The 72089-nt window shown below is 36.5% G+C and overlaps 1 protein-coding gene across 1 annotated transcript; it reads right to left on the bottom strand.

Moving 5' to 3' along the window:
• Window positions 1-15961: 15961 nt before the first annotated feature.
• EIF4E (eukaryotic translation initiation factor 4E) lies at window positions 15962-49222 on the bottom strand. The gene is made up of 7 exons (XM_087826489.1): window positions 49153-49222; window positions 32116-32225; window positions 25432-25527; window positions 21838-21901; window positions 20839-20952; window positions 19509-19648; window positions 15962-17057 (listed from the first exon to the last, which is right to left on the bottom strand). Exons 1-7 carry the CDS (start codon window positions 49168-49170, stop codon window positions 16943-16945), a joined length of 657 nt encoding a protein of 218 aa, XP_087682615.1. The 5' UTR covers window positions 49171-49222; the 3' UTR covers window positions 15962-16942.
• Window positions 49223-72089: the final 22867 nt, after the last annotated feature.

Raw genomic sequence — 72089 nt, 5'->3', positions numbered from 1 at the left:
GGGAAGAAGGTGGTATGAATACATTCCTACTGCTCAACTCTCTCAACTCCAGGCCAAATACTAACTATCTCCCCAAAGTAGGCAGGTAGAGTGTATGAGCTAAACCTAAAGTCTGCTTAGATCTCTTCAGAGAGGGTGAACTCAGGACTTCCCTTTCTAGGCCAGATAAATCCTTGGGGGCCCATGGAAAGAGCAAGAGCCCTGGGATGATGACTCAAAAGTCACTGATACGATCATGCCAGATCTTAGAACTATTCCTTTTCACATCTCTGGCTCTCAGGAGTTCGTGGGAACTGACAGTTTGACTCAATCCTTCCTGCTGCAGAATCTGAGAAGTGAAGAAGGCAGAGTTCTCAGCAGGGGATAAACTGGCTTACGTACCCACAAGCTACGAGACAGAAAATGCCAGTGCCTCTCAGAACTAGTGGAGTTACACTGGAGAAGCAGCAGCCAGACTTCTGAGCAAGGGCTGAACCCAGTGGAGGCAAAGGAAAACAAGGCCCCTCACCCAGCAGCCAAAGTGAGGGAGAACCAGCAGAACGCCCAGACCTGACCTCCTGAAATGGAACTACTCAAGGGCAAAGAAGCCACCTTAAACATCCAGAGTGAACGTGCTTAAGGAAATCGGATTACAAATCACAGCCCATGAATTTAAATTTTTTAAATTAAGTAGATAAAGCCAAGCATAGAACAATCACTATGTTGATGTCCATTAATTAAAAGTCAAGTCAGAGGCCTATCGCAAAACACTTGGCAAGCGTGCAAAAGAATGGAACTCAAGAGAAAGGATGACAACTTACCTGGGCAGATCCAACAGCATCTCATAAAAATATCACAGGAGTGCCAGGAGAAGTTAATGAAATATAGATGAAAGATAATTAAACAAGTAAAACTTAATCCTATAGACTGAAGAGGTTAGGAGCCCCATTGGATTGTTTTGAGAAAATACGCACATCTAGATTAACTTCACAAAACCTTGTGTCAACAGTAAAATCATACAAGCTTCTAGACTGTAAGAAGAAAAAAAAGAGAGAATAGGAATCATCTTCCCACCCCACTTCCCCGAAAGATCAGTACTGAATTCTTAAAAAAATCTCTAACAATACATAATCAGTTTAAGCTTCTTCCTTAATCACATTTGTGTCTCTGTTGAGTATGCTGCTAAGATGATATAGGTAGTGGGTATAGTCTCTGAATATTTCCCTATCTGGGAATATTTTTTTCACTCAGCAAGTGAAGGATATCTTGGCTGGGAAACAGACACTTATATAGTATGTAGTGTGGCAGGTACTGTCCTAAGCACTTTAGAAGTATTAACTCTTTTAATCGTCCTAACAACCCTATGAAGTAGATGCTGATTATAATCCCTATTTTAAAGATGAGAAATGGACATAGAGAGGTTAAAAAACTTGCCCAGTGTGGCAAAACCTTTTCTCTCTGTTAATATCAGCCAATGTGCAATATAATATTAAAAGCCATAAGCAGAAGAGACTTATATAAAAAGCAATTCATGCAGATGTCATAAATCTGTAAGGACTAACAATATATACACACAGATTTGACTTCAAAAAATTCAATTTGTGGATGAGAAAAAAATGTCATAACTCAAATTATTAAATGATATACTTAGAAAAGTCTAATGGAAAACAAATAAAAAGCTCTCAGAAAACAACAGTAAAAGGCAACTTGACAGAAAAAATGGACTAGAACTGTAAATATGCAGAAGAGTAAATATTAATAAGCAGCAGAGTAAGTCCAAATACACATATGAAAAATTAAGAAATATTAAGTAACAATGACATATCACTTTACACCCCTCAGATTGTCAAGAATTAAGAGCCTCAGTTAACATCTTACCAATATCCTTACTATGGACTACCCTTTCTGACCTCATTTCTTTTTAAAAATATAAAATTTTTTTTTTTTGAGAGTGAGTTATCAGTTGCCTCCCAGAATTGAATCCACAACCTTTTGGGGTACAGAATGACACTCCAACCAACTAAGCCACACGGCCAGGGCCTGACCTCATTTCTTTCCATTCATCCCTATCACTCAAGTGACACTGTCCAGCTAGTGATTTTCAAACACAAAATCACTGTCCTCTCTGCCTGAAACATTCTCTCCTTGGACATTACCATGGCTGCTTTTTCACTCAAATGAGGTCTTTGCCCCGAAGTCAAATGCTCAGAAATTTGCCCTGATCACCTAATCTAATTATAGAATTCCCTTCCCATAATGCTCCATCTGCTTACACTACTTTGTTTTCCTTTACAACACTATCAGTTACTTAACAGATTGTTTTATGTATTTGAACAATGTTTATTTTATTAGATATTAGTTTTATTGCATTGTATTTGTTCACTACCTGTCTTCCTCGGTAGACTCTAAACTCTGTGAGGGCAGAAACTTTTTCACTCTAGTGCACGAAATAAGACACATGTCAAAGACACTCAATAGATATTTATTGACTGAATGAACATACAATGAGCAAACACCTACCACTAGTAAAGATATTAATAAAACGGAAGTTTTTACCGTTGGGGAGATATGTGAATTTATAATAGCATGTTTGAATTATGTAAAATCACCCATGTGTATGACATTCTCTTTAACCCAGCAAGGAGTCACTAGCCCCATAAGCTAAAAAAAGCTCCAAAATATAAGGACATGAGCATAAGAAGGATGCCTGTAATGACAATACTAGAAGAGGAAAAAAACTAGAAACAAGAATGAATGTTCATCAGTAAGGACACGGTTGAATAAAATGTGGTACATACACAGCATAGATTGTGCAAGCTTTAAAATGACAAATTAAATCTGTGTCTGTTGACTTAGGAAGATATGTACTATACAGAAAACAAGAAAGGCAAAATTCAGATAAATGTATATAACGTGAGCCTATTTTCTAAAACAATGACTAACCCTCCACTCTACACATCTGTGCATATGTAAGAAGAGTGCAAGGTGAGGTAACAGATTTTTAATACTGTAATGGTTATGTGGGGTGTGGGTATGGTTAAGGAAAAAACAAATTATTTTGAAAATGTCCACATAAAATCCACACAAGACATGCCCCCCTTATGTACAAATATACATGTGACAGACACTGTACATTGTCTAACAGCCATTCCCTATCATTCTTTATTGCTATCAAAGTCTACCTCTCAATATAGAAGCCAAAAATGCCAGAAGCACTCTTTGTCATCTTCCCTTGCAGTTGAGATGTGACCATGTAACCTGACCAATGTAAAAGTTTGCTGGGGTCTCCCAGGGAAGATTTATTTTCTCCTTAGAAAGAGAGACACAAAGAGTGCCAGTTTTTTCTTTGCTCCTGCTTTTGAACATAGTTATCTTGAGGAAGTTATGGCTGGAATTGTGAGAGCCACCTTGTAACTATAATAGGAAGGCTAAGAAAATCAAGAGAAGCCAGTCCAAAGCCCTGACCTCGCTAAGCTGCTATAAATCCTCTGTCAATATCTAGCCTTATTATACGCTATCTATTTAACTAATAAACCTCTGTTGTTGACATTACTTTTAGTCAAATATTTGGGTTCAACTGAGGCCCAACATATTGACTAGCCCTGTTTATGTGGATATTAGGAATGTATAAAAATGTGACTATCAAAATATTAACAGTAGTCCTCATACTTGTATAAATTAAATATTTAATAACCAAGTATCATTTATATAGTCAGATCAAAATAATACAGCCGCTTTCATTATTAAAAAAAAAAAAAAAGACTTCAGGGTCAGGCAGTAAAAAGATGAGAGATAAATTAAAATGCTCTAAATGTGATTATAAAACAGTGAAAGCTGTCAAAATTTCTACTCAATGAGAAAACAGGTATTGTAAAAAAAAAAAAAAAAAAAAAACTATTAAAAATAATCTAGCCTTTAAAAAAAGACAGAATTTTAAGAGTTGAAGCATTTTCTTAAACAGGAGGGGCTAAAAATATTACATGTCATGGAATGCTCAATACTGACAAAGAACAAAGAACACAAGTTTATGGATGTTTGAAAACTCAAGATACCCACTACAAGAATCAAAAATAAAATACACATTCTCTCTCGGCTGGTGTGGCTCAGTTGGTCGAGCTTCGTCCCATGCACAGAGAGACTGCAGGTTCGATTCCCAGTCAGGGCACATGCCCAGCTGTGGGCTTGATCTCCAGTAGGGGGCATGCAGGAGGCAGTCGGTCTATGTTTCTCTCTCCCTCTCCCTTCCTCTCTCTTTAAAATCAATAAAAACATATTTAAAAATAAAATACACATTCTAGAAAGACAAAAGCAAAGAGTTTAAAACAAAACACTGAAAAAGGTAGCAAGCAAACATTTAAACAAAACTAAAAAATGACTGTTACCAAAGATATAAACTATAATAAATTAATCTGTTGTATTCAAGATGAACAATCTCAGAAAGGATTAAAAATTACCAAAATCTGGTTTCCAATAGAAAATAATAGGATAAATTTACCTCCCTTTCTTCCCATAATCATAATGAAATAACAATGGCGAGGAATAAGGGCTTCTGATGTGAAATAGCTGCACTAATCAGCCTCTTTCCTTTTCTCCTCCTGGAAACTAGACAAAAGAAACAATATAGGTAGGAAAATGTTGTGACCCTTCTCACTGAAACATAGAAAAGGCAGAATCCATAGACACCAAAACATGATAAATTCTGCACCTGAGACCATACAGAAGAAATCAATAGAGGTCACCCAGTGGTGGCAGACCTGAGAGAGCACTAGACAAAATATACCTGCACCTTAAAATGCAGGTCCTTCTTTACAATAACCAGTGCAAGAACTGAAGTGAGGGCTGTCACAGGCAAAGGGAGCTTAGCAACAGAAAATGTGAGAAACACAAGAAAAATTCACTTATAATTCACTAAATAACTTTTTTAATGGGTACATCTAAGATACTATCAGTAATAAAATGAAGAAAAAAGACGAAAACACCCAGCAAAACTGACCAACAGATGAAGAATATTCCTTCAGAGAATATGAAAATTACAATAAAACAAGAAAAAAATGTTATTTTGTTCAGGCTATTCTGCTAGCCATTGAAATAGAGCTAACTTAAGTTAAAGGGGAGGGAGGTGTTACTTGCTCACAGAAAGCAAAAATTATCAAATGAAAAGTAGGAAGAATGAAAATATGGGCTTCGGGAACAACTGCAAACGGGAAACCAAAAACACCAGGTTTCACATTCTCCTTGACTTGGAGGTGTGTGTGTGTGGCGCGCATAAGCAAGCGCACCACACACACACACCTTAGGAAAGGACTATAAATGTGGCTGAAGTGGAGGTTTTATATAAATAGAGCAGCAATTTTCAATCCTTGCTGCACATTTGATTACTTGGTGACGACCTGAGGAGCTGTCAAAAATACCAGAATGAACTTTTATAATAAAATGAGTAAAAGACAAAATTTTTAAACACACATGTGCACACACACATGTAGACACATCTAGACCTTAAAATATATTCACCACCACTCAAAATAAGAGAACACTAAAATAGCATTTCTCCTCTTTCCACTGGCAATTAAAAGTATTAACAACATACTCTGTTGATGAGGCCATGGGGAAACTAGTCCTCTTACAGATTGCATGCAACAATGCACATCAGTGCAAAACTACATACTTACCTTTTAACCAAACGATCCCATTTCCAGTTAACCTGAAGATACATGAAAATTTAACTGTGCGAGATTATTCATGGCAGCAGTGTTTGTAATTGCACATATTGCAATGCATATGGTCACAGAAGAGGGGTTGAATAAACCACGGGACAGACAATGGAGTACTCTGTAGCTGTAAGATGTTAAGATCTCTGTGAACTGATGGAACAATTTCCAGGGTACACTGTCAGGTGAAATAAAGTGCCAAAGATATCTGTAGTATGTTATCCTTTGTATAAGAAAGAAAATAAAACATACATGTGTCTATTCCTTTGCACAAAAAGAAATAAAGATGCACAAGTTTGGTTCTTACAGAAAGTGGGTAGAAACAGGGTAAAAAGGACAGAAGGAATTAGGGGAGAGTAGAATGTCATTTTTCTTGGTATAATTTTATAAACCATACTGACTTTTGCAACCATGTTGTTTTACACATGCAAGGAAGAAGAAGCGGAAGAAGTGGGAGGAAAGAGAGAAGGGAAAGGGGGAAGGAGGGAGAAAAGGAAAAGAAAAAGGAGAGCAGGGGAGACAAGAGAGAAATGAAGAGGGAAAAAAGGGGGGAGGGAGAAGAGAAACAAGAAATGATGGAGGCAGGGGGACCTATTGGAAAAAAGGAAACAAATGAATGAAATGGTATCTCAAGTGATAGCAGCTACACCAAAGGAAGGGATGGGTGGAATGGAAAACTTAAGTTTTGAATAGAGTATCCAAACTAAATGCCCTACATCTAAAGATAAAAAGGAACTCTAAACATACCTTGAATTCTTAGGTTTCTAATTTGCAAAGGCATAGGCTGGCAATTATGGACTACTTTCTGTTTATTCTAGGATTGAGCAAGTAAATATGTTGGGGATATCCTGCTTTCACAACATACACACAAAAGAATTACACATACGGAGAACAGAAAGACCTGTGTTAATTGGCTGGAATTAGAGATATTAGTGTCAACTCATGGATTTAAGATATATACGTATAAAGAATTATAGAAAAAAATTAACCTATAAACCTTAAAAATTTATAGAAATAGAGATGTGTGTAGGTATGTATACATGCATCTACTTCCCAGTTGTCTGCGGTGAGAAGTTAAAAGCAATGACACCCTGGTAGCAATACCAACTGTCCAGATCTTGATTACTGAATTCCATTTTCCACTAAAGAAATCAGTGCTCCATGAAGAAATCACAAATTTCAGTGCTGAAGCAGAGAAGGATCAACATGTCAAGATATGCCTGGGACTTAATTTTGTACCCAAAAGTAAATTACATCAAAAAATCACGTGGACCTGTTCCTGATTAAACAAAAAGGACTGAGGACCTGTGTTCCAGATTAAAGAAGACTAATGGGATATGACAACTGAATGTGACACACAAACAGGTTTTCATTTGCTATCAAGGGAACTCCTGGGGCAGCTGATAAAATCTGAGTAAGATCCATAAATTACACTATTGTACTCATGCCAATTTCCTGATTTTGATCGTTGTATTAGTGTTATGTAAGAGAATATCCTTGCTTTTAGAAAGTATACACTAAATATTTTACAAAACACACACTGAAATATTTAGAGCAAAGGAGAATGCCAGCTTATTCTCAAATGGTTCAGAAAAATAATTTAGACAGAATAAAGATGGTAAAATGCTAACATCTGATGAATCTGGGTGAAGGGTATATAGAAATTCTTTGTATTATTCTTACTTTTCTATAACTTTGAAGTTGTGTCAAAGCAAAAGGTGAAAAAGAAAAAGCTTACCCAGAGTTCACACAAAGGTAACTAATTACTGGTCTGGAGTGAAATCTACCTGCTTAAGATTCTAACCTACACTAAAGCCACACACACTTCAGGGAACAGGAAAAAACAATAGTTCCTGGAGGGAAGGGATTCAGGGCAGGTATTATCAGTGATGTCTACTGCAGTGAGAAATATCAGCAATTTCTCTGTATGGTAAAGCATGCAATTAACATTGAAAATTGTCATCTTTTAGCATCAACTATGTGGAACTGCATAAGGCAAAAACTATTAGAAATATAAAGGGAAAGATAGACATATCCACACTGTATTAGAATAAGAGTTTCATTTGGTTAGATTTTTCTGCTTTGTCATTAGTGTTAACTACCCTGGCATTATATAGTAACCATTAATAAATGTATTTTCACATTTACATTATATAAATTTACAGATTATAATCGTCCGGAGGGTGCAACCATGTCTATTTTGTTCTACACTTAGCAATGGCTAACACATAACAGGTGCTCAATAAATATTTGTTAGAGGACTATTTACAAGTCTGTTCTTTAATACTTGTGGGAGATTGAGTAATAAGAAGTATCTTTAATACTGCAGAATTCCAGTGGAATGAAAATATTAATGTACATAATCCCTCTACCTTTTTAATTTGTAACTTAGTAAGTTGACACCACACTTGGATAAGATGAATATGGACTCACTATAAAGATAAGCATTCATATTATTACAGGTGATATGGGTTTACTGTCTTGAATTGTGTGGCCTTAAGTAGGCAACTAGTCTTGCATTGCCCCGCCCTGCAAGACATTGCAGAGCACCGATCTAAAACCAGCATTACTACTTTTAGCAATGTCCTAACTATTTAACTGGTTAAGAGTTAACAGTACCTTGTGGCAAGATAACTCATTCAATTACCTAGGAATATATTTAATATTTATATTAGAAGGTAATTAAAAGTTAAAATAATTACATATAAAAAAGCAATGGAGACTTTAAGAAGACTTTATGGACAACTGGTATAAACTGCTTTATAATTTTAATAGGCTCACATTACCAGGGCTACATTTTATATTATTTTTTCAAAATGAAGATGTGATTAGTCAACTAGATGAAGAAGATGGAGACCGGAATGAAAAAAATAGGCTAGCATAGTAAAATCTCAGAATGTACGTGGTATGATAAAGTTGAGTACACCTTCGTCAAACTTGTTTTGGTATATACATAAACTGAGCCACAATTTAAAGAGTATTTCTTATTGTAGGCTGTAGTAAGAGTATTTTGAAAAATGCTTTTTTATGCTTTAGAACTCATTCAGTAGAACCTACACCCATCCCTGCAGATTTGGTGACATTCCATTCAAGTACTTGTCTTTAACAAGCTCAACTTTCACCAAAAAAAGGCCAATCTTACTCTACACTCTGCTCCTAATGCATATGATTACACACAGAAGTAAAACTCAATCTAAAGATTAATCTGAACTCAAAAGTAAAAACCAACCTAAAGGACTGGTTCTTAATGGGCACAATACCATGGCATTATTAGGGATGAGCAACACACAGAACAGATGTACACTCCTAAGAGCTGGCATCCCAAATGACATTCAAATATCCTGACATTCATGTAAATTTTTAAAAATCTGTTTATAATGTTGAAATTTTAAAATCTAACTGTATTATCTAACATTACCTAAACCAAGTAACTTTTTGGAAAAATTTAGTATACTCTGAATTTTCCAGAAATACATGAAAATTGAGAAAATACTTTTTGTGCAGAACTTCACTAAATATTTTCACCATCTTAGAGTAACTTAATAGCTTTTATTTCAGAGTAACTTAATGGCTTCAACTTAATAGTTGTTACATTCACACTATACTACATGTAGATTCATTATATTTCATTATGTAGTTACACTTGGGCTACAGTAATTTTACTAAAAACTACTTCCTTCTAATTTCCGCTCTTATTATCCTATTATCATCTCTATTATTCACTAGTTAGGGAATTAATTTTTTAAAAAGTGGATAAGCAAGTTATATTATCCATGAATTGCACTTCAGGATAACAGTGTACAACGATACATTTGCTTTTACACATGGGGTGCTGTGCCTGAGAGATTGAAGAACCACTGCTTTAAGGATTTATGCACCCACTACCATCCCCCTAGGTCAGAGGCACTTGTTTTGGGAGCACAAGGACACTCAGCCTAAGGAACCCATGGAGTGGCTTCAGAGCAACAGAATTCCCAAAAAGTACATACAATTTGATATACATAGCCACCTGAGGGGATAACACCTAACTTTATTCCACAGAAAACTTGAAAATTAAGAACCATTACATTACTCCAAGGCTGTATATATTGGGCTGGATTATAAACTTAGATCTCGAAGTGGTTGGGCGCCCCACCCAATAACATTTACAGAATTGTAATTTGCATCACTTCATCAGCATACAATAACTTTAACTTGACTCAGTTTACACATCCAATAGGTGGCAGAACTAGAACTTGAACTCAGCTTGTCTAACTCAAAATCATGTTTGTGCTTTTCTGGAGCAGGTGGCTGTTTTTTTGTGTGTTTCCCCTCCCCCCCCCTTTAATTTTACTGTGGAATATCACTGGATACTGTCTTCCTTTGGCCTTTAGGTTATACCAAAAACTGTGTCCCACAAATGGCAGTTGCCCAAGCATGACTGGCATCATACTTGCTTTCCCCTTTCATTTGGTCACTAGAAAGGGCTTTATGAAATGCATTATGCATACTACCCTTACTTTTGGCTTAATCTTTTCTCACATTTTCTTCCCTGTCTTCATATTTTTGCTTTCTGTAATCAAACTAGGAACAAATAAATACATACCACATGCTAATTAGGTAACCCAGGAAATATATTAGTAAGACAGGCCTACAAAGAAACAAGCTTTGTTGGATGATTCAGAAATCATTTTGCAATCATTTTTATAATCTAAAACACCATCACTTTGATAATAAGTATGTAAGGTCCAGTATTTCCCAGTTTGAGAGAACCCTGGTTATCTTGGCTGCTTTCTAAAGAGCAGTAAAAGATAACTTAGATAAACAATGAGCATTTGAGAACATGGGCAAAAACTAGGGAGGGTTCAGCATAAGAACTCAGTAACAGGGACAATCAGGAAAAATTGCAGTGGTCTAAGTGGAAGGTAAGAGGAAGTAAATAATAATGCAAATCACATTTAGTTCACTGTACCAATAAAGCCATGAGGTGGAAATGGGGTTTCCTGGAAGTGAAAAGGAAATGGAAAAAGGGTAAGATATTTGGTTTTTGTCAATACCACCACTACAAAACATTTAGAGTAAGGGTCAGCAAACTTTTTCTACAAAGGGCCAGGTAGTAAATATCTTGGGCTCTGTAGGCCAGTCTCTGTCACAATTAGCCAACTCTGCTATTGCAGCACAAAAACAGCCATTCACATATGTAAACAAATGGGTGAGAATGTACTTTTTTCCAATACATATAGTTTTTAATCCCCACCCAACAATGTGTTTATTGATTTTAGAGAGGGAGAGGGAGACAGATATATCAATCGATTACCTCCCCTATGCACCCGGACGGGGGATTGAACCTGCAACCTGGGAATTGAACCTGAGACCCTTTGGTGCACAGGATGACACTTCAACCAATTGAGTCATACCAGGCAAGGCATGAGGCCATAAACAAAACGCAGGCCAAATATGGCCCATGAGCTAGTTTGCTGACCCCTGACACAGAGGTCCAATAGGCAGGGAGAAACATGGATCTCCCTGCATAAGAGGAAGGTCATGACTAAGGACAGATATTTGGAAGTCACTGTCACAAATAAAGTGACAGGATAACCTAAAAGTGGTAGAGATGAAAGATACGAATATTTAAAGAAAGAACTCTTATAAATAGCAGCACTTTAAAAAATGCATGAGGAGGTAAATAACTAGTTGTTTCCTGAAAGCAGAAAAAGTATGTGAAATAAGAACTTACGATTCCCTTAAATATCATTCTGGCTCAATTACAAATCCCTTATACTTGGAGAAGTGCAGGACACTGCAATATTTAAAGCCCCAAATGTTTGTGTAATACATTATCACTGTGACATAACGAGACAACGCAAAGCAGGGCCAAGCTGGGACTAACCTTATGCCACACCTACAGAGTACCCTGCACCAAAACAAAACGGTAGGCATCACACAGACCACTCACCCAAAACGGAGCTCAAAGGCTGAAGACAAAAATAAAGCAAGAGAATACCAGCCTTAAAAACAAAGGTAAATTGGTTATAATATAAAGATTTATCTGGAAAATGCTCTCATTTCAAAAATTGTAAAGTTAAATTCATTATAAGGCTTAAAAACAAACTAGGTCCAATATCACTGTATTTGATTCAGGTTTTTTTTAATGTTAAGGGACCTAAAATAGAATTGCTAAAAAGGGGAGACATCTGTAATACTCTTAATAAAGTTAAATTTATTTAAATAAGTAATTACTAGCTTATTCTTATCTTTGGGAAAAGCACAATCTAAGCAAATAAACAATTTTACTCATATTTATAACAATGGTGGCTCATTAAAAAAAAATAAAGCAATTAAAACCCAATCAAAAAAATATCACAAGGACCAAAATTACAAACTTGCAACTTGGCACTGTAGAACACAATTATAAAACTGATGATGATCCACATATATGAATTAAAATGGTCTGGGTATGGAAGGGGTAGAGAATAAGTGACACTTAGTACTGCTGGTTTCTTTATATGTACCAAAAAAGTATGGTGCACGAAGATAAGACTACAACTTACGCTGGGGCAAAAGTGAAAAGGAAGGAAAAAAGGAAGGAAGGCAGGAAGGGAGGGAGAAAGGGAGGGAGGAAGACCGTCATCCAATAAGGCATAAATTTATATAATGAATCACTAATTAATAATGATGTTCTACATGTGCTATGATATGACATGTAAAAATGAGAAAACAATGCTAACAAAATTGTGCCCAAAGTTACACACATGCGCACACACACATGTATCTGGTGTATGCACAAAAAATTTATAGACATTTACAAGAAATCTGAGTGGTACCTTGAAAAAGAAGAGTAGGATTGAAGGAGACAGGAAATTTTCACCTTCTACTCTTCTGTAGTGAAAATAAAATAAGCATATATTATGTTTGGTCAAACATTAAAGAAAAAAACACAATCAGTATTTTGGGAAGATGGCTAGAGAGATGATTGCTACCTATAATGTCACACCAATGCAGACACAATCACATTTAAAATGTTTCATCAAGCTCAAAAAGCATGTTAAATGAAATGGTGATATTTTTAAAAAGTGCAATCACATAACCAAAAAAGAGCCACATAACTTTAGTTGGAAAATCATACGGAGTTCAGTAATATAAAGTAGAAATTAAGTCTCGCAAAAGCTGTAATTCGCATGTGAGGGTTTGGCTGAGTCCCCCTATAATGTGACGATCTGTTTAGATTCAATATTAGAAGAGTCTTCAGAGTCTTCAGAGCAACCAACCTCATTTTATATTTACTCCTAGACTACTAATCTGCAGTAGGGCAAGCCCTAAAACTTCTATTTCTATGACAAAACTATTTGTAGAACCTTATGGAGAGACTTATTTTGAATATATGTCCACTTTTAAAAGTTTAGAGCGGAGGCCAGTCCATTTTGTTTTCTGCTCAGCACCTAGAGCACAGTAAATAGTTACTCAGTACATTTTTGAAGGAAAAGTGGGAACATAAAAGTGCATGGTAAGTGCAAAAACTATGAGGAATTATAAATTCTAAAGTAAAGGGGGCAAAATTAAAATGTGAAAATTGGTTCCTCTAAATTGGAAAAGACAGTCACGTGATTGCATGCCTACAATTTCATTTTTACTTCCAGCAATGGAAGAAAGTCACAAGAATATTAAAGTTTAAAAATACTTATGGTACTAGGAAGGCAGCATAACATCTACTTTGCAATTCACAGTAAGCAGGATACAACAGAATATTATTGAAAGATGCTACAGATTGGCACTGAAGTTTTAACGCCAAATCCATTAGTTGTGAGGGAAATGAGTGGAGAGATAACAAACCCAGTTGCTTTAGGGATTAATGGGCAAATGAGTTGGCTTTGACTACTGAGGAAACCAACCTAAGAGTATTATTTCTCAAACAAATCGCACTGTCAAAACCATACTTTTGTAGAATATATTTTTAAAAAATTATTATAAAAATGATCACATACTTAAATATCACAGCAATATCAAATTGTTGTATAAGTTTCGAGACACTTTCAATTTCTATATTAGTGCAGACACACTGGATGGCACTGACCTATAGTTTGTTTTTTAATGTCAATCTGACTTAAAACCTTGCATTTGTATAGAGGGTCTGACTCAGAAAATTCAGTTGTTTTCTTCCCCTACACAACAATGAAGACAATTCATGACAATTAGGGATAAAAAGTTGCAGACTTGTCATTAACTTAATTTTGAAACAAAGTTAAAATTATCCTTTTTAAATGCAAACTTTAGCATTTAAGAATCTCAATTGCTATCAACCTGAAAAATTTGCTTTATTTTGCCATTTATCTTAGAACAGGATATAGATAAGTAAAACTATATAAAGACATTCACTGAACCTATAAACCCCTGTACCTGTCACCATGTTCTCAAAATTTCCCCAAATGATTAGCTGATTGCTAAGAGTAAGCCAGGGAGATTCTCCATCTATTGTAAATTTCATTACCAAAGGAAGTTGAAATGTGTATACACCTGGCCTATAAACTGAGTACAATTGGGTGCGATTTACTATTGCCTATTAGAATCTACACTGCTGAGAGTATAATGTGATTTATAGGGTCTCTGGAACCAAATTTCCAGACTCAAATCTATACTTTGCAATTTACAAGCAGTAGAGTAAGTTAAATCCTATATGGTCCTGTTTCATCTGTAAAATGGGTATAATAGCAGCTATAGTAAAGGATTATTATATAGGTTAAAGTTCATGTAAAGTGCTTGGGACACTGCCTGGCAGATAGTACTATATAAATATTGTAATTATTTAATTCTTACATAGTATGCCTTAAATCCTTCTGTAGAATTTGGATTAACAATTAAGCTGGTTAAATATATCACATCCCTACAATGAATTCCTTACTATTCATCTGTTAAAGATTATTTCTCTATTATGAAAATATATTCATTTATAATGTCCTATTGGATAGGGAGGGAAAGGTTAGAAAATCATGTAGATTCAAATTTTATATTTAGAAAAGATGTTAATGAAGTTATTAAAAGTTGCACATCACTGTAATACTTTAAGTGGCATTTGCAAAAGTGACTCAGATAGTTTTTCATTCTTCCCCACTGGGGATAAAATAGTTAAAATAAAACTGATTGTGATTCTCAAATAGCAATGATAGGATAATCAAGTACTCTTAAGTCAGGGTTTTTAAAATTTAGAACCATGTACATTAAATGCATTATTCTTCCTCCACCCCTGAAAGCAGATGCTTCTTAAAATGGACTGCATCTTAGAATTAAGGAAACAGAGCATTCATATTTAATAAATACTAACTCCAATCCCACCCACTGACACACCACCATCACTTTTAAGCAAGCTCTTGAAGTGCTCACAACTACACATATCAACAGACAATAAATCACTTTAACCAATCACTCAAGATTAAGCAGCAGATATTAGGTACAATAAATTGAGATTATAAACAAAGAGTATTTCTAGAACACTGAACAAGAGTTGTTTGTGGTATCAAGAGGACTCAGATGGTAGCCTGTGGTACACTGTAAACTGCTTTAAAATTCTTCAATGAAATCAATACTATTAATTTCATGTTTATTTTACATAGGATTTTTATCAAGCTTTTCTATTTTGATTTAAAAATAAATTTTCTTCTCAACTAATGATTTTCATTCTACCTACAGTTCGGCTTACACTTTTATCTACGATAGCCATATTTCATTCTACGGAATCTGAAACATATACGTTCTTCAAATTTGTTTTAAAATGATGCCTACGAAGAACAGATCAAGTTTTCAAGTTTACGTAAAACCATACTACACCAATTTACCAATATAAATGTCTTATTCCATTCTATTTAGACAGCAACACTAACAAAATTCTTAATGCATATGCCCCCACCACCTGTACTTTTTCCCAGTGCTACCATTTTGACACTTACAAAAGAACATCTCAATTCAACAACCAAGTTTTACAACTATTATCCCTACCAATCAAATAGTGATGCACCAAGATCACAATTCTCAAGAGTTATAACATATTAAGAGTATATAATTTACCTAAGACTGAGGGACTGTGCCTTACTTTATAAAAAACAAAGATAGTCATATCGATTTAATTCCATATTATATGCTACCTATTCAATTTGTTAAAAATTGTAATAAGCATAATAATCAAACTAGTGCTCCAAACTTACGCTGTTCACGTGAAAGACACTACAAGACACAATAGAGACTGGCTTGCACTAAGAAGTACAAATTCCTTCTATAGAGATGAAGAAATAAAAGGACAAATCTAGTTGTCTAAAAGACAATTCACTGTACACATTTTATTTACAGTTTTGTACACTGTCTTAATATGAATGGGACTGCTTTTCTACTTGAGCCATTTTTTAACCAAAGAAAATAACCTAAGTAATACAAAGTGTTAAAATACAGCATAAAGATACAAAAACAGACATACTAATTCTAATTAGGAATGTAATTATGATGTTACATTTTTTATAATCCACAATTATGTTTAGGAAATCACACAAACATAGATCACTGATTTGAATGAAATGCATAAATTTGTAGCAAAGCTTTGTAGTTACAAAAAAACCAAAAAATTACCAAAGAATGCCCAAAATTAATGTTTATTCCACCTTTGTGTCATATTCCTGGATCCTTCACCAATATTACATGAGGAAAAAAAAACAAAAGCAAAACAAATGAAAAAGTGAAATCAGAATCACTAATGTCATCAAGTAGGGAAACAAATAAATTAAAATCTAGCAGCCACCAGCAAGAGTACAGCAAAGACAATGCTGTAAAAAGAAACAAAGAAAATTGCTAGAAAACTGTATGCATCATACTCTTTCAAACCAGCAAAATATGCTCCTGCATACAATGGAACATAAACAGAATTCTTTTCCTGTAAGGTATAGAAATGCAAGTTTTTTTTTAATATTGTGGATGGGTAAAATGTGTTTGTAATAGTATTTCTTCTAGCTATTACAGAATGGGCCAGAAACACATTTATGGATCCTGGGGATGATGTGTACTGTCATTCTTTGATTGGGTAAGTGGACACTCTAGGGAGAAAAAAAAAAAGAAAAAAAAAAGGATGAACACAGAAGTACAAGACAAAGGCGAATGAGACTTCTCTTATATCTTTGCAACATTTAGATGGAAATCAAATTTAAATGCAGTCCACTCTGCTTTTGAAGAGGCTTTGGTTCAGCTCCCAAATCTCGATTGCTTGACGCAGTCTCCTATGAGAATACTCAGAAGGTGTCTTCTTAAACAACAAACCTATTTTTAGTGGTGGAGCCGCTCTTAGTAGCTGTGTCTGCATGGGACTGATAACCAATCACTATCTTTGGAGGAAGTCCTAACCTTTCCTTGTATACCCTCCTAGAAGAAAAAGAAGAATAGTGGCCATTAATTTTTATTCATATACACACCAAATTCAGTATTATCATTCTTTATGCTAAAAGAAAAATACCTAGGCTAGAGAGTGAAAAAGGAAATCACATACCCTTTTCCTTTTAGCAAAATTTATTCTTTGTTTTTGGTTAATATGTTTAACCAATATTTAACAGTCTACTGTGTATCAGGTACTGTGATAATTATTAATAAATCAGTAATAAGCAAAGCAGGGACAGTCCTTGGGCACTGTCTTTATAGTATTTGATTATTTACAAACAATCACAAATATACATGATGGAGCTGTAACACATTATAATTAAAATTAAAAAATAAAATCAATTACATGAACAAGTCTATTTAATTCTCTGGTCTAAAATGCTACAATTATCCGACCTAGGCATGGCTCAGTGGTTGAACATCGACCTAGGATCCAGGAGATCACAGTTTGATTCCCAGGGAGGGCACATGCCCAGGCTGCTGGCTCGATCCCCAGTAGAGGGCATGCAGGAGGCAGCTGATCAATGACTCTCTCATCATTGATGTTTCTATCTCTCTCTCCCTCTCTCCAAAATTAATAAAGATATATTAAAAATAAATAAAATGCTACAATTATATTTTACATATAAAGATTAGTAAATAGTGTATATAAGTGCACAATTACATTTACCATACTTATTTACACAACTGCACACACAAAAAGTAAACACTTTGAAGGCAATTTATGATACTTTCTGGACAATTTAGAACATACATGATTTCTGCCTTATATAGGATATATACTAACTCTACAACCTAACTCAAGTAAGAAATGACACTATTTTAAGAACAAAATGTGTTAAGTGCCAAAGAGGGTAAGTGTCGGTCAGAGCTGTGATACTAATAAGGAGCTAATCTCATTTGTGAAATTACAGAAATCTCCCTTTTAAAAGTCATGAGGTCAAAAGTACAATACCAAGAGAATGAAGCACATCTTGAAGCCTGAGCAACAAAAATAAGGCTGTGTGGCTACAACTAATAAGGAATATGAAAGATAAGACTGACAAGGAAACTGGATGTTAATTCTAAGAAAAAAATACTAAAATTTCAAAATTAAGCACCAAAATTAAATAAAAATAAACGGATATACATTTTCATGCAGCTAAATGCTCCAATATGACACTAAGACAGTTTTACTTATACTCCATCATCAAGAAGATTTCAATACTTTCCCTCGATGAAGGCATCTAATAACAATTTTATGATAACTAAAATTATAACATTATCAAATTTACATTATGACACAATGTAGTCCTTTCAATTATACTAAATCATTTAAAAAAAGCCAGAAAGCAAGGGCACTGAGCCACACAACTTGGAAAGACATAAAAGAAAAAGAAAAAAAAAAAATCTGTCCTTGGAAGTCAAATGTTTTATAAAGATTTCAAAACTTTTGACACAAATAAAATTTTCTGAGGAACAAAATTCACGTAATTTCTTTAACTTGTTTTCAAAGAAATATAAACTTCTGCATTAAGTTTTGATGCTGACAGAAAAATGAGAAATATGATGGCAAATCAACAACCATCTCCTCTCTTATAGAAACCTACAGAATGAGACCTGGAACATGCTCTTACCTTTGAATTCAGAAATAATTCATAGGACCCCAGCTGGGCATGGCTCAGCAGTTGAGCATCAACCTATGATCCAGGAGGTCATGATTTGATTCCCGGTCAGGGCACATGCCCGGGTTGCGGGCTTGATCCCCAGTTGGGGGCGTGCAAGAGGCAGCCGATCAATGACTCTCTCTCATCATTGATGTTTCTATCTCTTTCTCCCTTCCTCTCTCTTAAATCAATAAAGATAAATTAAAAAAAAAAAAAAGATTCATAGGAGAATTGATGTTTGAAAAATCACAAAGGGCAAAGCAAACATTTTATGACCTATGACCAATACTTAATTTTAACACAAAATTTAAAATCAAATCTTACTAATTTAAATGTAGTAAGAAGAAAACCCTAGTTAACACTGACTGATGTTTGGAGAGAGAAGAAAAAAAAGGCAATTTTTGCAAAGAATAATATTTACCCAAAAAAAAGTTTAAAGCTTAGACATGTGGGTTTTAAATATGGACAAAACCAAGATAGTGTCACTTAAACTTCAATTAAAACTTTATGTACATTGTACACACAGGCACAAAACACATGTATAATATTCACCAATACTCACTGCATTATGAGGATTACACACTTAGCACTACAATTTTAAAGCAGAAAAGGACTTATTTTCTCATTTGATAAAATAATATGCTACATGACAAAATAGACAAAAGTGTTCATGAAAACAATGCAAGGAAAATAATGATCTTCAAATCCAAGTATTTCTAAAGCTACAAATAAAAGTACTCTGCTTTTGGTTATCTTAATATTTTAAAAGAAATACACAAGGAACAAAACTTACCCTATATGTGTAACAGCTTCTCTGTTTTCACATTCAGTAGTCCATATTGCTATCTTATCACCTTTAGCTCTAACATTAACAACAGCTCCACATACATCATCACTGTAGTCATCAAAAGATTCTCCAATAAGGCACAGCAGCTTAAAAACAAAACCCAATCCTAATTACATCCGATAGATTATAAGCAGCTTATTCAAATGCAAATGTGTATATACATAAAACTAAGAAATAGGTTTAAATCAAGTTGGCTTTCTGAACGTCTACATTATATTTATGTATCTAGTTCTTTGTCCTTTAAAAAATTTCACTTGCTCCTTTGTTTCTTTGGTTACTATCAAGAACATGAAGAGTTATTTTAACTTCCTCAGCAAATTGGGCAAATCATGTCAGGACCCATATAAATGTTGAATTATTTTATTAATATTCATTTGCTCTGCTGCTGCTTAGTAATTAATTACCTCTCCTTCTTGCTATTTTTCATGAATACCTTCTAATCTTTAATTGCAATAAACATACATAACATAAATCTTACCATTTTAACCATTTTTAAGTGTACAGTTCAGTGGCATTAAGTATACTCACAACACGGTGCAACCATTACCACCATCTATTACTAGAATTTTTGTCATCCTGCAAAACTGAAACAACTTTTTAACGTAGAACTTTAAAATGGTATTTATTGATAATCTCTCCCAAAAGCAAAATTAAGTCTCTTCTTAAAAAAAAAAAAAAAAAAAAATCAGTCACTCAAGTATGTATTAATTGCTTCACTTAAGTGCTGACTATAAAACAGACTCTGTGCCAAGTGCTAGGGATACAAAAGAGACTATGATTCCTGCTCCTAATAGTTTGGGGTTTAGAGCCTCTAACTGTAGAAAATGCCTATTATCTCATATTTAATATATATGAGGCCAAAAGTTCCAGATTATATCACAACAAACAAGCTGAATGATCAAGCTACAACCTTATAGTTTGCTTCATTGATCTACAAAGTTTAGTACAAAAACAATACTCTAAGAGGGTTGCAAAGACTTATACAAAATGTGAGGTTCTATAATTTTGAAGTCAATGTAATGATTAGAATGAGCTTGTTGAGGAAGATCAGAGTCACTTGTCAATCACTTTGTATCTAATTTGTAATGTAGTAGGGGGTTTTTGCTGTACTAGTATGTAAAATATTCAAAACTCAGATGACAGAACAAAATTAATTGCTGGCTTAGATTTTCTACAGTGGGCATTCTTACCTCCTCTTTGATTAAGTAACTGATGTCAAATGTAATGTAAATTAGTTTTAGTATTCCAAAACTGTTTTATAATTCTAAAACCTTACTGTCTCTAGCCAAAAGCGATCGAGGTCACTTCGTCTCTGCTGTTTGTTCAATGTAATTAGCCATCGTCCTCCTCGTTTGTTTTTCTCATCTTCCCACATAGGCTTAATACCATCCTGTAATGTTAGAAAAAAACAATATTAAACAATATTGTTACTTTAAGAGATCATCACTAGAAACATCAAGCAATACCCTGTCAACTTTTCACTTCATTCTCACTGTTATTGATGTAGTAGAATAAAAGCATACAGGACTTAAAGCCAGAGGCATGCGACTGCAGAATTCGAGTCCTGACTTAGGCTATCAAACTTTGGGTTTCATTTAACTTGGAGGTTCTAAAACATTCTGAGTAATGTAGCTTCTCAAAGTTAGATGTATTTCTATATCTAGAAAATATATGTAAAATTTATGCACAACTTACATAATTTCAGAGAATTAATGAATGCCCTATCTCCTACTAACCTAATAAAACCCATTTATAAATATCTCAGGACCCACATACGCCATGTAAAGAAATCCAGACACGTGGGGATATAAAGTACACCATGGGAAATGTAGCTGATATTGTAATAATTATGTACAGTGCCAGGTGGGTACTTGAAAGGTTGAGGGGGTTCAGGTGGGGGAATATAACCACTCCTGTACACCTGAAACTAATACAGGATAATACTGAATGTAAACTATGATGGGGGGTGGCGGGGAAGAATTCCTGACAAACTCTGGACTTCAGTCTACTCAAATATATAAAGAGACTGGGTTGGATGATCAAAACGCTCTTTGAAATCAATCACAGTATGTGCCCACAAAGTAAGAAGACTTTCACTTAATTTCAATTATTTATACTAAAACAGGGAAAAATATATTTATGCCTGCAAAGCTATTTAATTTTTCTCCAGCCTTCAGAGCATTTCCCATTCCTAAGTTTTGTGGCAAGGTTTCTTAATGAATACCTAAATGGTCCAGTCTTATAATATATATATGAAATCACCAATGAAGCATACCTTAAAGAGTGAGTAGTCACAGCCAGGCATTAAATTACTAGACAACTGGATGTGGTTGTACAGACTAGGTAAAAGAAAAGGACAATTATAAACACAGAATAGTAATGCAGAGTGTAGGTACTTACATAACTTTTAGAAAATATGAACATGAAAGTTTATGCTGACTTGTTTTTATATACATTCAATTTCTGAAATGGGCCAAAGAGATCTTAAAAATGGTCAGTTCAAGAATCAATGTCTGATGATTTAAGGAAATATTTTTAATAAATTTTATTCTGACAAAAATATATTTTGATGTATTAGTTAACTTAGTGCATACATATGTATATATAAGAAACTGAGAATAGAGGTATGAGGTGGCTTTAAGTAAATGAAAAAATTTGAGGCTGAGCAGTTTTAAACACACAAAAGGACAAATCATGAGAAAGCAAGATGAACTTCTTGACCATCAGCATTATATGACTGAAGCCAACATTATCATCCTTGTAGGTATCCAAGAGAACAGACCAATGGTTCCCAAACACCACAGACTGTTACTGGTCAGTCAGCATAATAACCATTTGGAGAGCTTTAAAACACAAACAAACAAAAACACCAGTTCCAGGCACTGCTCCTTTGGATTTTAACCCCTTAATAATGGTGGGTGGAACCCTGTAATCTGTATTTTTAAACTATTCCCCAAATAACAATGTAACAGAATAACATTTCAATGACTTAGATATACACTAGGTTGATGGCAGAAGGCTAAATCATTTGATCTCCTAAAGTCTTTTACAGCAAAACTGTTATAAAATTGGCAACAAAATAAAAATGGTTTGCCAGTCTCCAATATAAGATGCAGAAATCATGACCTTACTATGTCAATAGACCACAGATGATGTAATTCATCCTTAGATTCTCTTGGTGCTATTTTAACTCAGTCTAGGAATATTTCAAGCACAGTTTTCAGAAAGAGTCTGGCATCCTTCAAATCACATTCCACAGGACAACATGTAAACACAATTCGGGTGAAACAGTGTAAGACCAAGTAAGGTTTCTTGAGTCATTGTACCTAATGATCACTCTTCCCGAACTAAGTTATCACTGATAGCTTCATTAGACAATAAAAGAGGCCTGGATACTAATAGTTTACTATAAAATTAGCCTCCACCATTTTTATAAAATTAATAGTGTGGCAGTGGCCTCTAATGGCATTCAAGGTAGAACAGGTATCCTTTCCCCTCCATGGTGCCCTAAGGTCCCTTAGTAACAAGTTTATAATGAGAACTCATAATGGATATTTAAACAGAATCCTAACACTATAGACAGATTAGATAAATCCGAAAGGACTCAATGGTTATTTACCACTAAATTTGCTAGAAAAAAGAAAGAAATTAAGAAGTGACTTAGGTATTTATAGAAAACTGAGCCCAGTCGGGAGTGGTTCAGCAGTTGAGCATTGACCTAGGATCCAGGTGATTGGGGTTCGATTCCCGGTCGGGGCACATGCCTGAGTTGCAGGCTCGATCATCATTGATGTTTCTATCTCTCTCTCTCCCTCTCCTTTCCTCTCTCTGAAATCAATAAAGATATATTTAAAAAAAAAAAAAAAGAAAGAAAACTGAAAGGTTCCTTCATATCTCTAAATTATGGTATAAAAATCTACTATGGCCCGGCCAGGCATGGCTCAGCAGCTGAGCATTGACCTATGATCCAGGAAATGGCGGTTCAATTCCCGGTCAGGGCACACGCCCAGGCTGTGGACTCAATCCCCAGTAGGGGACGTGCAGGAGGCAGCCAATCAACAACTCTCATCACTGATGTTTCTATCTCTCTCTCCCTTTCCCTTCCTCTCTCTGAAATCCATAAAGATATATTAAAAAAGAAAAGAGCTTTCCTTTAAAACAAACAAACTCTCCTATGCAGCCCTGGCTAGTGTGGCTCAGTAGGTTGGAGAGTCATCCCATGCACTGAAAGGTGATAGATTTGATTCCCAGTCAGGGCACTTACCCAGGTTGCAGGTTTGATCCCCAATTGGGCACGTACAGGAGACAACCGATCATTACACATAACTAAAGTGTGGGGCCATGTTCGAATCTGTTCACAATTATGTATAATGGTGAAAACCAAACAAACTAGATAAATTCAAATCTGATTCAGTGGGAGAAACTGTTCAAGACTCTTGCTCCTCCTCAGTAGACTGGAGCAGTCTTGAATAAATACAATCAGAGAAGAAAAACATGATGTTTTGACAAAGGGTAAAACAAAATAACCTCAGTTAAACTAGACACCTAGATACATGAATTACTGGGGCTTAAATGTAGTTCTATTACTTAAAAAACACACACAATGCTTTCAATAAAAAGTGAGCACTCAGAGTGGCTAGCTCACAATTTATAATTTTCTCTAATTATTCAATGCTTTGTTTTCTTCAGTGACTCAAATGCATACTGAATGCCTATGATGGGCAAAGCACTAAAAATATACAGAAGAATACAGTTTCTGCCCTGGAGGAAGTATACATAATAAACTTGCTCACCATAATCTATTCTTTTGTGCGGGGAGAATTAAAACACAAGAGTTACATTAAAAAACAAGAGTAGTATCAATTATTCAGTATATATGATCCAAAAATACACTAGATTTACAAATTAGAATATTTTAGATAATTGCTAGGTAATTTACAGCTCTTAAAAATGTTTTTAACAATTTTTATTTTTCATGTTCTCAAATATTTTCTCCATATACATTTTTCAAGTATGACATACTAAATTAATTTTGTTCTCACAGAATATTCCAAACCTTCTTGAAAAAAACTTTATATTTTATTTTGAAGTCATGCACAGGTTTATGAACCCAATCTTAACTTTTTGCTACATCTGAAACAAAATCTCAAGAAAAAGTTTTAACTATTTTTGAAGGTGATTACAAAGTATAATGAAATTTATAAATAATCTTCACAGATGTCATTGTTTGACAAACACTGAATGTTGACCACTTCGGTCTTTGAAATCTCAAAATTCTTTTTATTGACTGATTGATTGATTTTTAGAGAGGATGCAGGGGGAAGAGATTGATTTATTGTTCCACATATTTATGCATTCATTGGTTGCTGCTTGTATTTGCCCTGGCTGGGAATTTAATCTGCAGCCTTGGCATATGGGAACAATGTTCTAACCAACTGAACTACCTGGCCAGGGCCTCAAAATTCTTATAGCAAGAAATCCCAGATGTTACACTGAAAATAATCTGCAGAAATGAAGATCTAACAAAGCACTGGAATACCAAAGTATGGGGCAAATGTATCCAGGCAACCAAGAAAGGGGAAAAGTTCCAACATTTTGTCAAAAGTTCTAGGGGTAATAAAGCAAAGGATCTCTCAGGACAAGGAATAGACAACATGCAGGGCTAAAAATGACAAGACTGAAGCTTTCTGAAACTGATGAGGATTAGGCACCAATTCAAATAGTTGTGAGGAGATAGACCAACAAAAAGGTAGTTCTACAGATGCATATTTATTAACTTTTCATTTTAACCTTCATTTTGTAAATGTGGCTTAAAATGAAAAATTACATACTAATGAAACAAACATCCTAAAATGAATGAGTTACTTACGCCCAAAAGTCTTCAACAGTATCAAACTCAGAGATCAGCCGAAGGTTTGCTTGCCAAGTTTTGCTTTTATCATTTTTAAAAAACCAGAGTGCCCATCTAAAAATAAAAAGTCAGTGTCAAAAAATGGCAGTTTTACATCCATGTTCACTGCAGCATTATTCACAATAACAGAAAAGGGGAAGCAATACAAGTGTCCACTGATATATTAATAACAAACAAAATGTGGTAAAAACATACAATGCAATATTAATCAGCCTTAAAAAGTAAAGATATTCTGACACTTGCTACAACATGGATAAACCATGAGGAAACTAGGCTAAGTGAAATAAAGACAGTCAAAAAACACAAATACTGTATGATTCTTATTTATATGAGATACCTAGAGTAGTCAAACTCACAGAGACAGAAAGAATGGTGGTTGCCAGGGGCCAAAGGGAAGGAAAACGGGGGACTGTTGCTTAATGGGGTAGAGTTTTAGTTTTGAAAAAATGAAGAGTTCCGTAGACTAGTTGTACAACATGGATGCACTTAAACTACTGAACTGTACATTTAAAAGATGGTTAAGTTTTATGTTATGTATATTTAACCAAAACTAAAAATAAATAGATAATTTTAAATGGTAGTTATTACAGTAGCAATGATGAGTAGCTTTCTCTTTCTCCCTTTTTTCCATTTAAAAGGTATGTATTTTGTGCCTAATACACAGCAGATTTTCTGATGACACAGAGACCCACTGAGGCTCATCCCTCAGGGTAATTCACAGAAATTTAGTAGAGTATTACAGTATGCTAAGTGCTATGATAATCAAGAATAGTTACTTAAGAAAAACAGAGCAGAAGCACTTAACCTGAAAGGAAATCAGGAAACAGGAAAGCAGAGTTTTCAGAGAAACAAAACAGCAAAAGCTAAGAGGAAGAAATGGGAGTGCTAGCAAGAGGGAAAATTATTAAATGTGACTGTTTACTAAAACACACAAATGGGAAAATAAAGGGATTTACTGAGTAATGCTACCACAGATACGTTCTGCAATAATGTGTAACAGCTTCTATATACGTATCTATTTATACTTCAGTTAAAAAAGGTTTTACTCTAATACTTTGAAGATAAAACTCATGTTACATAAACGTTACACTTAAATGTTATCATCCCAAGAAAATTCACCTTTGGAATTATATTCACTGAATTACTATACCAAATGTAACTCAAAGAGAAATCTCATTTTCTCATTGATAAATATGTTGTGTGAAGAAGACAGGGCTTCCAAATGGACGGACGTATTTCATTAACTCTATGACTAATGCCTGATAATCTCAGACATAAGAGAGATACATTTTATCATCAACTTGATAATTTGTATTTGCCAACCCACTATCAAAAACACAAAAAGCAAAGGCAGAAAATCACAAGTTTGAGTACTGTACTCTGGATTTCTAAAAATAATTTAATCTTTCCTCAAATATTAGAAGTAGAACTGCCTGGCCGGGTGTGGCTCAGTGGTTAAGCATCGACATAGGATCCAGGAGATTGAGGTTTGATTCCTGGTAAGGGAACATGCCTGGGTTTTGGGCTCCATCCCCAGCTGGAGGCGTGCAGGAGGCAGCCGATCAATGACTCATCATTGATGTTTCTCTCTCTCTCCCTCTCCCTTCCTCTCTCTGAAATCAATAAAGATATATTTTAAAAAATAAATAAATACATAAAAGTAGAACTACCATATGATCCAGCAATTCCACTTCTGGGGATTTTAAAAAATTAAATACTAACTCAGAACGATATCTGTACCATGTTCATTGCAGCATTATTTACAATAGCCACGACATGAAAACAATCTAATATCCATCAATAGATAAATGGATAAAGAAAATATGATATGTATACACACACACACAAATATTATTCAGCCATAAAATGAATAAGGAAATGTTGCCACTTATAACAACATAGATAGACCTAAGGGTATTATACTAAGTGAATTAAGTCAGGCAGAGAAAGACAAATACCATACAATCTCACTTATATATGGAGTCTTAAAAAAACCTCATAGATGCAGAGAACAGATTAATGTGTTTTTTTTTGGGGGGGGGAGGATGGGTGAAGGGGTTTAAAAGGTAGAAAATTGCAGTTATAAAATAAATCATGGAGATGTAATATACAGCATGGTGACGATAGTTAATAATATTGTATTACATATTTAAGTTGCTAGGAGAGTAGATCCTGTAAGTTTCTATCACAAGAAAAAAAACTTGTGACTATATATGGTGACAGATGCTAGCTAGACTTATTGTTGTGATCATTTCACAATATATACAAAATACCAAATATATACAAAACTGTGTATTTTGTACCAATATATACAAAATATCATCATAGTGTGTTACCTGAAACTGATATACTAATGTTATGTCAATTACACCTCAATTTAAAAAACAATAATAAAATTACTTCCGTCTTTTTTTTTTACACTCCATTCATCCATTAAACATATAAAGATTTATCCTAACAAAATAACTGGTCACTAGGCAAAAATGTTTATACAAAAATGTTCCTAATTTTGGAAAATTTGGAAAAATCTTCAGTACCTATAAACAAGGAATCTTGAAATCAGCAGTTCTAAAAGTGTGCTTTGCAGGCTCCTGGGGGACTCCAAGGCTCTTTAACGAGCACTGATGAGTAAAAGGCATTTTCATAACAATGTGAAGACATTATTTTATTTTTCATTGTGTTGACATTTGCATTAATAGTGCAAAAGCAATGGTAGTAAATCAGCTGGTGTCTTAGCAAGAATAATACAGTGGCACCAAATTGTATTAGTAGACACTGTATCTTATTATCACCAACTCACAGCAACAACACTGTTAGTTTCAGTTAAGAATGCCACCAATGAAGCAGTAAAAATTACTGGCTTAGTTAAATTTCAATCTGTGTACGTTTTTCTCATATTCTGTACAAAAAACACATCTACTGCATACAGAAATACAATTCTTAGGCAACTGAATTGTGACGTGAACTAGCCACTTTGTTCATGAAACACCATTTTAACTTGAAAGAATGGCTGACAAACCATGGTTATTTCTTGAAAAATGAACAGAGTGAGCCTGTTGGTTAAAATTTGAGCTTTCAGAAGAAAATCAAAATTTTGGAAAGCTTGTGTGTGTCACTGTGAGCTTTACAACTTACTAAAATGTAAAGGCATTTCTGATGAATTTAGTAGTGATATTAATTATTTAGTGATATTAATTAATAATAATAATTATTGTTTTGATGTTGTATAATAAAAAGTGTCAATATCTGGGAGGTTGTGTAACTCATTAAAATCAGTATTTTCCAAATGACAAGTGTGCTGCAAAATCATGTATGGGTAAAAAAATCCATTCCAAATACAAGATAGACCAATGGATTTTAATGTAATAAAATATGAAAAGTTCTTGGATATGGCTTCAGATTCCACATTACAACTAGTCTATAAGAAATCTAGTATCAAAGGAGAATATTCATAATCATTTTAAAAGGTTATTAAAATTCTTCTCCCTTTTGCAACCACATACCTGTATGAGGTCATATTTTTTAATACTTTCTTTGAAACAATTCCTCTCCACAGCCTGAATACACAGAAGCAGGTATGAAAATCTAGCTAACTTCTAAGTCAGGCACTTGAAAAGATTTACAAGAATGCAAAAATGCCATTCTTTCCACTATATTTTATTTTGGATAATATTTTTTTCACAAAAAAATTAACATATAATGAAAAATGAATATATAATTTTACATTTTCTCAGGTATATTTTCTAATAATAAGAAATAAAACTAAACATACTATTCACAGTCAGTTTAAAAACAAATGATCAATACAATATGAAATTGTTTTGAAACTTCAATGAAAGAAATGCAACTTTAAAACAGTAAGACAATGTTTTTTCACATCAAAAATAGGACAATCTGACAATAATTATAAATTGATGGTTGGCAAGGATGTAAAAAACAGAAACTCTCAAACTATTAAAAGTCTAAGTTGGTAAAAGAGAGTAATTTCGCAATATCTATAAAGGTTGTTAAATGGTAGTCTTTAACCTCGAAAATCTGAAATTTTACCCTAAAAATATATTCACACAAGTGCACAAAAGTACATAAAGATGCATACACTATAGCACTATTTGTAAATAGAAAAAAATATATACGTGCCCATTAATGTAAACCTGATAAAATACATGATTTTATAGCCATTTCCTATAAGGCAGTAGTTAAAAATAATAATGCAAAATCTGCAAATACAAACAAAAAATGTATAGCCACCAGTATAAGTAGTATACATGTGCACACTGGAAAGTTTTAGAAGAATATAAACCAAATTTAACACTGACTACTTCAGGGAGTGAGAAAAGTAAAGTGAGGAAAAGATATCTGAAAAAAGCAGAAAACTGATTTATAGACTTGTACACTGTTGATCTGATCATAATTATTAGCGGTTATTTTCTAGAAAGCAAAATAAATTTGGCAGTATTTATAAAAAGTAATGAGAAAACTACCAAAATCTGAACCATGAAGCCTAACTGAATATTTTTCTAAATGATATTTATAATTTTACACAAGAAGTAAAATTTATAGAGAAACTGAAATCCTCAAAGACTTCCATTTTAGGATTTAATTGGTCTGTTTACCAATGAGGCCACTTTTCAGAAATCTCTTCTTAGATTGCATTCAAGCTGTGAGGGATAAATATATGCCTTGATAACTTCCTGCCACAGTAATAGCAACACTGAGAACATACAGCTAGAAGGCACAGAGAACTAGCTAGCTTTTTAAAGATAACACTGAAAGATGAAAAAATGTTTTAAAGGTTTTGGTGCTACTGTGAGGCTGAACTATATGACATTATTCCACTTAATACCTTTGATACAATGTTTTCCTGAGGAAGGATTTTACCCTTTACAGACTATTGACCTCTGATAGCTCACTCACTAGCTGACAATCCCCAATGTCTAAAGAATGGATATGTTCCTCACTGAAAGATATGTTAAACCACAGTACTCCTATAAAAAAACAAAATAAAACATGTTTAGACTATTATTTCAGTAGGTCAACCATAATGAAGAAATCATAAAAAATATTCAGGCCCGGCCAGGTGTGGCTCAGTGGTTGAGCGTCAACCTAGGATCCAGGTGATCGGGGTTCAATTCCCGGTCAGGGCACATGCCTGGGTTGCGGGCTCGATCCCCAGTTGGGGACATGCAGAAGGCAGCCGATCAATGACTCTCTCATCGTTGATGTTTCTATCTCTCTATCCCTCTTCTTTCCTCTCTCTAAAATCAATAAAGATATATTTTTAAAAAAATTTTTAGATAAATGAAACGAAATTAAACTTACTTATGAGAACTTTAAAGTAAATAGAGTAAAAGGTGGGGGGAAATCAAAGAAACTGAAATATTTAAATATCTTCAAAAGTCAATTCCAATTTACTTTCCTACAGATTCTTACATTTATATGTTGCCATTTTCTTTCTACCATCAACTCTCAATGAATTCATGTTAATTTTCATTACATAAACCAGAAAGACAATTAAATAAAAACACAAACATAATGGGAAGAGGTGGGGCAGTAATGGGAAAACCATACAATGAACTACCACTCAGCTACTATGCTGTAACTATGAAAACTTTAACTCATCTTTTTTTAAATGTATTTATTGATTTCAGAGAGAGGAAGGGAGACGTAGAGAGAGAGAGAAACATTGATGAGAGTCGTTGACTGGCTGCTTCCTGCATGCCCCCTGCTGGGGATCAAGCCCAAAACTCGGGGCATATGCCCGGACCGGGAATAGAACCACAATCTGCTGAATCATAGGTCAATGCTCAACTGCTGAGCCATGCCAGCCAGGTGAAAACTTTAATTCATCTTAATTTTTCCTAACCTGTCTTAAACACAAACCAACCACCTCCGGAATCCAAATCCCCTAGCCCTCTTTTGTCCTTCAGAGACAATTTCAAATTGCCTATTCTTGCTCTACACATTTTTGTATATTCTATTCACTCTTCAAACTACTCCTACTTTTTTCCATCATCTACACTCTACTACACTTTCTCCTACATTAGCGAGAACTCTTTTTTTAAAAATGTTTTTTATTGATTTTTAGAGCAAGGAAGGGAGAATGGTAGGGAGAAACCTCAATGAGAGAGAAACATCATCGATCAGCTGCCCCCTGCTTCCCCCCTACTAGGGAAAGTGCCCGCAACCTGGGCATGTGCCCTGATCGGGAATCGAATCATCAACCTTTTGGTGCACAGGACTACGCCCAACTGAGCCACACCAGCCGGGGCAGCAAGTACTCTTCTTATCATTCAAATCCAGAGGTCATTTTGAGACTTTTTTATTGTTCAATTCAATGGATATTTGACCTTTATATATGTATAATTTATACAGTTTCTATCTCTATGCCCTTCATGTCATGGGTGGTTTTAATTACCACCACCCATTACTGATGAATTTCAAACCAATCTCTCAACCAGTTCTTCTTTCTGGGCTCAAGACTCATACTAAAAATGCTTATTAGACATGGGTCATCGAAGTGAAAATGGAATTCTCAACCTGACATACCTAAAACTAGTCTCATCTAACCTTTCTCTCCAAACCTACCCTATTCACCATTTACCTTGTTGTCTAAATCAGAAAACTATGTGTCAGAAAGCTTACCTGTTCTGTAAAGGATGTTTAATATAGTGTTCTGGGTTAGCAACCTCCTGGTTAGATTCTGTTTTCTCTTCTTCTACTGTAGGCGGGGGATTAGGAGTAGGGGTGGTTTCCTAATGGAAAATAATAAAATATTATTTAAAATTTCTTAATACGTCTGACAGCAAAACTCTAAATAAACTTGAACCAACAGTGCCAATATTCTCTCTTAAAGAAATTACAAACATTCATAAAATAGACCACAAACCAACCTCTAAGTAAAGCTCCAGACTCTCCATTCTAGCATATCTTCATTAAGAGAAAAGGGTTTCTCAAATTAAAAAACACAACAATAATACATATAGTTATCTTCCACTTACACATTTTATTTATTTTTAATTTTTTTAATCCTCACCAAAGGATATTTTTTTCATTGCTTTTCAGAGGGAGGGAGGGAGGGAGGGAGGGAGGGGGAGAGAGAGACATTGATTGGTTGCCTACTGCAGGTGACCTAACTGAGGCTGAGGATAGAGCCTGCAACCGAGGTACGTGCCCTTGGCCAGAATCAAACCCAGGACCCTTAAGTCCGCAGCCAACACTCTAACCACTGAGACAAACCAGCTAGGGCACTTTACATATTTTAATAACAGAAAACATGTTAGAGACCATGCAACAAAGCTGGGAAAATCAGCTACCTTCTTAACATAACATTAAAGTACTGTATAGAAAGTGCGGAGGGGGAAAAATCCAACTAAAGTGTGGAAAGTATACCTATACTACGATAACAAAAAAGTTTCATAAAGTGATCAAGCAATACTACACATGAAGGTTCTTGCCTTCATGTCATACTGTTATGACATATGGTAACTGAAAAGTTCTGCAATTTCTCATTTCCAATTGGCCCTATGCAAACAGCTGGACATTGGCTTGTACTTAAGTCTTTTTCTAGATTACACATAATTAATACTGTCATCTAATGTCAGAAAAGGAGCCTGGGGATAACGAGTGTTCACACTGCTCCACATAGCACTTCATCCTATTATAAACTGGTGTCAACAAAACAGAGCCAAAGAAAGTCACCAGAAGCTGATACAAAAAAAGGAGGGAGGGGGGCAAACTATACCAAGAGTTTGGGTATCAGATTTAAACTGAAAAGGCAAAATGATAGAATTCACAGTGAAAAGATTATGTAAAATCAGTGATATATCATCTAAAAGTTGTCAGAACACCCACTCGGGTGTGGCTCAGCAGTTGAGCATCAGCCTAGGACCCAGGAGATTGCAGTTCGATTCCGGTCAGGGCACATGCCCAGGTTGCGGGCTTGATCGCCAGTCGGGGGTGTGCAGGAGGCAGCCGATCAATGACGACCCTCATCATTGGTGTTTCAACTCTCTCTCTCCCTCTCTCTGAAACCAATAAAGATATATTAAGGAAAAAAAAAAAAAAGATCTGAGAGCAGATAGGTGATAAGTACTTATTTTACAAAATACATTTTTCAAATCAAAATGACATGTCCAGGAACTACTTTCTACTAGCCTAAAGTCACTCATAACAGGGGCTATACCTAGACTTTGTTCACAATTGTAATGCCAACGATCACAGTGCTATACCCAGGAACTTACTGGCTTGATTACTTAACCAAGTCAAAAATTTTTTTTAAATCCTCACCTGAGAATATGTTTACTGATTCCAGAGAGAGAGGGAGAGAAACATCTGTGAGCGATAAACATTAATAGGTTGCCTCCCATACATGTACATGCACCTAGCGGGGATTGAACCAGCAACCTGGGTATGTGCATTGACCAGGAATCAAACCCGAAACCCTTCAGAGCATGGGAACATTGCTCAGCCAACTAAGACACAGGGCCCACCTGTTTCTTACCATCTATTCTTTCCCCCCCTGTGTTTGTTTTAATATTTTCTTTTGGCCTGTCTTTGACTTCACCAGTCCTACATTCTGCTGAGTTCAATGTTGTTACTCATTCGATAAACACCTAATTTCAGACTTTGTAGTTGGCAGTTCCATGTGTCTGATTTTTTTTTTTTAAATATATCTTTATTGATTTCAGAGAGAGGAAAGGAGACAGAGAGACAGAAACATCAATGATGAGAGAGTCATTGATCAAGCCCACAACTGGGCATGTGCCCTGACCGGGAATCGAACCCTGATCGCCTGGATCCCAGGTCGACGCTCAACCGCTGAGCCACGCCCGGCCGGGCTGATTTTTTTTTTTTTTAAAGAGATTTATTTTAATCCTCACCTAAAGATATGTTTATTGATTTTAGAGAAAGAGGAAGGGGAGGAGAGAGAGAGAAAGAGGAACACCCATGTGAGAAACATCTATTGGTTGCATCCGGTATCCACCCAGATGGGGGATTGAACCTGCAGACTAGGTATGTGCCCCGAGAGGGCACTGAACCTGCAACCTTTTTGGTGTATGGGACAATGCTCCAACCAACTGAGCGACCCAGCCAGGCTCCATTTGATTTTTTTTTTTTTTAAATAGATTTTAAGTCCCTTTTCAAATACTTTTTTTTTTTCAACTCCTTTCCCCCATCTTCCAGTTTATCATAGTAATCATAGTTATTAAGTCTTTGCCAACTCCATTTTCTGGATTATACCTGAGTGTCTTTCTATGGACAATTTAATGTCTTGAACATTACTTTAAAAAAATTGTTTTGCATGTCTAGTTGGAGTGCATGCAGGAGGCAGCTGATCAATGTTTCTCTCTCAAATTGATGTTTCTCTCCCTCTCTCCCCCCCTTAAATCAATAAAAACATCTTTTTTTAAAAAAAGAGCGAGCTGGAAGATGGTTAATATATTCAAGGACAAGAGGCAAAAGAATGAGACAGAAACAGTACAGAAAGAACCAAAATTTACCAAATCTCATCAGAAACTCAAGTCACAGATTCAAAAAGCTCAGGGCACTCCAAGTAGTATAAATACAAACCAATCTACACCTGGGCACACCAGATTCAAACCACTGAAAACTAAAGATAAAGAGGTAACATTAAAGCAGTCAGTAGGTGGGGGACAGAACACATACACATTACTTCCACATAACTTCTCAACAGAAACTATGAAAAACTAAGACAACAAATGTTATGTTAGAGTTCTAAGAAAAAACTATCAACCTAGAATTTAGTGGCTAGGAAAAAATATCCTTCAAAAACAAAGAAATACAGACTTACACAGACAGACAGACAGACCCCTGACACACACCACCCACCAGGAGGTCCAAAGAAAGAGGAACACCAAAGGGTTATGATTAGGGTCAGGCTAAGGGAAAAACTCCAGATGGGAGCATGAGAGTACAAGAGAATGAAAACACTGGAAAGGGTAAATATATAAAAGACTACTAACAGTGTAAAGGAGCAATAATGATGTTTGTGGAGGTTAAAATAATAATGACGGTCCTGCCAAAGTGTTGGATATATATAAATTTTCACCTGGCCGGGCATGGCTCAGCGGTTGAGAGTCGACCTAGGATCCAGGCAATCGGGGTTCCATTCCCGGTCAGGGCACATGCCTGGGTTGCAGGCTTGATCCCCAGTCGGGGGGGGGGGGGGGTGCGGGAGGCAGCCTATCAACGACTTGCTCATCATTGATGTTTCTCTCTCTCTCTCCCCCTCTCCTTTCCTCTCTCTGAAATCAATATATGTTAAAAAAAAAAATTGTTTTCAATGTTGGGTGTGTGAGTAAAAGCTACTCTTCCTCCCAAAGTACTTTAACTTCTCTTACTAAATTAAAAGACAAACGATAAGAAAAAATTTACTCCTAAGTTCAAAATCCTCATTAGAAGCCATAATTTCACAACATTTACTTAAGCCTTTTATCTCAGCAGCACATAAGAAACAATTAGCTACAGCATGAGTAATTCCAAGTTTCACGGGGCCCAAAATGTCCTTCTTTTCTGTTATTTGACTATTAGGAGAACGACGGAAGACTAAGATAGTACGAAAAGTCTCTGGATACATAGGAGCTAATAAACTCAGGAAAAGAATATATTCAGTTCCTAGAATTTAAAATGTGTTCTTTTTTAGTAAGAATATATAATTTTGAATTTTTCCTATTACTAAAATAAAAATAGCTACTCATCTTTAGATAAATGTGTGGATGTATGCATCAATAAGTATACCAATTTAAAACCTTTCAGTCTTCACTTTTAATGTATAAACATCTACATTTTAAGATGAATACTCTAAAAATGTTTATTAACTATAGACAACTACCTTTTCAGGACTTGAAACCTTTTATAATATAAACATAGTATTGATGTTTCTCTTTAAGTCTTTTATGTTCCTATCGACAGTTTAACAGTCTCATGTTCAAACTCTTAACCTTACATGAATTTCTCGATAGCTCTTACTAAAGCAAAAATGTTTTAATAGCCAACTGTTTCCAAGATAGGATACAAAATACCGAACTACTCTATGAAAATACTCATTCATATGGCACACACCAAATCTAATAAGATTTAGAAATCATGGCAGAAATTGCTTATGAAAAACACTAATATTAAAAACCATATAAAAGGCTATATTTTTTCAGTACAAATTTTCTCTTTTAGGTCATATTTTGCAAGGACCAGATCTAGTTATTTCAACAATCCATTCTTAATCAGCAGAAATTTAAACCAAAAAGCTTATTATCAACCATTCACCCTGTAAGTTTCTTGATTTCACAATTACACTGTAAATTGTTGCAAAGGGAAAAATTATTTGAGATTGTTGAGGCATGCCTTATTATAAAAATCATTTTCTGTTCATTTTTTAACTTATTATTTTGTCATTACAGAACGTCTTTAATTTAAATAATCAGGATGTTTTTCTTTCTTATTTTCAACTTATATAAAACAAAACAAAAAAACATTCAAATAGGTTGTGATTTAAAACTTTCAGGCTAATTCTATGGGGGTGTTCCATTCTGTGGGGCAAGTTCAATTCCTACACTTTTTGAATCTATGGCAAAATATACAATGAGAAATGATGTCCAGAATGATACCCATACTGTATTAAATTTTTTATCAAAACATGATCTATAATTACAGGTCAAATCAGAACAAAGAAATATTTTATTTTTAAAAAGATCATTAATAATACTTTCAGGTCACTCCTCAGTTAAGCATAAACCTCAACTATAACCAATCTCCAAATTTTTCATTATTTGTCTTAATTTGATAACTACATTAAGTATAAGTTGAATTTGACAAATTATTTTGAAATTGTATCTCCTCTTAAAATTCTCTGTAAGTCTATTAGCTACTGAGGTACTGAAACTGGACCACTGTTAAAAAGGTACAGGGGAACACTATAGGATAACTTATATCACCAACTTCACAAAACTCTCCCTGAAACCCTCAGGATAGGTATTTTCATGGGATATGCCTAAAATTGATTCAATCGGGTATTTTTCAATTATATAAGACTGCCAAAGAAATAAAGCAAATAAGATTATCATATGACTTTGGGAACTAAATGTATTGTACAAATATTTTTATGGTTGCTTTTTATAGAGCAGACAGTAAAAGTTTTTTTTGTTTGTTTGTTTTAAATATCTCTTTATTGACTTCAGAGGGAGAAAAGGAGAGGGAGAGAGAGAGATAGAAAATCAATGATAAGAGAGTCATTGATCGACTGCCTAGCCCGCAACCCAGGCGTGTGCCCTGACTGGGAATCAAACCCCGATCGCCTGGATCCTAGGTCGACGCTCAACTGCTAACCCACGCTCGGCCAGGCAGTAAAATAGTTTTAAATTTACATTCAGTTGTAAACCAAATTTTTTACAAGTCCCGTAACATCCCTCTACCTATCCTCTCAGCTATGTGGTCTCCCACATAAGCAAATTTCACTGGAAATTACATTGAAATATTCAGGTTTTACAAATACTTCTAGGTTTAAAAATTACCCAGCAACAAGAAGAAATGTTAATTTAACAGATATGGCTACTCTCAAAGTAATCAAATAAATTCTAGACTCAAAACAGAATCTGCACTTGAAAAACCACTGCGTAATACATTTCAGATGGGTAAAGCCATAAGATGGTACTGTTAATCTAGATAGGGGTTGGGATCCTTTTTTCTACCAAGGGCCATATCAACTTAAAAATCAGCCTGCTATATTTGGTCAAACATTTAATTAACTCACCCCTAATGTGATGGCTGGAACAGTTTCTCTTTGGTGGGACCTTGGCAGGACCAGACCAAATGATTTCTCGGGCCACATGTAGCCCATGGGCTGGAAGTTCCCCACCCCTGCTGTATATGATACTATTAATGGTAAATACATGCCATTATATACTTGTCCAGACCTACAGAATGTACAAGAGAGAATCCTAATATAAACTACAGACTTGGGATAATAATGATATGTCAATATAGGTTCACCCAGTGTAGCAAAGGTACCACTTTGGTGTGGGATATTGATAGGGGGGAGGCTGTACATGTGGGGAGCAAGAGGCATACTGGTAAACACCCTCTGCAACTCCTCTCAATTTTGCAGTGAACCTAAACCTGCTCCAAAAAATAAAGTCTATTTAAAAGGAAAAGGCACAAAGAGGGACAGTGAGAAAAAAAGAATTCACAAACAGGTAAACCAAAGTATTACCATAGGACACCTCAGTGTTGAAATTACTAATAATTTTTATTTTCCTCATATAGATCTAAATGTTTCCAATTTGTTTCAACAAAATTATACCGAAGCCCAAATATATATTTTAGTCTACTTGTGGACTGCTCACTGTTCCAGTGATCTGTCAGTCCCCACATGCATCAATACCACATTTTTAAAAGTTACTCTTGCCCGGCCAGGTGTGGCTCAGCGGTTGAGCATCGACCTAGGATCCAGTCGATCTGGGTTCGATTCCCGGTCAGGGCACATGCCCGGGTTGAGGGCTAGCTGATCAATGACTCTCTCATCATTGATGTTTCTATCTCTCTCTTTCCCTCTCCTTTCCTCTCTCTGAAATCAATAAAGATATATTTTAAAAAAATAAAAATAAAAAATAAAAGTTACTCTTGTTCAGTAATGTTTTTCTCTCATTGTAAAGCAAGTTCCCCACTGTCCCTTTTCTATTCCTTTTTATAAAGCAGGGGCTTGCCAACTGCTATAAAGGGCCAGAAAGCAATTTTTCTATCACTTATTCTTTTGTTTCACAACCCTTTGAAACATAAAAGCCATTCTTAGCAGGTTACACAAAAGTAGCCCTAAGGTCAGTTTGTGGAATCCAGCATCAAGTGCAGTTTCCTATCTACGTGAAAGGTTTTGGCATTTTGATTTAGTGTGTACTAAATTTAGGCATTCAGGAAAAATTAACATCTTTCCAATAATAAATCTTTTTCAAAAGCAAATTATGATTCTTCATTTATTAAAGTCCTCCGTTGTATTTCTCTGTTGAATTGTGTAGCTTTTATTTATGAATCCTGCAAAATTACTTGTTAGATATATAATTCCTGGGCACTTGAAGGCACTGGCACTTGGGTACATTAATGCGGCAAATTGTTTGCTAGGTTTACTATTCCTGGCACTTTCTGCCTTATTATAGAAATGTGTAATACTGTATTCTATAGTCAGATGCATAAGTTACTTCTAAAATGTCATGGTAAGAGTTATTTCTTTATTTCTTTTCTATTCAGTAATTCAGGTCCCGGGAGAGCTGGTGCGTGGCAGGCACTCAAATGTGAATGAGTGATTCCAATTTTGTTCCCTCTCAAAATTCATTCCACTAAAACTATAGTAAAAAGATATTTTTTAAGCCCACAACTATGGGGAGAGCAGGGGAAAAAAAGAGCTAGAATGTAGATGGAGGATAAGTGGTAACTGATCAATGCGCAGTTAGAAGTTGGCCGCACCTTTACAAGAGGGTAGCAAAGGAAGGAAGGGGGTAATTAAAGACAATTCTGAGAGCTGTTTGTGAAATAACTAGATCCCTCAATCCCCTCCCCCTACTCCAAGTCACTAGGATTGCAGCCATATGGATTCAAAAATAAAAAGAAAATAAGCAACTTGGAGGAAACAGACAGGCAGCAAAAAAGAAAATGCCTTTTAAAATACAGTATGTACCTATATATATCCCTCAAAAGGATGTTAAGATTTTGTATGCATACAATTACAAGAAACTATAAAAGTGAACATTCAGAAGACCAGAGAAAGAGAGAGAATATGTCTGAAAACTAAAACTACCAGGCAGAAAAGGTTGGAAAATAACTGAAATTTCCCAGAAAATAAGGAAAAAGAGAAAGAAATTGAGAGCAAGATTTACTTTTTTTTTTAAAAAGTCAGAGAACCTTTCCAGTAGACCCACTATCTGAATAACTGTTTCCAAGAGAAAAAAGAGAGAAAAATAATAAATATCAGAAGTGATGAATAATAATAAATGTCCAAAGTGATGAATGAGTTGTTGCCATACTGAAAAAGTCCAATGAGTACTCAGCACAATGGATAAAAGTGTGTTCTTTATTAAAGTGTCTCCAAAAAGCATGTCACTGCAAAACAGGAACAAGGAAAGAGTATACAAATTTCTGGGGAGGAGGAGAACTGGTAGCATTTAAAACCAAAAACAACTCTGGCCAGTTTGGCTCAGTGGTTAGTGTTAGCACACAGAGAGAAGGTTCCTAGGTTCGATTCTGGTCAGGGGCACATACCTCAGTTGCAGGCTCGGTCCCTGGCCCTGGTTGGGGTGAGGGGTGGGAGGCAACCAATCAATGTGTTTCTGTCGCATCAATGTTTCTTTCTCTTTCTCTTTCTTTTTCTTTCTCTTTCTCTCTCTCTCCCTCTCTCTCTCTCCACCCCTTCCTTCACCTCCACTCTCTGGAAAAAAATCAATGGAAAAAATATCCTCAGGTGAGGATTGGAGGTAACAGAAAAATTTTTTTAATAAAAAAAATAATAAAAACAGCCATCAGAATAATTTCTGACTTATCGACAGGCACAACAGGAAATGGCCATGGAACAATGACTTCAAATTCTGAAGAAAAGAATTTTATACACAAACTACAGATATATTGCTTAACATACAAGGTCTCAAAAATCTTTAACTCTCACGTAACTATTCTCAAAAAACTACTGGAGATGTGATCTAGCAAAGTGAACAAACCAAATAAAAGGGAATGGAGAGGTGCAACACAGAAGTTGATGAGGGAGAATAAGAACAGAAAAAGGAGATCCAAGAAAAACAGGTGTGTACCAGATAGAGAGCAGTGGTACAGATTGGAGCAATGTGATTTAAGGTATCTTCATGTGGTAAGGCTGCTATGAAAAAGATGCCTATTATTCTACCCTTTTAAAAAAATACACTGATTGCCCGGGCCAAACTTTTATCTATACTTAACCATGTGTTAACGAAGCTCCATTTCTCTCCTTGGTGCTCTGCTCTCTGCAACAGCTAAGAATTTCACACGAGAAGAGTTCAGCTTTAACCTAACTCTTAAAATATATAGAGCTCACTCCCACAGACCACTCTAACTGAAGGTTCTTTAGCCAGCCCATACCACAACCCCATCAGATAACTGTAGAGTCCTGTTTCTCAGAATATGTTCATGATCTTGCCCACTGGTTTTCCCAATAAGGGCTCTAGTAGAAATTCCAGGAAGTGAAAGCCAAACTATAACCCAGAAAAGGTGTTCAACTTATCTTCTCTTGTTCAACTTATCTTCTCTTGGGAACTTCATTTAACAGTAGTAATACTATCCTTTCCTTACATACCTAAGTTTTTAGTTTTTCAAAACTAAAACACATAGCTAAAAGAGACATACACTGGAGATTAAATTCTAATTATACTATTTAAAAATACAAGGGAATGATTAACACAAAACTCAGGATGGGGGCAAAGAAATATATGATCATGAATACATGGGTTTTCAGTCTATTACTCATTTATGCACATATGTACTTTATATTTTTTCTACATATAAACATTTCACAACTTAAAAGGGGAGGAGTTGTAAAAAAAAGTAGTCGGATAGCCAATTATAATCACAGAAGTGTTTTTGACCAGTAAAGTTTTTAAATTTTCAATTTTGTTGTTAAAACATTTACCTTACAGATATACTAACTCAAGTATGAAATGATATAAAAAGGTTATTGATCAGAGCACTGAAATAGCAAATGGTTGGAAACAGCCTAAACGTCAATCAATATAGAAATATTATGTTCAAGGCCAAACCATGTAACACCTATCATCAGAAAAAAGTGAAAGCTTTGTGTTGATATGCGATGCTCTAAAAGACATATTATTAGGCAAAAAACATAATGTGCCAGAACAGTAGAAATAGTTGGCTACCATTTTTTTTTTTTTTTAAAGAATATGCAGCCCTGGCCATGTGGCTCAGTTGGTTGGAAAGTCACCCTGTACAGCAAAAGGTGCAGGTTCGATTCCCAGTCAGGGCATATACTTAGGTTGCAGGTTCGATCCCTTGTCAGGGAGCATACAGAAGGCAACCAATCGATGTTTCTCTCTCCTCTCTCCCTTCCTCTCTCCAAAAATCAATAAATATATCCTCAGGTGAGGATTAAACACACACACACACATTTGCTTGTATATATACAAATCTCTATGGAAAGATAAAAAATGACAATGCTAGTTACCTCTAGAGGTAATTCACCTGGACGGGATCAGCTGAGGAAACTTCACTTTGTATACTCTTTTGCACAAAATTTGAGTTTTGAACAATGTAAAGTACTGCCTATTCACATATTTTTTTAAATAGCAAATAAAAAGCCATTGGACAATTTTAATTCCATACAAGATCAAATAATTATCTTTGAGAGTTTAAAATATAAAAAGTTTTCCTAGGATAAAATTAAACAATAATTTACCCAACCAAATTGGCCTTATTCATTGTACAAAATTAAGCCAAATACACTATGCATATGTTTATATACACTAGATTATATCTTTTTAAAAATATATATATATCTTTATTGATTTCAGAGAGAGGAAAGGAAGGGAATAGAGAGATAGAAACATCAATGATGAGAGAGTCATTGATCAGCTGCAGCCCACAACCCGGCCATGTGCCCTGACCAGGAATCGAACCCGGATTGCCTGGATCCTAGGTTGAAGCTCAACCGCTGAGCCACGCCCTGCCGAGCTAGATTATATCTTGATTCTGAAGCTATATTATCCAATTTGGTAGCCACTAGCTACAGATGGAATTAAATTTCAAGTAATTAAAATTATATTCAAATTAATTAAAGTTTCAAGTTCATTTCCTTAGTTAGACTAGTCACATTTCAAGTGCTCAATAGCCTGTGCGGCTAGTGTCTGCCATGTTGGATGGCATTATATATAGAACATTTCCATCATCACAGAAAGTTGTCTTGAACAGCCCTTTTCTAGAAGAATCCTCAAAAAACTGATTAACAGAGGATGCTCTGGAGAAATAGGTGGCTGATGATAGGTAGGAGATACGTTTTTCATAGTAAGACAGGAGTTAGCTTGTGCAAGGCAGCATCCTTAATGTTTTATGTTAACTCACTGAATCCTTAATGTACACTTAAATGTAACTGAATTATTTTATAATCCTAAGTATTTTACTTAAAATATTTTAAAACATTATTCTGAGAATAGAACCACAGGCTTCACCAGATTGCTAAAGGGATCCATTTAAATTTCAGACCATGAGCATGTACTAGTAATTCAAGAAAAAATTAACAAAAATAATTAAAAGCTAGCTACCATTAACTATAAACCAAAATCCAAGAGATTTCACAATCCTAAGCATTATTTTTAAAAATCAAGTTTACAAGCTCAAATGAAAAGAAAAAAAAAAAGTATTACTTCTCTCCAATATGCCACTGCCCATAACCATCTGGTACATCCTTTTAGATGTGATTTTATATTTAACTTGTGTATAATAATGACCTATACACTAGTTTTATTCTTAAGGTAGGAGAAGTTTACTAAAGATAAAGAATTGGACTTTTTAGTTGGGTTGAGAATTTGTTTAATTTTTTTTTTAAATCCTCAACTGAGGATATTTTTTCCATTGCTTTTCAGAGAGGGAGGGAGGGAGGGAAACACTAGTTGCCTCCCCCACATGCAAGCTGACCAGGGCTGGGGATGGAGCCTGCAACCAAGGTAAGAGGTATGTGCCCTTGACCAGAATTAAACCAAAGAAGCTTCAGTCCATGGGTCGACGCTCTAACCACTTCAGAATTTTTCGTTTTTGAACAGAATAGTAATAAAGATTGAGGCCAGAACCTAGTTTTGATTTCTAGCTGTCTCACTTAAGAAATATGGGGCATTTGGGAAATTTTTTTAAAAAATCATCTGAAATATGAATTTCCTCACCTATACAAAGTATCCTAAAATATTAGGAGGATCAGGGAAAAAACTACAAGAAAGTAGTTTTATCTTTTCAATTAAAACATCAAATTTTCACCCAGCTAGCGTGGCTCAGTGGTTGAGCATCAATCTATGACATAGGAGATCTCGGTTCGATTCTGGTCAGGGTACATGCCCAGGCTGTGGTCTCAATGCCCAGTGGGGGGCATGCAGGAGGCAGCTAATCAATGACTCTATCACTGATGTTTCTATCTCTCTGTCTCCCTTCCTCTCTCTGAAATCAATAAAGATATATTAAAAAATAATAATACCTACCTCACAAGGCTGCTTGCAAGGATTAAATTAATATATGTAAAGCATTTAGTGTGGTACCTGCCATACAAAGTGCTACATTTTAGCTATTATTAAGAAATAAAGATCCATCTACATTAAAAATAGATGTAACAGACTGTGTTTGAAAGGTCATTTTTATTAAGTCAGTTGCTGGAAATCCAATGCTGGTTAGATTTGTCATAATTCCACAGAAACTTACTGAACACAGTGTGACTAAAGTACAGCTTCCCATTGTTTCTATGGAATAATGTATCACAAGTTCCAACTGGGCAAAAAAATCTTATTTTTCTGACCACATTCTCAGGTTCTAGAAGTGACTATTCAGTTCATAAGAGACTAAAGTGGTCCTTTCTTTTTTTCCAGGCACAAATAGGAGCTTTTGAAGAAACATTAGTGATTTTTATGGTAGAAGTGGAAAGCGTATCTAAGGTTTGTGGATCAGATGCTTCTTGCTAATGGCCAAAGACTGATAATCAAAAGGAAGCTTTGTGAATGTCCTAGCAAAGAGAGGAAAAGGTGTATATACTATATATGCATGGATATACCTGCATGCGACACATTCCTGGAGTACTATAAACTTTATCTAGTTCTGCATAAATAACAAACTGTCATCTCAAAATACTCATTAAAACCTCAAAATCAGCCCTCACCAGGTAGCTCAATTGGTTAGAGCATGGTCCTGGATACGCCAATGTTGTGGGTTGGATCCCCAGTCAGGGAACATACAAGACTCAACTAATGAGTGGATAAATAAGTGGAACAACAAATTGATGTTTCTCTCTCTCCCTCCTTCCTTTCTCTCTCTAAAATCAATCAATAAAAAATTTTTAAACACACACACAAAAACATCAAAATCACTGTAAGATATCTTATTTCCAACTATTTCACAGGTTCCTTGTTATGTCCAGGACTGTTGATAATTCTATATTCTTAACTGTAAATTAAACAGAGTATTTTATTTAAAAAATTTGCCTAAAATTTTGTCCAAATTGGATTAAGTTTACATAATTGATTTTAGGTTATTCTCTACAACTTCAGTGTGTAAACTGTGTCTAATTTCTAAAATGAATTTTTCCTGCTGTAAACTGTATTTTGAAACTGAATTTTCTCCATGTCAAACAATTATGCATACTAGTAATTCAAAGTATAAAATGAAGTATAACTTGAAATATAAACATGATTCACTTAGTTGCTTTATGAATGAATTTTGATATACTGAGTTCTTTCATTAAAGCAAGAATATGCATATTAATTTGCAAGCTCTGCTTGTCAATCAATAGTCTTTGGTTAAAAAAACACTGAATTGTATAACAACGTATTTGTCAATGTGCATTTAAGCCTTATTTACTTTATTAATAAACTCTTTGCAATACAAAGCATGTTTCTAAAGGAAACAAATCAGCTGACCATCCGAGTGGATTCCACTTCTGAAATTAATGTACAGCTTTAAAGATTGGGACACGGTGTAAAAACAAGGAAAATTATATACCTAGTTTAACTAAAAAAACAAAAAACTTTAATCTCTTACTTTAAAAAGAACTACAAGTAAAAAAAACAAAAAACCCACAGCCCAATAATAAAGAATACGGAATGAAGATAAAGCTAAACAAACGACCCACTAGACAAGAGGGCCTGAAGAAACTGCCTTGCCATCTTTTCATCAACTAATACTGTCTGATTTGATCCAGCCATAATTCAAATACCAAAAGAATAAAAGAAAAGTACTGTTTACCTCAATGTTCAAAATTCTGCCATATTACCTGTAAAAAGGAAAAATGCTTCTTTTCATTTACCCTATCAAGCTTCTCAAAAAATTTAATTTACTGAACTCACAAACGCACTCGAGAAAAAACACACAATATAAAATTGAAATGACTGACATTTTATGTAATTTACATACATTAAAAAAGTCCTCAAATGCCTATGAAAGGTGGGACAAGCAGGAAAAAAAAACATGCCTCTTTAAGTGCTTATTATACGCAGCAGAAAAGCAGTAAGGAAACTCACAAGCTAGCTAAAATAGTAATGAACAAACATGTTTTTTTGGTAAACTTCAGCAGGGATACCTCAACTGCAACCAATACTAATCAGTTGCTTAAAAAAAAAAATCCCACTATTTAAAGTTGTCAGAAATAAATCTAAATAACTTCCAGACAAGGTGCATTAAAAGTACTAAAAATACGCATTTTCACTAAAAATGAACATTTCAATACCATTTTATATACATTCTCAAACTACTATAGTTTCAATCTGGCTTTCCACTTTCACACACTTTAGGTTTTTAGGTTCCCTACTCCCCAAATTTAAATGTATAGTATCCAAATCATCCTGGGACAGCACTAGAACAACTACTATACTGTATCACTGACTGAGAATTAAGCTCACCAAGCATTTACATTAAACAAGATATAGAATCACATCTTGTATAACTTTGTTGGTACAACGTCCTAAACATATCAGGGTCTATAAATATTTACTGACTCAAAGTAGTCCTTCAACACTTTGTAGTTCTGTTCTGTTGAAACAAAACTGCATCACTTTGCAAAATCTAAAGGACCTAAATGTTACTGAAATTTCACGGAATTCATTACTGTTTAGAGGTTTTAGCCGTGCCACTATTACCAATGTTTTTTAATGACACTGGTACAGTGGATACGACAGCAAATCCAGTCAAAAGTGAACATCAGAACCCATTAAAAAGGGTTTTAAGTTAAAATCTTACATACTTCTCCTGTCTTTACCTATGTAGTCGACCTAATTTCCAGGAATATAAATGAAAGCTGATACCAATAAAAGAACAAGTAATCGAGCAGAAAAGCTCCCTTAAATTCTGGCAACAAGGCAATAGTGTACATCAGCGTAATGAAAAAACTTTTTTTCCCTATTCTAGAGGCCTTTCCATGACTAGTTTTTGAAATATACGGTGTCCCAAAAAAATCTATACACACTTTAACAGCTGGTAGCTCAATTTGTTTCCCTCTTCTCAGATTTAACCCACTGGAATTAATAATTATTCACAGTGTGTATACATTTTGGGGGGACACCTTGTAGTGATAAAAGACAAAGCAAATTGGTAGACCATTACCAAAAACACAAACTAGCATTAAAGATAACAAAAATATCTGGCAGCCCAAGTCTAAAACTGGTTCCAGAGCGTCAAAGGTTTTCTAGTTAATAAATTCCATCATGCCTCTAAAACAATGTCACTTTAGATGTGACATTCCTACAACAGCAACAGAGGACTAGAAGTTTCAGTGAGCCAGTGCTGGCAAACCCAAACTATGACCAAGATACCCTCTCTTTTGGGCAGTAACTACAAACTTTCTGTTCTGGGATCAGCTTGCTTTAACTAAGTTTAAAATGGTGCCTAATTTGAGAGGAAAGCCTGTAGAACAGATAGAGAGAAAATAAGTGGAAAATTAAGTTTCACTTCCAGTGAAGTGTGTCTTTAAAATGTTCTGGACAGTAAAAACTCCTAAGAACAGGACCTAGACTCCTTAGCATTCTCTGAGGCGTGCGCACTGCGCGGAAAGGATGAATGAATGGAAGACAGGCGTGTGTGAAATGCAGCAGGTCCGGCCGGCAACCAGACCCGCCGCAGCGATCAGCAGGCCTCGCTCCTCCCTCTTCCCTCCTCCATGACAGCCCAGTCTCAAGCATGGAGGGGCGAGAACAAAGTGATCCCCCTTCTCACCACCACCACCACCCGTCATCCTACTCTGAGAGCTTTACCGCGAGACACGGGGTTCTCCTCCCCACCCCAAACCTTTCTCGCCTCCCCTGCCGCCAAACCCGCCAACTCGCGGGCGCGCTGGAGTAACATGCGCTTGCCCCGGTCGGCTCCCCTCGGCGAGGTCGAAGCTTCTCCGCGCGTGCCGCCGCACCACTCCCGCCCAACCCACGCTCCGGCAACGCGCGCCCACCGGCTCTCTGGCCACCGGTCTAATGAGGACCGGCGCGCGCCCCGCGCCCGAGCCCCTGGGCTGAAGGGAGGAAGAGAGGGAAAGACAGCCCCAGGGCTCCCTCCTCCATCTCATTCCAGGCCAGCACGCCGCCCACCCTCTCTGGGGCTCCCGGCGCCCGCTCGAGCCAGGCTGCGTCCTCCTATCCCGAAGACAATCCCCACACACGTATCGCAGGGTTCGGATCACCCTCCACCCATGCGGGCCACCTCCCGGCTCCGCGGGAGGCGCCGCGACGCCCCTCCCCCACTCCTCTCCCCCAGCTCTCGGGCCCCCACCAGAACGTGTGCGCTACACGCTGCCACGGCCAGCCTCCCGGGCGTCCCCAGTTGCCCACCGGGAGGTCAGGCCCAAGAAGAGGGGGAGGGGGCGGCAAGGGGCAGCGTGCGCGCCGGGAACGCCGTCCCGCGGAGTCCCGCAGTCCGAAGGGAGACGGAGCGCGGGGACCGGTGGGGGTGGGGGCCAAAGGCAATACTCACCGGTTCCACAGTCGCCATCTTAGATCGATGTGATCGCACAACCGCTCCTGAAGGGGGGGTGAGAGGAAAAAAATGAGATTCAAACCGGGTTGGCTGGTTAATGTCCACGTGACGGACGTATCCGTTTGGCCTTGGCTGCGCCTGCGCAAGACTGCGGCTGCGTGGATAACGAGAGGCTTCTGGGAAGTGGAGTCTCTCGCTCTCTTTCGCTCTCTTTTAAGGGCAAAGAAATTTTTTTTTAAGGACTGGTCACGTGGTCGATGGGTAAGGTGCGCGGTTCAGCGCGCGGCGGACACCCGCGTGCTGGTGGGTGGTGTTCAGTCCTCTGGTCTACCGCCTGGGTGGCTGCTGTCGCACTTACTGCCAGGCATGCCTACTGTGCCCTTTGTTGCCCTGTCGTCCCATCTTCCCCGGAAGGTTGGGCGCTGCGGGCTCAGTGCGCACACTAAATCTTCATGTGTTCAGTTGCGGTCCTAGGACAAGTTGCTTGTGTGTTTTATTTAATTTTCTTTTGACTTCCCACCATTTTCTCTCAGTTTCAAAAAGCGGCGGCGGCGGCGATGGAGCGTCAACCCTTCCCCGTCCCCTGGCCCCGCTAACGCCGGTGGTCACTCGCCATCGCTGCGAAAGGGGTGGCGGAAGCGCCCACCGTACCCACTTGCCACAGGTTGGCGGAGTGCACCCGACAGCTTTTCCTGTCCCAGATCCTAAGATTAAGACCTCAGGGCTAAATCTTGAGTGGAAGTAAAAATTATTTGGAAGTTCTGTCCTCTCGATTCCACTGTTCTGCTGTATAATGTGAACGGAAATAGCCTAAGTCCAGGTGCCAGCCAGGGAAGCCACTCCGGGCCCCGCTGACTGAGCCCTGGCCTGGTCGTAGGGAGTCGTTAGGCCGGGTCAACTATGACTCCACGTTGACTCACCCTCCTTAGGCGAGTGACTTAATCATTCAGTCCTTCAGCTTTTTCATTTATGAACCACAGCTGATAATACACTTACCTCACATGGGTGTGCAGGGGTAATGATTGTAAACCGGCTTTGAAAATGCATCAGACTCTGTAAATGCTTTATAATAAGCAACCCCGTGCCTGCCCAAGGATCAGCTACTTCCCCTCCTGTTTTTTAAAATAAGGCTTTAAAGTTTTTTTTACTTTGTTTCATGATCATGTACACAAGTGCAATTTTAATGTTTCAGGACTTTTTTTTTTGGAAGGGAGGGGGATGGGTGGAGATGGAAGAGGGTATAGGGGGGATAAATGGTGATGGAAAATATTAATTTTTTAAATAAAAGACAATTTGTTTCTTTATAACTGTAGCTACCCTCAGTAGGAGCTTTAATCTTCAGGAAAATATTGTTATATTTACAACAATCACCGGCAATTAGTAATTTATCCCCAAGCTGGCATCCTTTATTTCCTTTCCCTGTAAGATCTCAAGACAGTGTTATTCTGCACAGCCTGATTATTAATACAACAAACAGAAAGAGAAATCTAGTAGAACATTACTATAAGGTTCTAATGAGAAAGACATTGTATATTACTATTTTCCATGCTTCTTAGGAACGTTAACACCAAAACAGCATAAGCAGGCTGCCTGTGCCTGCCTGCTTATAGTGTTACTGATGCCCAGAGCTGTGTCATACCTATTATTGAGTACATAATGGTTGCTTGAGTTGACTAACACATAATTGAGGCTGTATAAGATCTCAAAACCATTGCCTGTTCATGTTTTGATTTACCTGGATTGTCAGGCGTGATTGCTGAAAGCTATTATCTAGTCCACTTAGCTCTAGTAGGTGTAAAGTAGACGGAATTCTAAAAAATTAACTGATGAATGGACTTCTACTTACAGAGACTATCTGTAACTAGTAACTAGTAACTATTATAGTTACTTAAACTATCCAAAGTAATTACAGTTGACCTCAGTGGTATTTTCTGTTGGTTAAAAGTAGTATCTGGTTACCTTCTTTGAGGGGATACTATAGATGTACTATTTTCACGATGCTGCTAGGTAACAGAGCAAAGAATTAAGGAGATTTCAGTACCTATATGGGACTGAAAGCCAGTGATTTTCTTAAAACTTTTTTAAATGATAACTTCCATTTTATTAACTTTTCTCTTGATGAAAAATTCCCACATTTGTCAATCATCCTCATACTTTTACAATACTTATAAAATGTGCCCACTCTTTATAATTTCATTTCTCTCCTTTTTGTATACATTTTGTTGCATGTGTTTTATGGCACATTCATGTGTCTACCTAATATCACCATTAGATTCTACCATGACAAAGATTTGTGATTAGATATTTATCTATGTATGTATGTAGTTGTTTTGTTTTTGCCAATCGGAAATATACACAGCAGAAATTTTATACTTTTTCTCTATTATTCTGCAAAAAATTACATTTGTTACCTTACTACCATATTTGTGCTTATACTTAAAGAAAAGAGCAATAAAAAGACATATGAAATAGGACATGGTATTGAAATACTATTCTACTTGATCAAGTTATCTAGTTTAATACATAACTACTTATAGCTCAGCACCGTATCATGGTAACTGTTATTTATAAGCCTGGAATAATTGGTTATCATTTAGCATCTGTAAATAGTCATAACCTTTTCTGTACCTAATATAATCAAGCTGCTATATTATTAGTCTTTATAGATTTAACATGGTAAAATACTTTAATTTGATAGAACATAAGTTGCTTTTATCATGTATTCTTTGTCATTGGATTATTTGTTTTTTCTAAATAACCAAAGTCATTGTTTTCTGGACATTGTTCAGTTATTTCATATTGATTATATCTGTTGTGATCAATCCCTCAAAAATATTACTGCTGCACTGTCTACAGTTTAAAAAAAACAACAGGCCTCAGAATTTTAGACATTCTGTTTAGATTAGATACCTTTCTTAGTCTCTGATCAGTATTAAGCAGCCATTTTTACTTAAGAGAGTAGATTTTGAGACAGAAGATATGAAATTGCATAATAAATCATCCTTAATATTGCAGTATTGGGTCTTAACTTTAGATATAATGTAAAGCAACCTCTAATTAGCATGAATATTGGTGTTATTTTTTTAACCTTGTTCACTCTCTTTTTAAACTTGGTTATTTTTGTTGTTGTTGTCACTTTCTACAGTGATATTTCCTTAGGAAAGACCAAAGATGATGGCTTCTAACAGGATAATTTTGAATTACAATTGTATAATTTAATATTTAAGAACATGAGCTCTGATGTCAAACTATCTTGGTTATAATCCCAACTGTATCGCTTACTGTGTGACCATAGGCAGTCTCTTTATGCCCCATATTTGTCACAAGTTAGAAGAGCATAGTAATAGTGTTATCTTGTATAGTTAGTGTAAGAATAAATTAGTTAATCCATGTAACATGTTTAGAATAGTTCTTGTAAGTACTCAATGTTAACTATAATTCACATGATACAATATTATGACATAAATTTCTTATTTCTACTTTTTAGTATAGTATAATATGCTTAAGAATTCTTTTAGGCAGAGAAACAACCCCAAACCATTATCTTTAAGGATATTCCAAGCTTTCAAAGTAAACTAATATTTATTGATTTCCTATAATATACCAAGTATTTTTCATATTGATTACTTCATTTGACCTTGATAACAATTACGTGAATTAAACATTATCATCCCCATTTTATAGATAAGAAACAGGCTCAATAAAGTTAGGGGGACACATGCAAGTCTACACAGCCAGTGGTGAGCTGGAATTAAATCTAGTTCTCTTGACTCCAAACTGCTTTCCTCTGATAGGTTCTTCCAAATGCCTTTCTCTTTAAAGGACTTCTAATACTATACTAAATTCATTTACAAAACTGACAAACCATTCGAGAAGTACTAAGTTAGTAATGGGAAATGTGTAATTGCTGAAGGCTATTTAAAGGACATGGGAAGCCCAGGCACTTCCTTCCTGGGCTGTAAGATCTGTTTGGCATCCTAAGTCATACAAATATAAATAGTTCAGTACCCATACATAGGCATGTGACTAAGAACCAAAAGGATGCAGCTAACAAGCACTCATTCACCTAATGAATGAGCTAGTCACATAGTTCCTTCCCGCCTTTCATTCTGATCTCTGTTCCAATGCTATAGCATACCCATTACTCTTTATCCCATTATCCTGCTTTATTTTTCTTCGGACCACTTCATAACCCTAGCTCTAAACCCAATATTATATTGAACATTATTTAATTAATTGCCTGTGTCTCCACTAGTAAAATATTAGCTTCATGATGATTTGTAGGTAGATTGCTAACAAATATTTGGGAAAAGTCAAAATATAATTTTAAAAACTGCACAAAAGTCTGGCCTCAAGACTAATAATGCAAGTAATAGAATTACTATGTGTAGAGCACCATGTTAATCAGTTCACATGGATTGATAATACCTCATTTTATCTTCAACATTCTGAGATAGATAAAGAAACTGAGGTTAAAAGGCTTTCCCAAGAAGACGGTTTTGTCTTCAGGGCTCTTTTTTGTTTGTTCTGTTTTATTTTATTTTTCTTGCTCTGTTTTTTTGTCTTCAGGGCTCTTAACACTATATAATATTGACTAGATTGTAATTAGACTGCCTAATCAGAAAGACTATTGTCTGAAATAATGAGAAAGAAATACCCTGTGAAAAGTATGTGAAAAAATCATGTAAGTAGTATACTGGGCCAACAATAAGGCACTTACCAAAATGAACTCAATTTACCTTTAAAAATTGAAATTAGGAAAAATTAAAATGTTTGGGACAATATAAGTAGTCTTTAGTAATAACCCACAAAATTGTAAACATCCAAAATTCAGAGATTTGGCTGGAACTCCTGGGAGACACACTGGATTTTCACTGCTACATGCTTAAGTGCTTGCATTAAACTTGTCTAAAGAAAGGAATGTGTTAATGGGTAGGAATTGGCCTGCTTGCCATGTATAAAAGAGGACTCTAGAACAACAGGATTTGATGATCTGTCTCTAGCATTGTGCCTGGGACAGGGTACCCTGGCACAAAAATATGGATCTCTGGCCCTAGCTGATTTGGCTCAGTGGTTAAAGCATCAGCCCAAGGACAGAAGGGTCAGGGTTCAATACCTGCGAAGGGCACGGACCTCTGTTGCAGGCTCAATCCGGGGTGCCTGCAGGAGACAACCAATTGATGTGTCTCTCTTACATCGATGTTTCTCTTTCTCTCCCTTTCTCTCTCTCTCTGAAAAGCAATGGAAAAAATATCCTTGGGTGAGGTTTTAAAACACACACACACACACACACACACACACACACACGGCACACAGATCTCTGCTCCTTTGGCCCTCATTGGGAATGGTTTGACACCAACTATACAACTAATTCACTTTGTTTTGATTCCCAGTTCACCAAGCAACCATGTGATAAACATATCTTCCTGTATTGATTTGTATGTGTGTAAGACTGATATGGAAACATGAATATCCAGACTACAATAGTTATATTGCTCAGATTCTTTTTTTTAAGATTTTTTTTTAATTTTTTTTAGAGAGACAGGGAGAGGAAGAGAGAGAAAAACATCAACGTGAGAGCAAGCATTGATTGACTGCCTCCTGCACACCCCCTACCGGGGATCAAGCCCCCAAGCAACCCAGGCATGTGCCCTGACTTGGAATCGAACCAGCAACCTTTCGGTACAGGGGACGATGCCCAACCAACTGAGCCACACCAGCCAAGGCTTAGATTCTGTTCTTTTAAATGGTACTAAGTTTTTCAGTTTGTTTGTGTGTGTGTGTGTGTGTGTGTGTGTGTGTGTGTGTGTGTGTGTAATGCTCTATGAGTTTGACTGAGGGAACGCTACCCCACCCCTGTGGACTGGATTTAATCTGTTTTCTAGGATTGTGATGATGCTCTGAGGAAATGCCAATCTATAGGAATTGTCTGGGTAGCTAATCAGCCTTTCCCAGGACTTGCCATGTGTTTTTCTACTATTCCAACTGCATGTTTAAAGACCTGTGAATTAGGAATTTTTTGTTCACCTGCCTCTAAATTCTCATTTTAATTTTAGAGTTTGGGAGATGCCAATCCTCATTTAGCATATTGCTTAAAAACAGGGATGCACTGAAAATTCTCAGATATGGTTCTATGTGTTTCAAATAGTTAATGGGAAACCATGATTATTGTTTTATAAAAGTAAATGAGCCCAGCCAGCGTGGTTCAGTGGTTGAACGTTGACCTAGGAACCAAGAGGTAACGTTTCGATTCCAGGTCAGGGCACATGCCCACATTGCAGGCTCTATCCCTGGTTGGGGGCCTACAGGAGGGCATCCCATGGATGATGTTTCCCTTCTATGTTTCTACCTCTATCCCTCTCCCTTCCTTCCCTCTCTCTTCCCCTCTCTCTAAAAATCAATAAAACATATTTTTTTAAAAGTAAATGATAAAATAATAGTAATAATACCTCAAGAGAGCCATTTTTATCTTTTGAAAAAAAGGAGAATTCTTTATTAAAGACTTGCTATTTGGGGAGTACTTTTGTCAGTTCTATGGATGCATTTAGTACAAATGGATCAACAGCATTCAGAGCTATGAATTGGAAAGTTAGGAAACAAAGATTTATAGTTATATCAGTACCTGAGATTAGAGATAATCAGCTTTTAAGAAGGGGAAAGGTTTTGATCCACATATGTGTATTAGCAACTAGAGTATTTAGCTCCTAAAAACTAACTTCTGAGAAATGACAAAATACCATTCTGGGCAAACTTATGAAACCAAGTTTATTTATTTTTTAATTGAATCTATTGGGGTGCCATTGGTTAATAAAATTATACAGGTTTTAGGTGTACAGTTCTATAATACATCATCTGTATAACATATTGTGTGTTCACAACTCCAAGTCAAGTGAAACAGTTTAATTGTCAGGAAATTTAAGGAAATGACACCTTAAAAAAAAATAATCTGAACTTGCTTAAAAGGTTTTTTTTTATATTCTTATGTGCTTCCCTCCACCAAGGTTGAGAGAATTTATTCAGATGAGAGTTAAATGTGATTAATATTTTGTTCAGGTTAAGGAAATATGGATCACAATTGAAATTTTAAAAATTATTGTTAATTTATTCCCTTTGGTGATTTTTTAATGTATTTAATTTTATGTAATGGTTTCATTTTAAACACAATATAACAAACAACATTAAAGAAAACGTGTAGGGTTTTTTAAAAAGATAAATCTTTTCTACTATTCTAATATATCTACATACCAACATTTTGTGCTTTTATCATTATAGGGCACATTAAATTTTGAACTCTGCATATTTTCATATATCTTACTGCAAATATTTTGGATGTTGGTTATAGACTGGATAACAATTTTTAAACATTTTGCTTTGAAAAGTTTATCAAACTTACAGAAGAGTTGCAATAGTAACTCCCATAAACCCTCCTACAATACAACAAACATGTTGCCTTGTTTCTCTCAATCTCTTATTATGTCTGAGCCATTTGAGAGCAAGCTGCAGACAAAATGACTTCTAAATACTTCAGCATGTTCCTCTTAAGTATAAAGACATTTTCTTAGAGCCATAGCATAGTTCATGAAATCAGAAAATGTAATATTGATTCAAAATATGATCATATAACCAATATTCAAGTTTTTCCAATTGTTCCAATGATTACTTTCATATAATTTTCCAAGTCAAGATCATGCATTTCATTAGTTGTCATGTCTCTTCCATTTCTTTTAGTTTGGAACAATTGCTCAGTTTGTCTTTTGAGACATTGACACTCTGAGGAGTAAAGGACAGTTGTTTTAAAGAATATCCTTTAATTTGATCAGATTCCTTTCCTGTGTCAGTTCAAAACTTAGTGCTGATAAGGTTATTGTGATCTTGTGTTGATGCAACACTTTTGGATTTGCCCATTTTGGGCAGAAAAATACTGCATAAGTAATATTGTGTCCTTCCTAGTGCATCATGCCAACATTGATAACATCAATGGCTTCAGAAAATTCCAAGCTAATGGGGCCTGTCTCTCAGAATTATGGAAATAGTTAATAGGACATGGAGTTTCCAGGTGCAAAATAGATGGGCAGCCAACAAGGGTACTACTATTCAATTTGTACCATCAATGGTGGAAAATAGGGAGGCTGAAGGCAGCTGCACCAATAAAACATCACAATCTTTTGCCGAATTTCTAGACCTGACCCAGTTTTCAGACCCAAAATCCATTGACTAAATCCAGTTGGGTGCCCAGGAAAAAGGAACTATGGACAGTAATGGGGAAATTATTTCCTCAGTCCTTCCCCAAATGGGTAAATAGCTATTTGAATCATTGTACACTTTGGAAAAGGGAACACTCAAACATTTCTAATATTTTTGAATTTAGATATGGCTTTACATTGATACCCAGAGCCCTGAAGTGTCATCCTGGCTCCCCTCTCAGAATGAGGACATATGGTGTTCTGGTAATAAATGGAATCCTGCTCAGGGTCGAGGTCACCATGAATCTACTGTACCCACAAATCCACACGATGGTTATTTTACCATTCACCAAAATGTGTAACCAGAATAGACATACGTAGTAGTTGGAACTTTGGCTTTTGGAAGAAGAGTTACTATAGTGGGGAAGGTCAAGTGCAAACCTTTGAAACTGCCCCCCAGTTAAGACAATAAGGCAAAAGCAATATATTTCTGGGAAAGATAGTAATAAATATTATCAATTTTAAACTCAAAAGAATGCAGGTTGGTGGTTCCCATAATATTTTTATTTAATTTACAAGGTTAGCCCAGGCAAAAACTGGATAGATCCCTCAAAATGACATTAGATAATTGAAATTCAACCAAGTAGAAACCCCAATTGCTGTTGCTATACCATACATAGTATCTTTGCTATAGCAGATTAACATGGCCTCAGGCCTGGACAGCATAACTCAGCAGTTGAGCATTGACCTATGATCCAGGAGATCCTGGTTTGATTCCTGGTCAGGGCACTTGCCCAGGTTTCAGCCTCAGTCCCCAGTAGGGGGCTTGAAGAAGGAAGCTGATCAATGACTCTCATCATTGATATTTGTCTCTCTCTCTCCCTCTCCCTTCCTCTCTGAAATCAATATACACTTAAAAAAAAAAGTATTAAAAAAACAAACATGACCTCAGTACATGGTAGACATTCATTAATTTGGTGAAATTTCTTTTCTATCCCTATCCAAAATGGGGATTAGAATGCTTTGCATTTGCATGGACAAGGTAGTATACATTTATAATTTTGCCCTTAGGCCATATTATGATACAGTAGATACTTCTATCATAGTCTAATGAGGTTTTGAATGTCTGGACATCCTGTAGAATATCACATTGACCCACTATATCAATGACATTCTAATCAAACTGGATGGACAAAAATGGGCTAGCACTTTGGAGACCTTGGTAGGACATATGTGCACCAGAGGGTGGAAGATAAGCCCTACTCAGATTCAGAAGCCTGACACATCAACAGAATTTTTAGGGGTCCAATGGTCAGAGGCATGCCAGGATATGCCACCCGAACTAAAGACCTCACACCTCTCAAATTGAAAAAGGAAACACAACATTAAATATTCTTCAGGCTCTGGAGGCAGCATATTCTATATCTGGGATCAAGTGATAAGAAAGGCTGCTATCTTTGAGTAGAGCCCAGAGGATAAAGGGCTTTAAAGCAGGACCAGACTGTGGTGCAAACAGCCCTGCCCCTTGGGCCGTATGGCCCAGAAGACCTGTGATGTGAGAGGTATCAATGGTAGAAAAAAATGCCATGTGAAATTTTTGGCAAGCCCCAGTGGCACAGTCACAATGCAGGCCTCTGTGGTTCTAGAGCAAGGCCATGCCATTTGCAGTAGAGAATTTTACTCCCTTTGAAGAACAATTTGTGGTATGCTGTTAGACCCTGGCAGAAGGAAAGTACTTAACCGTGGGATACCATGTGACCATATGGTTGCAACTGTCCACAATGAGTTGGGTTCTATCAAACCTATCCCACCAAGTCACAACATTAGGCAGCCTAGCAATAATTCAGGATGAGATGAAAGTAGTACATCTGTGATCCAGCATAAGCAGAACCGGAGGGCAAAAGCAGGTTGCATCAGTACCTCTCCTTCAACTTGCACTGTGGTTGTATGGGAAATTCCTCATGATCAGCTGATGAAGGAGGAAAAGCTCAAGCTGAATCATGGCTAGGTCAAATCAATATGTGGTTGCAGGCTGAAAATAGAAGCGTCACCACAGTCCACAGGACTATGGCCTTAAAAAACACTGGTGAGTGAAATTCCTCCCAGTGGGTACATTGTACACTGGGTCTTTCACTTTGTGTGAAAAGATAAGTGCCCCACATATAAACTAATGGTGGTGGTGAACAGCTTGACCAGCTGAACAGAGGTTTGAAAGAAGAAATATTAGATTAGAGTCAAGTACATCTGGGGTAGAGCATGTGGATAAATGTGAGAATGAACATAAAGTATAAGGATCTTTATGTCACATGTTAATGTCCACTAGAGAGCATCCACCATGGAAGAAACACTAAATAACCAAGAAAACAAAATGACCTGGCCACTTGATATTAGCCACCTTCTGTCATTAACTACCTCAGTGCTTGCAGAATGGGTACATGAACAGAATGCCCCTGGTGGCAGGGAATGGGAGGCTGTGTATGGATCCAAAAAGATGAACTTTACTTACCAAGGCTGATCCAACTACTGCCATTGGAAAATTCCAAGTTAGCAGACAAAAAAAGGAGTGATCACCCCGTTAGAAATAATTGACCCTGATGATCAGGAAAAGAGAGAACTGCTATTGAGCTGGGGGGGGGGGGCAGGGAGGATAAGCTTGGGGCCCAGGACATCCACTTGAGTGCCTCTTGGTACTTCATTGCCCAGTTTTGATGGCAAATGAACAAATACAGAAACTCTGGCCAAAGAAGGACATGACATCCTGAGAATCAGACCCCCAGGATAAGGACCCTGGGCCAAACCATGGGAAAACTACCAAGACCAGCAAAGGTGCTCTCTGAGGGGGAGGAGAATCTTGAGTGGATAGTGGAGGAGGGAGATGATGAGGTTCAGCTGCAGTCCTGGCATCGGCTGCTGTGGCGGTGGCTGTAATTGCTCCCATTCACCTTCCACTTCTAAATTTCCCTGAAAAAATGGTTCTACTGGGATCCAGGAGGAGGTGTTCCAGAATGTACTTGAAGTGGATCTGAGCAGCATAAGAGTTAAGCTGTCAATACTCTGATAAGCCACTGAGATTCCCCTTTAATGAATGGCTTATTGCCCCAAGCTTTGAGTCAGAGTCTACTTTCCATGAAACCCAACCAGCAACAGATAACAGTTTAAAATTTTGAATAGCTGTAATTTGAGATATAGGTGCGGAGGAACAACTATACTTAGTATATTTTAGAGAAATATTTTTTTAAAGTCATTGATCCTAGAGAGAGAGAGAGGAAGGGAGAAAGAGAGAGACACAAACATTGATTTGTTGTCCCACTTATTTTTGCATTCATTGGTTGATTCTTTTTTTAATCCTCACCTATGGATATTTTTTCCATTGCTTTTCAGAGAGAATGGAAGGGAGAGGGAGAGGGAGAGGGAGAGGGAGAGGGAGAGGGAGAGGGAGAGGGAGAGGGAGAGGGAGAGGGAGAGGGAGAGGGAGAGGGAGAGGGAGAGGGAGAGGGAGAGGGAGAGGGAGAGGGAGAGGGAGAGGGAGAGGGAAACGTTGATGTGTGAGAGAGACATCAATTGGTGCCTCCTGCACATGCCCTGACCAGGGCCAGGGATCAAGCCTACAACTGAGGTACGAGCCCTTGGCTGGAGTCAAACCCAGGACCCCTCAGTCCTCCAGCCAATGCTCTAATCACTGAGCCAAACTGGCTAGGGCCATTGGTTGATTCTTGTATGTACCGAGACGGGATCAAACCCTCAACCTTGGTGTATCAGGACAACGTTCTAACCAACTGAGCTACTGGGCCAGGGGCTTAAAGAAACATTATATACCAGCATTTTAATTGACCTGGAAAAGTTTATGATTAAATTGTAATTGTGAATAAACAGGAAAATGTATAATGACATAATTTTTCATAAAACCGTGAGTACATATATAAGCTGAATATGTAAATCAAAGAGTGAAAAATACTAAGTTGCAATGTAACACATCTGACAACTTAAGTTGTGATTTCCATATTTTTTTCTAAATTGTTATATGAAGAATTCATATGTCCTGATCTAAAGGATTATTATTGCTATTTGGGATAATACAGCTTCAGAATGTGGCTGAATGTTATATTTAGATGGAAAGCTTACTCATTTCCACATTTGGAAGTGCTAAAATCCTAAAATTATACTTATGTGTTATTTATAATGTTCCTGCTACTTTTGCTTGGACTGAGAACAGGTAAAAATTCAGCTTTCAGACAAACTTACACTACAATCTCCAATCCCCACCATCAGATTGTAGCCCTTGGCTGCTAGGGCAAGACTTTCCCCATTAAGTGACATTATTAGTTCAGAGTTCTTCAGAGAAACAGAACCAGTCACATATATATATATATATATATATATATATATATATATATATATATATATATATAATTGACTTACAGGAATTGGCTCATGCAATTATAAAGGCAAAAAAGAGTCACAATCTTTCATTTGCAAGCTGGAGAACCAGGAAAGCCAGTGGTATAATTCAGTTTGAGTACAAAGTCCTGAACGGGGGCCAATGGTTTAAGTTCCAAAGCCAGTTCTAAGACTTAAGAATCAGCAGGCTGATGGTAAAAGTCCAGGACCTAGAACAAAGGCCAGAGAACTGGGAACACTGATGTTCTAGGGCAGGAAAAAAAATGGATGTTCCAGTTCAAGTAAAGAGCAAATTCACCCTTTCTCTGTCTTTGCTCTGTTCAGACCCTCAACTGGTTGAGTGATGCCCACTCACTCTAGTGAGGGTGATCTTATTTGGTATACCACTCAAATGCTCTCTTCCAGAAATACCCTTGCAGACACAGCCAGAAATACAAGTTTTAAGGATCTTATGAATGGGGGAAAAAAGTTCAGAACAGCCTGTGTAATCTCAATGACATTCCTCAAAATGTCATGTTATCACCTAAACAAAGTAATGTTTCCGAGATGAGAGGAATGAAATGGGAGTCTCCTTAAACTAAAGAGGAGGCACACTCTCCCTCTTGGGAGCAAGCCCACGCCTTTCTTCCCTTTCAGGCATGCATCCCCATGAGACTTGTAACCAGAGGAGCAATGGGCACCACAGCTCATCCCAGGCTAACCCTCTGAACCTGTCTCCAGGAGGCCCCTTTCTCTGGCTTCCCAGTGAGCTGAGCAGCCCCACCTTGGCTCATTTCTTCCCTACAACTTTTCTAGGGAGCCAAAGCAGCCCCGCCTAGGCTCTCTCCTGGTGCTTCTTCTATTCTAAGCCCTTCCTTGTTGTTTCATGTCCCCAGCTTTACTACACATACTCTCAAAATAAAAAACTAAAAATAAAAACTTAAAGAGGATATGTTATTTAGGAACCTAGCATAAGCAAAAAGAGGGAAGTTACTTGTGAGTCTCTTTTAATTGGAGGAATTTGGAAAAGACAAGAATGCAACCTAGGTGTGAGGAGCAGGGAGCTTTAATGACTTCAAAACTTCCTCTGTCTCTTTTTGTGCTCTCCATGTCTGCTTCTCTCACTGCAGACTGACTTTCTTCAAATTATAGGGAACACGGCTGCCAAAAACTCTAAATCTCACCAGCGTCCTACAGGATTTGCCATCATAAAGGTACCGATTCCCATGGTCCTATGCTAATGTAATCCCAAGGAAGGAAGGGTTCTAAGTCAGGTGTCCGTGCCTGGACCACCAGGGAAGTCTAGCAGGGGAGGGGTGTTATGATTGGCCTGACTTGGGTTATATGCTTAGTCTTGGACCAGTTGACTCTGCAAGTGAAACAAAGTAGTAGCTTCCTTGTGAGTCAGAAAATTGGAGGAAAGTAAGAAGAGCAGGTTGCAGAAAGGGGGTGGGATGTACTGCCAAGAAAGGGGGGTTTAATACAGAAGAAAACCCAGAACAAGAGCTTAAGATCATATACAGATGAGTAATGAGTAAGATTAACCAACAAATAAGCTCTAACAATGACAGAGTAAATACTAACGCATATTTTGAAAGAATAGTAGTATGGCCCGGCTGGGCGTGGCTCAGTGGTTAAAGCGTCGACCTAGGATCCAGGCGATCAGGGTTCGATTCCCGGTCAGGGCACATGCCCGGGTTGCGGGCTGCAGCCGATCAATGACTCTCTCACCATTGATGTTTCTATCTCTCTCTCTCCCTCTCCCTTCCTCTCTCTGAAATCAATAAAGATATATTAAAAAAAAAAAAAAAGAACAGTAGTATGAAAATATCCAGAAGGATACATATCAATGTATTAGCAATGGTAATCTCTGGGGAGTGTACAGTGGGGAGGGAGCATAGGGAAACGTTCACTCTTTACACTTCCATAGTGTTTGAAATTGTTATGAATAGATGTAAGTTTATAGTGTGTCAAAGCTAGTGAAGAAATAGCAAACAAAGAAAGAAGACCCAAGACTCCTTTAAAGTCTTTTAAGCAACAGTGATGGTGGTCATTGTAATTAGCTAGTTTATTAATATTAATAATAGGAAGAAAGCAAAGAGAGGGCCAGATATTATAAGTAGAGTCACCTGGAAAGCTTCATTAGGAAGCTACAACTCCACACTCCGCTCTCAGGATACTAGACTGGATTGTGCTTTAATATGGAGTGGAGACTCTGGGCAGTGGCCTTAATTCTTGCCCTTCTGAAGACAAAATTTGACTTTTTCCATGATGGGACAGAGAGAAATGCAACACTGGAAACCCAGGGGTTTAATTCCATGGAAATAAAGACCACTCATCCTCCTGTGCAAGTCTCAAGAAATTTCTTTCCTTGCAACATCGCAAGAACTCCACTTCCACTGATAACAGGAGGTGATGCAGAAGGTGCCCCACTGATAACAGAAGGGAAATATTATATACTGGGAAATTAACAGAGGTATCATGTGTGTTGAAAAACACACCAGAATCTATAGAATGAAACAGCCTTTGATTCTGTAGATTTGAAATGAAGAGAAAATAGCTGTTCTACTCTCTGAGAGAAGAGTACAGTAAGTCCTCACTTAACAACATAGGTTCTTGGAAACTGTGACTTTAAGTAAACAACGTATAATGAAACCAGTTTTACTATATATAGGCTGATTGATATAAACAAGAGTTAAGTTCTTTCCACATATTTCTGGTCATAGAAACATTACCAAACTTCTAAATAAAGACCCAAAATACTTCTGATATTAAACATTGAAATAAATGTGAGCTACATATATATTTAAGAAAGATGAATAAAAACAAGTAAAAGAATGATTTTCCAACCCACTTCAGGGTTGAGGGTGGCCAGATCCTGTCCAGGTAGTTCAGGGCAAAGGTGGAACTCGCCCTGGACAGGAGGCCCTTCCATCCAGGGTCACTCACACCCACATCCACACTCATCAGACTGGTACAGTTGACCTCAGGTGCATGTCTTTGGGATGGGGAGGAAACCAAAGTCCCCAGAGAAAACCCACACGGACATGGAGAGAACATGCCGACTCTACACAGTGACCCCCAACCAGGAATCAATTTTTTTTCCTCATCAAAGTTATAACAAAACTACATTGACTGAACTGACCTTATTGAAGACCTGCTGTATCTGCAAGAGAACACCCAAGTTGATGAAATTAGTAAGGCACTGATATGAGGTTACGAAGTGCATTGGAATCTAGATAAGAGAGAAAAATAAGTGATTAGAGAAATCTGAGGCAAGAGAAAGTCGGCTAGGGATAGTTCACATATCTCTGAGGCCTAGATTGTTGAGATGCTCCTGTAACCAATAATTTAAAAAATTTAAAAAATGGGGCGAGGGTAAAATTAGGTGATTTAAGGAGATAAAAGCAAGGCATAATACAAAGTGATGAACTGTCTTCCTCAATGAGAACAGAATGAGGATGTGCAATGTTTCCTGGTTAGGCAGAATTCGACAAAGTTTTTGGGGCTTTTTTTTGGTTTGTTTATTTTATTTTTCTTTATTTTTATTGTTGACACTATTACAGATGTCCCCATTTCCCTCCCCCTCCTTTGCCCACCTCCACCCAGTCCCCTCCCCCGTTCCCTCTGGCCATCACCCACACCGTTGTCTATGTCTATCGGTTCTGCATATATTTTTTGGCTAATTCTTCACCTTCTTTTATCCAGTTCCCTTCTCACCCCTCCCCTGACAGCTGTCAGTTGCTTGTATATATATATATTTTTTGTTTTGTTTTGCTTTGTTTTTAAATTTATTGTTGCCAGTGTTACAGATGTCCCCCATTTTCCCTTCCTTTGCCTCCCTCCACCCAGTCCCTGCCCCACCCCAGGCCTTCCCCACACTATTGCTTGCGTCCATGGGCTATGCCTATATGCATATATGTTCTGTGGTTAATCTTTTCTGGTTCCCTCCACCCTCTGAGATCTGTCATTCTGTTCCATGCATCCATGTATCTGGACCCATTTTGTTTGTCAGTTTATTTTGTTCATTAGATTCCACATATAAGGGAGATCATGTGACATTTGTCTTTCTCTAACTGGCTTATTTCACTTAGTATAATAGTCTCCAGGCCCATCCATGCTGTCTGAAAGGGTAAGAGCTCCTTTTTTACAGCTGCATAGTATTCCATGGTGTAAATGTACTACAGCTTTTTTATCCACTAACCGACTGATGGGCACTTGAGCTGTTTCCAGAGCTTAGCTATGAACATCAGGGTGCATATGTTCTTTTTGATTGGTGTTTTGGGATTCTTAGGATATATTCCCAGAAGTGGAATTGCTGGGTCAAATGGCAGTTTCATTTTTAATATTTTGAGGAAACTCCATACTGTCTCCACAGTGGCTGCACCACTGTGTATTCCCATCAATGGTGCACTAGGATTCCCTTTTCTCCACATTCTTGCCAGCACTTGTTTATTGATTTATTGATGGTAGCCATTCTGGCAGGTATGAGGTGATACCTCATTGTAGTTTTAATTTGCATCTCTTTGATGTCTCTTGGCTATCTGTATGTCCTCTTTGGAGAAGTGTCTATTCAGGGTCCTCTGCCCATTTTTTAATTGGATTGCTTGTCCTCCTGGTGTTGAGTTGTATGAGTTCTTTATATATTTTGATAATTAACCCCTTATCAGATGTATCATTGGCGAATATGTTCTCCCATTCAGTGGGTTCCCTCTTCATTTTGTTGGTGGTTTCTTTTGCTAGGCAGGAGCTTTTTAGTTAGATTTGGTCACATTTGTTTATATTTTCCTTTGTTTCTCTTGCCCTAGGAAATGTATCAGTGAAAATCCTGCTACGTGAGATGTCTGAGATTTTATTGCCTATATTTTTTTCTAGGATTTTTATGGTTTCACTGCTTACATTTAAGTCTTCTATCCATTTTGAGTTTATTCTTGTGTATGGTGTAAGCTGGTGGTCTAGTTTCATTTTTTTGCATGTACTTGTCCAGTTTTCCCAACACCATTTAGTGAAGAGACCATCTTTACTCTATTGTATGCTCGACATCTAACAAATTTAAAAATTGTCAGCTGCTATTCTAAGCAAAGACGGAATTTGACTTTAGAGCAGATCTTCTTTTTCTGAGGAGACTCACTGGAGTGGCTGCTTTTAGTTATATAAATGAAGAACATAAATTACCCTTTATTTTGTGGTTTGACAAAGGCTGCCCTTCCTAATGCCTCTTGATATGCAAATTTTCATAGAAAACAAGGAGCCTCCTGGGAGGAAAGGAACCAAGACCTTGACCTCTTGTCTTTTGATATTCTAATTTATGAGAATCCATTTAATAGATTGATATGATCCCAACTGATATCTTCTAGTTGTAAAGAACATGAAATGCACCAGGAATTCACCATGAAAAAAGGGGGCTTCTAAGGAGAGGGACCAAGCCCTATGTGGCACAGCATATAGCTCACAAAGAAGCTCACATCTTATTTGTCTTAGAGAGTGTGCATCCAAAATGCAAGTTAAAATGTTGTTCTCTTTGGGGGCCCAAACCTAGAGAGACCTGTGTTCCATTAGGACCAAAAAGGCTTTCATTGGTTGTATTAATAGATAAAATCGTAATGCCAGCCAGGGCTGTTAGTAAACTGGTCCACTTCCCTAATTCTCTCATCAGCAGCTAAACAAGAAATTAGGACAGGCCTCTTTGGACTGAGTGTTTCTAGGCTTTTTAATAGTTCAGGGAGGAATGCCAAAACAAAGCAAACTCCTCAATAATGAATAGAAATTACAAAATTCAAAATTTAAGGAAGTCTAGTTGGATTGTGATTTTAACCAAGAAACTTAAAACTAAGTAGTTGCAGTATACTCTGCCTGATCAACAGTTGTCCTTTAACAAGGGAGATGGGTGGTTTCTGCGTCATGCTTACAAGGAAATTTCAGAAAGATAAATTTGGCTGTGCGTTGCTTACAAATTCAGGGCCCTGGCACACAAATATGGTAGAATTGTGGGCCAAGAATCTCCTTATCCCAGATTAACAAAGTGGGTGACACTTATTCAGTATGCTATAAAACTCAAAGACAACCTAATAAAATGAATCCCCAAAGTGGTTTCCAGACAAATGCTGATCTTAAACAAGTGCTAATCTCCCTTCTACCTCACCAAACACGATTTTTTTCCTGAATTCTTTATCCTGGTTAATGATAAAATCATCCTTCAATGATTCTTTTCTTACAAATCTTGCCATCATCCTTCCAATGGCTCTTTCCTCTCTCATAGATCTCTTTATTCCAGCTGCAGGAGGAGGCACATGACCCAGGGAAGGGAGTTAGAAGGGGAGGCATTACTGAAAGGATGTGCTCAGAAATTTAACCTTCTTTGAGCCAAGGCTATTATAGTGGTCATGGTAGATGACTCTCCAACATTGGTCCCTCCCCAAACGATTAGTCTAAGTCAATAAATCTTCATACCATTGACATTTGGGGTCAGATAATTTTTTTCAGTTTTATTGATAAAATTGACATACGGTTCTGTATAAATTTAAGATGTACAGCATATAATGGCACATGTATATTGTGAAATGATTACCAGATAAGTTTAGACAACATCCATCACCTCATATAGTTACAAAAAGATTTTTTTTCCCCCTTGTGATGAGAACTTTTAAGATGTACTGTCTTAGCAAGTTTCAAATACACCACACGGCAGTGTTAATTATAGTCATCATACTGTACATTATGTCCCGAGTACTTATTTATCTTATAACTGGAAGCTTGTACCCTTTAACCATCTTCATCCAATCCTTTCTCCCACCCCATGCCTCTGGTAGCCACAAATCTGACCTTTTTATATGAGTTTGGTGTGTTTTTTTAGATTCCTCATATAAGTGAGATCATACATTATCTTTTCCCTATCTTTTATTTCACGTAGCATAATGACCTCAGACTTCATCCATGTTTTCACAAATGGCAGGATTTCCTTCTTTTTTGTGGCTAAATTTTATTTATATTTAATATCAAACTATATTTCTATTACATATATAATATAATATATTATCTTTATCCACTCATCTGTCAGTGGACACTTATCTGGACTGTTGAAAATAATGCTGCAGTGAACGGGGCGGGGGGGGGGGGGGTGTAGGTATCCCTTTGGCACAGTGACTTTGTTTCCTTTTGTTTCTTTTGGGCATATACCCAGAAGTGAAATTGCTGGACCCTGTGGTATTTCTATTTTTAATTTTTTGGGGCAGTTCCATAGTGTTTCCCATAGTGACCTTTCAATTTATATTCCCATCAACAGTGCACAAGGCTTGGGGTTAGATAATTCTTGGTTGTGGGAGCGCTGTTCAGTACATTCTAAGATGTTTAGTAGTCCCTGGTTTCTACCCATTAGATGCCAGTAGTAGTAGCCTTACCCCAACTTGTGACCAAAATGTCTCTGGAATTGCCAAATGCCCCTGAAGTACAAAATGTCTCTAGGTTGAGAACCACTGGCCTAAGCTATTCATTTTCCAGTGTTAGGTTAAGGACTGGGCAGGCCTCCCAGTCCCTCCAAATTCCCAAGCCTGGCTAATGTGGCGTTAAGGAGCTGTCCACTAGAGGGCTTCTAAAAAGATTTCCTAATTCTTAGGAAAGTGAACCCAAAAAGAGAGTCTTTTTCTTGCTAGTTGTGTCTGCATGTAAGTACTTAAATTGCTGCAGCCCTCTCATAACCATAGGGAACAACTTTAGGATGAAGCTAATTTAGAGGGAGAAATATAGAAATGTAGGGATGTAGAGAAATGCAAGAAATTTGTATACTTTAGTATTGAGTTGCTGCTCTCCGTCTGTGCACTTACAGCAATCTTATCTCTGGACTACTCTTTGTTTTTTAATGTATATATTTATTTGGGTATATATATATATATGCATATTATAAACAGCAATATATAGAATATGCTAATATACTCTCAATTGTGTATATGTAAATTTTAATATATTTTTATAAACTTAGATGGAGGCATCTCCTACAAATATTTTTTAATGTAATAATTTTTCACATAATATTTGTAGGAGATGCCTCCATCTAAGTTTATGTGGAACTGCTTCATTCTTTTTATTTACCACAAATTATTCGATTTTATAGATGAAGCATAATTTATTTAACCAGTATTCTGAAGGCTTTTATGTGTTTTTTAAAAAGTCATTTCTCTAATGCAAAGAATAGTTCAATAAATTTCCATATACATGTGAGTATGTATCTGGAATAGATTTCAGATCAGGAATTGTTAGGTAGAAGTGCATGTGCATCAGTGACATTGTGGGTAATGTGAAATGTCCTGGGCAGAGGGTAAACTGAGTAACATTCATTAACAACATATGCTAGCACCTGCTGCCCCATACCCTCACGAATAAAATCAGTTTTCGAAGTTCTTGTGCTTTAGTAATTTCATGAAATACAATATTGCCATTTTAGTTTGTATGTCTCTTCTAATGACTGAAGATTTTTATTTAAGAAGGAAATACAGGAATTGCTTCTTCCTATATTTGAGAACCATGTGTAATTTCTAGTTTTATGAAATGTCTGTTCATATCTTTGTCCATTTTTCATTGGATATTTAGGTCATTTTATTATTGACTTTAGAAGCTCTTTATGTATTAAAGGAATTGTCCCTTTGTGACATGAATTGCAAATATTTTCCCCAGTATATGGTTTGTTGTTTCTTTTAACTTATGGTGGCTTTCTTTATTCAAGAATTAAACATTTTTTTATGTGATTCATTATATCAGTCTTATCTTTTATGGCTTCTGGGTTTATTTCATACTTAAGAAGGCTCTACTGTACTCTGAGGAAGGTTTTTTAAAATTTTTTTTTTATGTAGTTTTTATGTGTTTATACCTTAAGTTTAAATCTTTGAACTATTTAGAAATTTTTTAGTGTAATGTTTTATTAAAGAATCAAACAGTTTTTTCTGAACAATTGTCCAATTATACTGTGTTGTTTTCTTTCTTTTAGTTTGTATTTATTTATTATTGTATTTTTTCCCCCTAGTTGCACCTATAAGCAGTTCTATCCATGTCTGTTTTTGCTCCCTGCCCCAAATTGCTGATGAATTCTCCTTGGCTGTTCACTTTCTCTTTACCTGTCCCATAATATTAGGGATGGGTTACAACTTCTTTGTTATAACAACCATTATGGCTTATTGTGATATATAGTATGTATGAACCCAGCTTCTGGAGCCAGAATGTCTGATTGTGTCTGTTGCATACTGGTTGTGTGTCCATGGCTTCTTAACTTCTCTTTGATTCAGTTACCTTACCTATTGTGAGGATTAAGTGAGTTCATGCTTATAACATGTTCTCAGGATTTTTTACATGTGAAATCTCATCTAATCCTCACCACAACCCTATGCCATAGGCACTATTATTATCCCCATTTTCCTACGAGGAAACTGAGACCCAGAGATGGTAAACGCATTGTACAAGTTCACACTACTAAGAGATGCAGAGTCGAATGCGAACCCAGACTGTTTGGCTCTAGCCTGCGCTCCTAGCCCCTTTGCCATGATTCAAGAACATAGGTCAAAATGCTGAAGGGAAACATTCCTTCTTTTACACATGCCAATCGCTCCTTTGCTCCTTTGTTATCGTACTTTTTGGAATGCTTACTATGAAAAAGATGTTCTTCTGGGAATGGTACAAACAAAAAGCAAACAAAGAAATAACCTACAAGTGCTATGGTAACCAAAGAAATATGTAAACTCAGTATGAGATAAAATAGTCTAATTAGTGATTTTTTATAATCAGATTTACAGTTAACTTTTATATAGGTCATGGTAAATTGCTCTTAAATCCTTAATAAATGCTTTTGGCATTTCTCAACAAAACTACTTCAAAACTTCATTTTATTTTCTCTGTTTAATTCTGTTTAATCTGGATAAAAAAATTGCTTTAAGCAAATCTGATGTAGTCACTACTTTCTATGAGTTAGCATGATAGATTCAGTCTTTATTTTCTTTGTGCTATGAATTACTGACGGCTTTCTAAATTATTCTAAGATTCTGGATTTCAATGATTTATTATTTGTACAATAATTTCTGCAAAGTTGCTGAAACTTGACAAGTCTATAATTAATTACACATATTAGTCTAAGCAGTTGGCTCTGACATGAAGTAGGTTTTGTTTTTCTCATCCCTACAGTATTTTCTGTCATTATGTCATCACTTGCCACTGTATGTAAGGATGCCTCAGTTCTATTTTAGTGATGGAAACAGCATTCATATTTGTGCAACACTACTTGAAAATCTCCTTTTATTCTGGCATACAGCACTGAGAAAGAACAATAGACACACCAAATAGTATTGAAGCCTAGCAGGGAGTTCCAATTTGAAATTAGGCAAGTTTCAGGCATGA

This window comes from Miniopterus natalensis, chromosome 1, assembly GCF_054644295.1.
Source record: "Miniopterus natalensis isolate mMinNat1 chromosome 1, mMinNat1.hap1, whole genome shotgun sequence".
Taxonomy (NCBI): domain Eukaryota; kingdom Metazoa; phylum Chordata; class Mammalia; order Chiroptera; family Miniopteridae; genus Miniopterus; species Miniopterus natalensis.
This window is presented reverse-complemented; position numbering and strand designations above follow the sequence as displayed.

What these genes read in the sequence shown, in the direction of transcription:
- EIF4E (XM_087826489.1), bottom strand. An exon ending in GTGACTACTCACTCTTTAAG is followed by an intron (nt 20,953 to 21,837) that starts GTATGCTTCATT and finishes CTAACATTACAG; the next exon opens with GATGGTATTAAGCCTATGTG. An exon ending in GAAGCTGTTACACATATAGG is followed by an intron (nt 17,058 to 19,508) that starts GTAAGTTTTGTT and finishes TTTTTCTTCTAG; the next exon opens with GAGGGTATACAAGGAAAGGT.